The sequence below is a fragment of the Ipomoea nil genome, unplaced genomic scaffold, assembly GCF_001879475.1.
Source record: "Ipomoea nil cultivar Tokyo-kokei standard unplaced genomic scaffold, Asagao_1.1 scaffold1407, whole genome shotgun sequence".
NCBI lineage: Eukaryota > Viridiplantae > Streptophyta > Magnoliopsida > Solanales > Convolvulaceae > Ipomoea > Ipomoea nil.
Window position 1 is genome coordinate 5026732 of NW_017617835.1, and position 70767 is coordinate 5097498.

A 70767-nucleotide genomic window follows, 5' to 3' on the forward strand; every position below is an offset into this window, starting at 1 on the left:
TGGTCCATTCTAAAACTTGACAATTGTGTGTTTTTTTTTAATAAATAAATTGCTCAATGACCATGTGATCTAATGACATGGAGTGGTTATCTCAAACTACTGCACTATCTAATAGTGTGTACTTACTAAATTAAATTTTACTATTGTGCAATAGTCTGCAAACTATTGCACTATCCGATAGTGTGTAACAGTGTATTGAATAGACTCTGCTATTGTGCAATAGTCCGCAAACAACATGAAAGAGGTAAACCACATTAGAAATACGTACTATGTGTAACATGTTCAACTAAGAACTTGTTGAAAAGAATCAAACTTGTAACCTTTCAGAGCACAAATAATCATGCTTCACCTATTCACGACCCGACTTTTACGTGCATTTACTTATACTTTTGATGACACGAGTTAAAAAAATGAAGGGTAGAATGGCCCATGAGCAAGCACTAAATGATCCTAGGAAAGCAATGTATGTAATGAAATCCACTTGGCCAATTGCAGCTTGTTGCCAAACATGTGGAGAATCATATATGCTATGTTATCTGTCTCAAATCAACTAGCCTAGCTATTCATCATCCTAAGATAGTGCTTAATGTTTAATGTTATCCTATCCACCATATCCACTTACAATTAGGATATATTCCATTAAGGAAACACAACACATAAGCACAATGTATATATGTTTATTTAGCATCAATGATACAATGGAATAATTTAAGACGAGAATACTACAAATTATGTGATGTAAAGCTTAAATATAGGGCCTAGACAAATCATATATTATATATGTTATATGATTCTCACATGGAAAAAAGCTTCCTACCAATTGTGGGAGCTACTTCCCAACCTCCATTATTTTAATTCCAACCTTATCTATTTTGGGACCATATTCTTCATTTCTTTTTATTAATTATTATTATTATTATTATTATTATTATTATTATTATTATTATTATTATTATTATTATTATTATTATTATTATTATTATTATTATTATTATTATTTCAATTTGGCACACAAAACTTCATTAATGAGACATCAGTTAAAATTCCAAAGTTGCCCCTATATTTGTAATGGTGACATTGCCCTCTTTGTTATTCTTTTATAAGTTTTTAAAGATCAAATAATTAATCGACGCCAAGTAGTTTGTAGCTCAATCGTACCTATGCGACTTTAATTTTCACAGGGGTTCAAACCCCAGTCGAAGCATTGACTCTTTGTGTTTCAATAAGTTAGGAAAGTATGTTTGGATAGATATTACATAGTAATAAAGTCAATAGTACTCAAAAAAATAATTATCAACATATTAATATTTTAATTGTTGTGTTGAGGTAGTATCTCCATGCTCAATTGGCTAAACTAATTGATCTAAATTGATAAGACGTATGGATTATATTAATGGACTGGCCCTGACTTGCTGGGTGATATGTTGGATTGAATCCAAGTTTTATAAGTAGTACGTATTATATTATTAAAGGGCACACTATAATTTCTGCCAATATGAGTAAGTAAACTACTTGTATGAAGGAGTACAATTTTTATATGCCCGCACAAATTATAGCTTGAATATATATAATTTGGGACAAAAGTATAACTTTTTTATTTAGATTTGGTCAAAATATACTCGAGGTAGAATGGTAGATACATGTATAAAATATGACATAATGTTAAAAAACTAAAAGCATGTTTTAAATCTTAAGAGTACAACTTTTTTAATCAGATTTGGTCAAAATATACTAGAGATATATAAATACATGTATAAAATATGACTCAACTTTTAAAATTAGAAGCATGTTTGTCCTCTTAGAAAATATATCTTTTCATTCATTTTTTAATTTTAAGTTCATTGAACTTGGCTGTCATGTTTGATGATCATTTATGAGAAGACCAAAAGGATGTAATTCATATTTATTTATTTATTTATTATATTTAGTTGTTTTTTAAATTATCTAATAAAAAAGGATGTACTTCTTGTTAACATTTTTTTCTTAATAAGTATGATGGTTGTTTTGAATATATGATCCGACATTTGGCATATGATGTCTTGCTATAATATTCAATAAAAAAAAAAGTAAAATGAATTTGTGTACTCTATACATTAATTAAACCTTAAAGTTGATTAGTGCTTCCCCATTTATTGATCATAGTTTCTAACTTTCTAGTGTTTATATATATTTTTTAAATTATAATATAAGATTTTTTTCTGATGTTCCCACTGAACTTTGAACATGTAACCTCTCAGGTAAAAGCGCCACATAGATGCCAATTCAATGTGTCATTGAGTTACAAGCTAGCTACTTAATTTTTAATTACTATGGAGTTGGTTTAACGTACCACAAATTTTCTCGAGTAGGACGCACTAGGACCCACACATCGAGACTAATTATGTTCATGGCGAGAAAAACCTAAAAAAGTGACAAAACACTTTCTCATGAGTTTTAAGGTAGTTATGATTTAAAAGCTTGAACCCGAGACCTATGGTTAAGTTGGAAGAACCCCACATCATTTTATCCCCACCCCATGGGTAGAATAAATGCTATACTCTCCTCTTGAATTCACATTACAATTTTCACATCTTTTTGTTGTAATATTTATTTGGTTCCTTTTATATTTGATTAATATGTAGATTACTTTTTGACGTTGAATGAGGTCAGTTAATTTACGAATAAAAATAATTTTATGTCAGGAGAATTTGTAGGTAAAATCATGAGGGAAACTAATATATTCTTTATGATATACTATTTTAATTAGTTTATATTTATGATATAATTATAAACTAACCAATAGCCCAACCAAATTGGTTGAAGTTGCCCTCATAGTTTTTTTTTTTTTTTTTTTTTAAATTCATAATAAAATTGTCTAATACAAAATAACCTTTGGAGGTCCCTAGAACGAATATAGATTTGACTGAATTAGTCTTATAATATACAAAATCTATACTATATATAAAAATAAAATCATGAAATTTTAACTTCCTGCCCAATTCTTAAAAAATCTATATTCCCAATAAAATATATTAACTTCTACTTTCCCATTCGTACAATAATTCTGGGTAAAAATTCTATTCTAAAATTATAAAATAGTGTAATACAATTCACTTTGCACATCTAATCTATACTATATATAAAAACAAAATCCTGAAATTTTAACTTCCCGCCCAATTCCTAAAAAATCTCTCCTCCCAATAAAATATATTGATCTTTCCCATTCGTACAATAATTCTGGGTAAAAATTCTATTATGAAATTATAAAATAGTGTAATACAATTCACTTTGCACATATAATCTATACTATATATAAAAACAAAATCCTGAAATTTTAACTTCCCCCCTAATTCCTAAAAAATCTATCTTCCCAATAAAATATATTAACTTCTACTTTCCCATTCGTACAATAATTCTGGGTAAAAATTTTATTCTAAAATTATAAAATAGTGTAATACAATTCCCTTTGCACATCTAATTTATACTATATATAAAAACAAAATCCTGAAATTTTAACTTCCCGCCCAATTCCTAAAAAATCTCTCCTCCCAATAAAATATATTGATCTTTCCCATTCGTACAATAATTCTGGGTAAAAATTCTATTCTGAAATTATAAAATAGTGTAATACAATTCACTTTGCACATATAATCTATACTACATATAAAAACAAAATCTTGAAATTTTAACTTCCCGCCCAATTCCTAAAAAATCTATCTTCCCAATAAAATATATTAACTTCTACTTTCCCATTCGTACAATAATTCTGGGTAAAAATTCTATTCTAAAATTATAAAATAGTGTAATACAATTCCCTTTGTACATCTAATCTATACTATATATAAAAACAAAATCCTGAAATTTTAACTTCCCGCCCAATTCCTAAAAAATCTCTCCTCCCAATAAAATATATTAATCTTTCCCATTCGTACAATAATTATGGGTAAAAATTCTATTATGAAATTATAAAATAGTGTAATACAATTCACTTTGCACATATAATCTATACTATATATAAAAACAAAATCATGAAATTTTAACTTCCCGCCCAATTCCTAAAAAATCTATCTTCCCAATAAAATATATTAACGTCTACTTTCCCATTCGTACAATAATTCTGGGTAAAAAATCTATTCTAAAATTATAAAATAGTGTAATACAATTCCCTTTGCACATCTAATCTATACTATATATAAAAACAAAATCATGAAATTTTAATTTCCCGTCCAATTCCTAAAAAATCTCTCCTCCCAATAAAATATATTAATCTTTCCCATTCGTACAATAATTCTGGGTAAAAATTCTATTCTGAAATTATAAAATAGTGTAATACAACTCACTTTGCACATATAATCTATACTATATATAAAAACAAAATCCTGAAATTTTAACTTTTCGCCCAATTCCTAGAAAATCTCTCTTCCCAATAAAATATATTGATCTTTCCCATTCGTACAATAATTCTGGGTAAAAGATGTGAAGTGTCAAAAGTTCGGCAAGGCATAACTTTTGACTCGGTTGTCCATTTTGGACAAATGTTTTTTTGAAATTGCGTATTTTTTCGAGATCTATCCACCGCAAATTGCCGTAGGCGGTTTGGCCCACCAATTTCTAAAGAAAATTCTTTATTAAATAGTTTTTAATAATAAACTATGTGAACCTTATGTTTTATTAATGAATTTTTAAATTTTTTAATTAAAAAATTGTCTCGTGCATTTTTTAATAATTAGTCAAATTATGGTAAATTAGGGAAATCCTAGGAAGAACCCCAAACCCTAAGGGCCCTACAGAGCATGAACCACAGAGGCTAGACCGGTGCTCACTGCGCACAAGAAACCCCATCACTTTGAGAGGTTGCTCCCACACTACCGCTGATGAGACTCGATCCCTGGTCATTCTTCCAAAGTTTCACCTCTATGACCAGTTGAGCTACCCATGCGGGCTTAATTATTATTACCTTATTATTGTGACTCACGGATTACAATACAAGAATATTTAATTATGGTTATATTATTATTGTGTGCCTCACGGCCATTATATACTAACAAAACTTGAAAGAAAACTAATAATAATAATAATAATAATAATAATATAAGTGGTAAAAATAATATCTAAAAGTAATTAAGTGTTAATAATAATAGTAAGAATATTAACGTAAGAATTATAATATAGAATAAATCGTAATAATTAATAACTATAGTCTAGGATTAAATTTGGAATTATCAGAAAAAATAAGCGACCTCTGGTGAAATTAACTCTTAAATAATTATATATCGATTTAAATATTCTTAATATATTACAACAATTCCATTCCGTACATACGGGTGAAAATACTAGTAAAAGGTTAATAAATAAATGAAGAGCTTTTTGTTAAGTTAAAATTTGAACACCACCAAGTAAATTCAAAGGGGAAATATCATTTTTTTATTTATAAAATTTCTAAACTCTATAATAGTACATTAATTTTTGTTCCCATCCATTATCCCAAGCTTACTTCCAAAACTCCCCCAACTCCATGGGGATGCCCATCCATTCTCCATACCTTCCCACTCGTGTGCTCCATTAACACCACCTCTCAACCCCCCCCCCCCTCTCACCCACCCACCCCCATATCTCACTCCCTCTTTCTCTCCATACATACACACCAATAGTATAGTATTACAAGCTTTCTCCTTTAGCTGTTTTGGTTTTTAACATTATGGACACTTCCACTCTTTTCCTCTCTTTCATCTTCTTTCTTCTCACCTTTCTCCTCCTCCGCTCCGCCGCCGCCGCCGCCCACTTCAGCCGCCGGAAGCGCCACCTGCCGCCGGGGAACCTCGGGCTGCCGTTGATCGGGGAGACGCTGCAGCTCATCTCCGCCTACAAGACGGCGAACCCGGAGCCGTTCATCGACGACCGGGTTTCCAAATACGGGACCGTTTTCACCACCCACATCTTCGGCGAACCGACCGTGTTCTCGGCCGACCCGGAGACGAACCGGTTCATTCTGCAGAACGAAGGCCGGCTGTTCGAGTCGAGCTACCCCGGTTCGATATCCAACCTGTTGGGAAGGTACTCTTTGTTGCTTATGAGAGGGAGTTTGCATAAAAGGATGCATTCTTTGACTATGAGCTTTGCTAACTCCTCCATCATCAAAGACCATTTGTTGCTCGATATAGACCGGTTGGTTCGCCTCAATATGGAGTCTTGGACCGGCCGGGTCCTTCTCATGGAGGAGGCCAAGAAGGTAATATAATCCTCTCACATCAATTTTTAGACTGGATCTGGTATCCATAGTACCCAATACAATCAGATATAAAAATTTTGTGTTGCACTTGATATTATTAGATGGTTAAAATTTGTCTGTTATTATTAGGGATCGAACATGCAATTAAGTTATAAGTTAATGTTACTTGATTATAAGATCTTAGGTGACGTTAATTTTTATGTTTGACTTGATATTATTATTTATTACAGTAGATGGTTAAAATGTGATAATTCACGGTAAAGTCTGTCGGTTATTATTAAAGATCAAACTTATACTTAAGTTATAAGTTAATGTCATTCGATAAGATATTGGGTGAGATCGAGTTGTTTGAATGTTGGTATATATGTATATGCATGTTATATATGTATGTAGATATGGAAGTTGGGTTTGTAACTTTAATCCATGTTGCATATTTAGTGTATTTGATTTAAGTATATATTAAAGTATAAGAGCGGCCACAACATGTGCATGTCTATGATGTTATCATTATGTTTCACCACCTTTAGCGTCTCGTGGTTTTGTTTTGTTGAAAAGTTAGAAGGTTCTAAAAGTAATGCATGGTTTTTCCTTATATATATATATATATATATATATATATATATATATATTTTTTCCATTTTCATTTTTTCACTTTACTTTAAATTTTTTTACAAATTTTTCTAGAAGAGTCTGTCCTATAACTATTGAAATATTAAATCTGATTCTTTCTAGTGCGGTTTACTTATCTGAAGGATTTTTGAACGTATGCAGATAACATTTCAATTAACAGTGAAGCAGTTAATGAGTTTTGATCCATGCGAGTGGACTGAGAATCTGATGAAAGAATACATGCTTGTTATTGAAGGCTTCTTCACTATCCCTTTGCCTTTCTTCTCTTCCACTTATCGCAAAGCAATCCAAGTAATTAATTAATTAATTAATTTTTGAACAGAAAATATTTAAATATGTATATTTTTTGAATAATTAATTTGTTTGTTATATTGTGTACTAGGCTCGGAGAAAGGTGGCGGAGGCGCTGAATGTGGTGGTGACGGAGAGGAGGAAGGCGATGAGGGCGGGCGGAGCAGGGCGGAAGAAGGATATGTTGGAAGCGTTGTTGGATGGGGAGGGCGGCGGCGGAGGGTTTTCCGACGAGGAGATAGTGGATTTCATGCTGGCGTTGCTGGTGGCCGGCTACGAAACAACCTCCACCATCATGACGCTCGCCGTCAAATTCCTCAACGAGACACCGCATGCCTTGACTCAGCTCAAGGTACAATTTTTAATTTTTAAATTTTTTTTTTTTGGGTGAGTAGTGAGTACAATAATGAATTTTGTTAGTGGACCCTAGTACCGACCACCATATGGCATGTTCCTCGTCTAGTTTCTTCCATAAAGGAATCATCTTGTTATCTATTTTTCTCAGCCAAGCAAAATCCTTATTCCTTACAATTTAATTATCTTTGTGCCAACATCACTGGAAAAAGGAAATACACAGTCATTACTCAATGGTATATACTGGGTAAATTCTGCCTAGTTATTCTAAGTGATAGGTAAAGGATCGCGATGAGGTAACCATTCTAGGTTGTTTATAAGGTATAGTTAATCAGTTCAAATCAAGAAATTAAAACAATTTCATCCTTGCTGAAAGTAGAACTTGTAACTTTATGATATTTAAGGATTATCTTATAATTATGTGTATCCTGTCAAGATCTATCCATACTAAGGATTAGGGTTGACAGATGACATTAGTGGACTAGGACATGCATGTGGGTATGGCCGACAAGTTGAAACCTACCGTTAGTTTTGCAGTACAGAAAACGATGTGATCTGTAAGGTCCACAGTCGCTGCTTGTGCATGGACATTGCACGTGCAGATCAATTTCCCCCTTTTATCAAGAAAATTTTCAACAAATCCATGTAAAAATTAAGTTACTTTTAACCGAGATAGCTCAGTTAGTTCTGATTGAAGTATCGTAATTTGCATTCTCCAATGATAGTAACTCTTAGATAAGGGCTCTGGAAACTTAGTTAAACTGAGATATTTAATGTATAAAAAAAGATTAGGTTACTATGATGTTTTTGATAAAAATAAGGAAAAGAGAACAAGGGTTATGGGTACGTGAGTGATGTTCAAATGGTCAAAAGTTGTGAAAAGCAGAGTGAAGTGCAGAAGGAAGGGGGAAAAAGTCAAATTTGTGGGAGAAGCATTTACCTGCCAAACAGACCAGTGGGTTTAAAGACAATTTAGGGGCTTCCAACAACTGGACAGAATCATGATTCCTTTGGTCTAAAGTTGCAACAAAATCTGCACGCCTAAAAACACTTTTTTTTTTCCCCTTTTTCTTTAGTCTCGTCCCGTGAGATACAAATACTAATACATGAAAAAAAAAAAAAAAAAAAAAAAAAACAACTTTGGATTCTCTTCGTTGTGTTCAACCGTTATAGAAAGCCTTCCAGCCTTGAATTAGTTAGATATGATTCTTTGCATATGCAAATTCCTAGTTCTGGGTTATGATCTGTTTCAACTGAAAGTCTGATCTGATAGTTGGACTGTATATCTATTATTTGTTATATATTATGCTTAATACACTGCATTCGTGTTTGGCAGGAAGAGCACGACGAGATCAGGTCAAGGAAAGGTGGGAGTCGGGCACTAGAATGGGATGATTACAAGTCCATGCCTTTCACTCAATGTGTAAGTTGCACAAACAATATAATGTCATGAAAACTGATGCATATATTTCTTACCCGGCTAGAATGGCATGTCCTTTTTCAGGTTGTAAACGAGACGCTTCGTGTTGCAAACATAATCAGTGGAGTGTTTAGGAGAGCCATAACCGACGTTAACATCAAAGGTATGTAGGATTCTAGGAAAGACATGTTTCCTAGTAGTTATGTCTGAAACTTTAAGTACCATAATCACTTAATAACTTGTGTGTACTTAATCTTGGCAGGTTATACAATTCCTAAAGGGTGGAAAGTTTTTGCTTCATTCAGAGGAGTGCATCTTGATCATGATCACTTCAAGGATGCCCGCTCTTTTGATCCGTGGAGGTGGCAGGTACATTTTCGCCTTTAGGTTTCCCCGACACCCCCACCCCCCTCCCGATACAACAAGGCTGACCCCTTAAAAATAAAAATTTAAACTGACAGTGAGACTACACGTTTATATTTCATATATATTATATACTCAACAAAGACGACATTGCATTGACAGAGTAATAATACGGAATTAACAACTTCAACGAATGTCTTTACCCCGTTTGGTGGAGGCCCGAGGCGTTGCCCAGGCTACGAGCTTGCTAGAGTGGAGCTCTCCGTCTTTCTACACCACTTAGTCACACGTTTCAGGTGGTCGATTCGTGCAAATATTAGCTTTTCCCTTTCCTAAATCTGCAGACATAATATATATTCATTCCCTGCAGCTAATTAATTAACTGTTTTCTTTCCTGCAAATTTTCTTGAACTCAGTTGGAAGCCAGCTGAGGAAGACAAGTTGGTTTTCTTCCCAACCACACGAATGCAGAAGCGGTATCCAATCATCGTTCAAACTCGAAGCTATGGCGAACTGTAAAAAGAGTGAGTGTTAGTAGATGCAGAGAGGCCAGGAGTGTTGGATGAAGTAGGAAGATGATCAAAATCTGTGAAGGTAGGAAGCAAGCAGGGTAGCCAACAAATTGTAATAAATTTGTTGTATATATATACATATATAGCCATAAAATTATTGTTTGTAGCATACACCCATCTCCCATGAGAAGTCAAACTTGCAATCTTGTGTTTACAGAGCAACTGTCCGTTGTTATTACCTGATTGAAAGTACTGCATTTAGACTACTCGGAGGCAAATCAGCCTAGGTTGTCCATGATTACCGATTCAAACCAAGAAGACCAATAGACAACTTCCAGTGCATTTAGGGTGAAATTCTCCTTGTGATCTTAACCGACAAAGGATTAGCCACTAGAGGCAAATCAGTCTAGGTTGTCCATGGTTACCGATCGATTCAAACCAAAAAGACCAATAGACAACTTATATAAAAAGTTGAACTTGAAACATTCTGATTACCAAACTAACTGTCTGACCAACTTAATTGAAGTTACACCCATAATCAGATATACCGTCATGATTATACCCAGTCTACTTGAAAAGTATATGTTTTTTTTTTTTTTTTTTTTAAATATTTTCTTTGACTCTTAAAGTGTTAGGTGTCCTCTCCTAGGACCTAACCATTGATGATTTCACATATTTTATTTGGCAAATATCTAACTTTACTTAAAATAAGAAAAGGGGTTTGGATGGATTGAAAAGGTGTTGTTATTTATCCATTGAGATCAGCCAGGGATTTGTCTTGGGCAGGCAAATTAAAGTTTGGTAGCTGAGTTGTAACATTGATTGGATTGGTCCATAAACTATCCAATTTGTAAGTATGATCTGTAAGGCCTGGAATGGGAATGCCCCATTGGAGAGTTGTACACCACCATTGATGATCTGAGCATAAAGGTTGTTGATTGCAACTTGGCACACTTTTGGTAATGGTGGCCTAGCTTAGATGGCTTGATTCCTATTCTTCCTTGAGGCCAGCCTAGCTTGCAGTAATATATGGAAAGTGGTGGTTGGTGCATTGTTTCATCACCTTGGACTACATGTTGTTTATACACCTTTTGGTTTATTTGTAATACTTAGGTCAGTTGTTCGGGAGAGAAGCAAATGTCTAATATGGTCAGGAGCTGAGGAGACTGGCTTTCATATCAACACACACGTTATTACTACGTTAGCCTTTCAGAAATTACATTTTACGGAACACACCCAATCTTTTCCACCAAACTTGATCTCTAATTCCCTCAAACAAGTGAAGTTAGGAATAGCTCATATTCAACGCAACCCAAGAATCACTCTTCACTTAACCTACTTAAAATTGCATTATATTCCTCAGAACTTAAGTTTATGATAAATTGCTCATAGTTCAGCAGTGAAGTTATGTGTCATCCCATAATATAACGAAAACTAATCATTCATTTATCTTATGAATTATGAGCACCGCCCAAATTCATAAGAAAATACTTTTGAAGGCAGTATATATATATATATATATATATATATATATATATATATATATATATATACACACACACCCTATGAGGCTATCTAGGAGTTCACTAATTTCAAATGGCAATTTGAGAGAAAAGAAAAATCTCAAATATAAAATTATTTAGTTAAAATTTTCATCATTTTGCTTAGCAATTAAGTGTTCCACCATTCTTAGATTTATGGATCTATTTTTTCAATTCATTTATTTCAATCTTGGATAGTGATATGATGAAACATAGAGCATCTTGGGTTGGAATACTCAACTAGGATGGATGTCATACTCAACTCAAAAACTCAACTTTCACGATTTCATCAGACTATATCTTAATTAAATCTCATGAATCTATTTCAGGTTTATGAGGAGATAAATTGTGTCAATCTAGCTTCAAGATTTAACACCAAACTGTACACTCCTGCATAAGAAGTCAAACCTAAACTCCCAATGTTCCTGACAGGAAACAAATCCGATCTTATTACTGGAATCAAGTCTTAAATAAGACTTCTCAAGTTCTCAACTCAATAAATATTTTTGTCAAGTTGACTCAAAAAAACAGATTAATCCAAATGTTGCGCCATTAAAAATTACTATCATTTTAAATCCAAACAATTAATAAGTAAGCTGTTAATATAACAATCTGTCAGCCAGACTGCAATACCAAATTCTATATCTTTATAAAAACAAACTGTATATCATTTTGTATTAATTTAATAAAATAATCTGTACATGTTGGCATTGCTGCACAATAGTGTGTTGAATCTTCCTATACATCTGTCCAGATATATACTTTATGCTGCACAAGCTTGCAAGCATCACTTTCCACACACGATTTTGATAACCTCTAGTGGACATATATATATATATATATATATATATATATATATATATATATATATATACGATTTTCTCCTACTTCTATATAACATTTGTATATATTTACTTTACAACGTATTTCTTGGACCAAGCAGGCTGCAGATCACCTTTGGATAAACCTACAAAAACAAACAATTTCTAGTTAATTACAGTTTCCAGACAAACAAAACCACAGTAATCTAGTCATGTGACACCTTCCTATTTGTAAAACAAGATTCCGTTTTTTCTATCTCCTATGTAATTTGTGAACTATTATACAGAAGCGGGAAGTACATACTATAGATTAGTGATTATATTATGGGTCACCTTAATTAAAAGAAAATATTTTATTTATCCTTACCTAAAACCTGTGGGGAAAAACTGGATTTGGTCCAAGAAAACTGTTTATCCTTGCTTCTTCTTGTTACTTCACTCTTTCTTGGAGTAACACTTTTGGGTATCTTGAAAATCCATTCTTGCACGCAGAAACCTGCATTCACGTGATTCTCAAGTTGATCAGATATATGCTAAAAATGAAACTTTTATGAGTGTACAATGTTACGATGTAATTTAAAAATAGACTCAATCCAACGCTACAATTTAAAGAATGAAAACAAGATTTGTTAGGTTAAAACTTGAAACTTGGCCTCGAAAAGATCAGTGGAGTGAGTGAAATAGAAGGTCAGTAAGTCACTTATTTAATCTTATCAACATTCTTTAAGTCGTACCCGTTACACAAATTCTTACTAATACCTAACCACTAGATCGAACTCATCAAACATACTTTTTCTAGTGGGATTTATCTAATTCACATCTTCAAATAGTAACTATGAGTTTCATCATCACCCAAAAAAAAAAGAAATTTTGGATCAAATATGATTGCTAATGGAATATGTTCCAAGCGCGTTAGTTATGTGTCACGTTTGATTCCTAGTCCCGGAAGACATTATTGTCTATTTTTACTTTTTTTAAGGATATGAAAAGTCAAGTTTCCATTGAATGTTCTTGCCGGCTTATCCTTCAAAAAAGAAAATCAAAGATGCTCAGCTATGAGATGTCCCTATTCTCTGCACCTACGATGATGTGTTAAAGACAATAAAATCACTAGTAGTTTAAAACTTAAGTGGAGGAAAAAAAAAATAAGAGAGAGTGTGTTTTATTGTTTAAGGTATTTATTGAAATAATGGGTCCCATAAAAAAAATAAAGAAACTTCCTGGTGCGCTTGCCTCGTTGAGGTAAGCGCATCAGGAGCGCCCAGCTCACGCCACGCCCCAGTTGGGCGCGTTAAAGCGCGTGCTAGACTTTTAGCAAACGTTAGTATGATTTGTCCCGTCGAGAATATTTGAAATATTTTTTTTCTATTTTCTTCATAACATTATTGGAAAAGGGACGCCTAAGAAACACATAGTTGAAAATATTGTAAACCATATATTATAATGTATAATATAATATATTTATGGGAATATCTTTTGGGGAAAGGAATTCTGCACAATGGATTTTGGCAATTTTGCAAGTGGACAAAAATTATTACTATAAAATCAAACAAGTGGGTTCGAGTCATATCTAACAAATCGCCGTTTTTGACGATTAAATTTTTAATCAATTATAAAAACTCACATTCAAATATATAATTTATAATATTTTAAATAAAAAAACAATATTAAATAACACAAATTCCATATTACCTGTTATTAAGGTGTCCTTAAAATAAATTAAAATTTAATCATTTTAAATCAAAATCTAGCATATAAGTGGATGGTATACAAAGCAAATAAGTAGGTATTGACTTCCAAATTTTACTCTCTAATTTGACGGACATTAATAAGTTACTTTTTTCATGGGTTTCAATACAAATGTCTACATCAAGATTTTGTGTGTGGGAATAAAAAATTGGAGTACACAGTATTTTCCGTGTAAGTATGTACCGTGCTAATCGATATTAATATCAATAGTACCTATCTAGTTCAGAACAACGGTCTCAACCTGAGCTAATAAACCTTGGGCAAACCCTATTAGTTTCAAATTAATTCAAAATGAATTTAATTCGGAACGACTTTAGACAGTTGACTTCCTAACTATAATTAATTTGAATGTTTATATAAATATAAGATTAAATTATTTTGACCAAAAAAAAAAAAAAAGGAAATAAATAACTTACAGCTTCAATGTCGATCTTGTAAACAAGAAGCTTTCTCCTTTCTCTGCAACTGATTCTATAGGCCACCACTATGTGGGCAATCGCCATGGCAAACGAGCATAAAAACAGTGCCATCTCCATAGCCCGACTGTAACCTCCGCCGCCATTAATGCCGCCCCATCTCGAGCTGTTTCCGAAAACGTACGACGCCTTCAACGACAAGAACACAAACGACGAAACCGAACACACCGTCGCGACTCCCAGGTACGGTCCCCTCGACAACCTCGGACCGTCGCACAAGCTATAAACACCTGTCATCGTCAAATCGCAATAACCATATAAGTCGCCGCCGTACGTTATAATTTAATGTTCTACCATGTTTGAAGAAGAAGAAACAGTGATGTCACTACTGGAAATTATGAAATTTTCGACCACTGAAAGTGATCTTAAATTAAGTTGAAAGTCTTATTCCGATCACTTTTGATATCTGGAAAAACCTTGATTGCTATTTCCGACCACTTTTTGTTTTCGACTTGATTTAAGATGACTTTCAAGTGGTCGGAAATTCAATAATTTCCAGTAGTGTGTATATATATATACTTACACAAAATGATGGCGGATCGGATGATGGAGAGGAGGGGGATGTCGATGAGGGAGGACCGGAAGTCGTAGTTTCTCAGATGGGAGGAGAGGGATTGGAGGGAGACGGCGGCCGGAGATAGCGACGCCGATAACAGGGCCGACGGCAAGAGAGTATCGGCGATGACGAGGACAATCGGCGCGGATAACAGGACAAGTGAAATCAGCATGGAGATCAAGAAGAAGACAGTTTTGATCCATCTTAGAATTCTTCTATCTTCTTTGGAGAATCCCATGTTTCTCTTTATGTTGTGTTTCTTGATTTTCTGATGATCTGAGTGGAAGGAAAAGCCCTGCCGGGGGTGTAGATTACAGGGGATTGGAGAAGAAGTGAGTTTTTATTGAAATGAAATGAAATGAAGTTCACACGAAGAAGAGTTTTGGTCAAATATAGGAAGCTCCCTTAGCTTCTAGCTAGCTTCTTTATAGTGCTTTAATTTGTTTCTTTATTTTTATGATTTTGTCCTCATTACATGTGGACTAACCGCATTACCTAATTAACTTCTTAATAGCATCAAAGTTATTAGTTCTAGAATAACTTATATGTGGGTAATGGTTTAGTCACTCTTTCATGAGAAAATTTACAACAGCTATCTAAGTATGCATTATGCATTATGAGTGAAGTACTAGAGTTCGTTTTGTGGCCATATTCGATAAAGGATTCCAAAAAAGATTAATTAGTCTAGGTTAGTAATAATTAACCGACTCAAATCAAGAATGTCAATAGACAATTATCACGAGGTTATCAAATCAACTGTCTTATAAATTTGGTTTGGGTTGCCTCTAATGCTAGAGTTACTCTTGTTATGTGAGATTATTAGAATTGATTGATTGTCAAATAGAAAATGTTTTAAGATTATTAGTCAATTACAATGTATCATGTCAAACGAAAGTTTTGCTGTATACTAGTACTCTAAGTAGAGGAAGTGAACCCCGTGTCGAGGATTTCCTACATCCAGAACTTGTTAGTTAATTATGAACTAATTCAGCGTTATTTCGATTCATAATCCACCCGTGGTCACTTTTAACTCTAATTATAATATTATTTAAAATTGTGAACCTTATGGTTTATTTATTATTATAAATTTCAATGTATTGATACAATTGTATATTTAACCTATATTTTACATTATATAAACAACTTTTATATATTACTCGTAAAAATTTTCAAACTATACGTATTCTGTACTTATATCAGCACATATTCTTTATTATTTACAACTTATTCAAATCATCATAAATTATTAAATTTAAACATTGACTTTTTATACATCGATGTTTATCTACTATATTACTACTTTGACAAACTTAATTATCGTATTAAATATCTTTCTTTAATTTCTTGGGTGAAGTGTCAACAACAACAAATGAGTGAATTATAATCTTCACATGCGATAACCTAATGGTATGCCATAGGATGGCTAAAAAAAATGTGACATTCATGGAACCTAAGACCCATGGGAAGCCGCCAAGGCATGAGATCAGACAAATGTTGACCGTTGAATTAATGAATTAAAGACATTTCTACGTTTGACCAAAATTATGTTCAAAGTTCAAACAGAAACCTACCTCTCCTGGATGGCATGCTGAAATATCAATCAGTGAAGAAACCAAGTATTGGAACAAATTATATTCGTCACGTTTCAATGTTTTTATATAGTATAATGTTTACAGTAGTACAGTACCATATTGTATAATTTTTACTATTTTTTTTTTGAGTGACAAGAAACCTCAAATTTCGTAGCATAATGAGCATGTACCAACAACTTGGATCGAGCCCGACCATTTGAGCTGATACCAAATATTAGATTACCTATATCGAACTTGTAATTTTTAGATATAATAATCACACTCCACTCGTTAGACCGACTTTTCGTAAACAATATTTTATAGTTTTTTTTTTTTTTTTTTAATTTTAAAAATATATTGGCAGCGGCAGGCCAGATCGGAAAGTGGTGATTGACCGTTTGAAATGAGGCGGGTATTCTGGAGCCGGCCGACCCGCTTGATTCCATGTGAGACCACATGCGAAAATATTTGTACTTTAGAATCTTTTGCTACTGTTCTAAGTTTGTGCTCGCAATTAATTATGGATAATTATATTAGAAGTGTTTGGTATTTAAAAAAAAAAAAATTAAACTCAATCTTGTGTAATAGCTGGATAATTATATTAGAAGTGTTTGGTTTATTACAATTTAATTTCTTCTTTTTTCTTTTTGTCTCTTTTAGATGACAAAAAATGTAATAGCTTATAGTCCTTAATAAAGGTAAATTACATTAAGTAGATCATATGCGACGAATTTAGCTGAGAGAACGTTGACAAGAATCAAACTCGTGACTTTCTGATACGAAAATCATACTCTATTCACTTGATCACTCTTTTCGAGACTTCTATCTTCTATTGATGATAAGGATGAGAGTTATGGTATTTAAAACAGCTTATAAAAACTACTGTCTAAGCTATCAATTTGAAAAGGTTAGTTAAACATGTCGTAATTAAGACATAACGTTTGATGAGTGGGGCAAAGTTTTCGTAGGATAACATTGGTTAAAACATCGGATTAAGTTTAATTAACAGAAGATTATAGTTAATTACTGTCAACTGTCAAGGCTGAGGTGTTTTTGTATCAAATCGGATTGGATTTAGATCATTGCTTCTGTCATCAACATATTATAATCCGAAAATGCAAATAGCTTAGTATAGCATTTGATGTCAGCTTCCACTTACATCTTTATGAAGAAAATGGTCTGACTAATTACCTAATCTTTATTTCTTTAACCTTTTAATATCTTATCTTATTATATATACCTTCATTTTATAAATATTTAGTTTCTTATTTAACTCGAGCATGACTTATACCGTGGTCCTTACAGGTTCCAACGGTGGGGTGTGAAGCAAGTGGAGGTACAATCAAACCCTCACTTTATAGTGTTTTTCTAGGCATGTTTGATCTCATCATGTATTGAAATTTTTTACAAGATAACTAATTATCTCTAGAACGACGAGAAATCTATAAAAGGCGACAAGAACCAGTTCACGTGTCTCCAATTCAATTCTGAATCATAGTACAAGAATTCATTTGTAATTTTAACATCTCATTATTTGAATTATATGTTCCTACCACCCCTATACGGCTATACACTCTATTTATCCAATTTTGTGATAGGTTTGTGTCAAAAAATTGTCCCTTACAATCAGTAATACAATTAACTAACCGTGAAAATTTTAAAATAAACATATATCTATGTCATTAGATAACGAGGTGGTTAACATATATTTGTCACTTTTTAACAATTAAGGATACTTAGTTACTTTCAATAAAAAAAAAAGGATACTTAGTTACTTACATACAAACTTTCATATGTCAGTTTACACACATCCTTTTGTTTAAGATAATAATTGATCATAAATATCCCAGGCTGATGTCTCTATACAACCTTATCTCAACTTTTGATGTCGTGTCCGGATTTGATTATGACGTAATACGACATTTTTTTTTGTCAACTTTTTAAGTAAAAAAAATGAGGATTTCTGGATGACAAGAAAAATTTGAAAGTGTGTATAAAGTAAAATTTTATTATTATGTAATAGCATGTAAATCACTTTAAAAAAAAAACATATGCAATACGTTCAATTGAAAGACTTTGAAGTATGAGAGTCATATTTTATTACTCAGATAATCATTTTTGAGATAAAAGAAACTAAAATATAATGTTATATCCAATTTAAAATTTAAAATTTAAAATAATAATAATAATAATATCCCCTATTTTGGTGATATATGATTATGATCCTTTTCTTGGTAGTAAAGGGATTGGTGATGAACCCGCGGAATACACACGGAGAAGTTTCGGACGCCTGGGCCCCACAGTTCGTTGTCTTTCGGTAACTTCGTTGCTTCTAGAATTTTGGAAGATAGATAATTGTGGTGCCGTGTTGGGCGCTGGCCACTGTGCCTCCGCCACGCACGGCGGGGAGTTTTCGCGCGTTGAGTTGCCGGCCGTCCACTTGGCGGGTTTGTCAACTGTCAAATTCTAAGGGGAAAGAGATTTTAATTTAATTGATAGTCGGTCGTTTAAAATTCTTCCATTTGGGCTTTCCAACGTAGAAGAAAATGAAACGAGGTGCCGCATGATTGCATGTGTCGTGGTCCGGCATAATATCTGTCCCAAATATGTAGAATGTTCGAGTCTTAATTGTAGAAGAATCATGGACTTATCTTTCTTGTTCAATTTTATTCTCTAATGTGACGGATTCTGATAAGTTACTTTTTTTTTTTTTATCTGTCTCGATATAAGTGTTTAAATCAAGATTTTGTGTGTGAGTAAAACATAATTAGCATACCAGAATCTTCTGGGGTAGTATTTTTCGGGGATCAAGACAACTAAACAAGCGACCAACTTCTATTTGATATGATTTGCCAGTAATCCAAAGGAGATTAATTTCTTAGAGGAAGCAACTGACTGGCACTCTGGCAGTACTAATGACAAATTAAAGCTGTGTTAGATATTGGGCTAATAATGTTGTGAAGTGAAAACGAACATAATATTGGGCTCAATATCTGTGCTTCTGTCGGACCAACATCTTACTATGCTTCACTGAGGACTGACCATAAATAAATTTACAATCGTTATGCTGTGCATCCGTATGCACCATCACCTTGTATGGTGCATACGGATGTCAAAACGACGTCGTTTTATTAAAAAACGCGTGTCTCCCATTTAAAAAAAATTCAGGTTCGATTCTCAGCAACAATATTATATTGTTCATTCATTCTGGAAATTTAGTTCATAGATTATGGAATTATAGTTCATTGATTATGGAATTATAGTTCATTGATTATGGAATTATAGTTCATCGATTATGGAATTGTAGTTCATCGATTCTGAAATTTTAGTTTATAGATTATGGAATTTTAGTTCATTCATTCTGGAATTTTTGGTTCATAGATTAGATTATGGAATTATAGTTCATCGATTATGAAATTATAGTTCATCGATTATGGAATTATAGTTCATCAATTATGGAATTTTAGTTCATATGTTGTTGCTGGGAATCGAACCTGATTTTTTTTTTTTTAAGGGGAGACACGCGTTTTATTAAAACGACGTCATTTTTGCATCCGTATGCACCATGCACTATAATCTATATTACATGGTGCATACGGATGCACAGCATAATTTGCCATAAATTTATACCAAGGAGGCAAATGGATCCTAGTGCCTATAATCTATATTACAATTGGATCGCCCAATCCGTATTTACTAAATCAGATATCTATCAAAACTAAAGTTTCTTCCTATATTTTCATTTAGTTAATTTCGAACCAAATTAACTGAAAATAAATAATATATAATATATATTTATATAAAGCATAAACATTTTGGTAAATCTTCTTATCAAAATTGATTTTTGAACCGAATTAATCATTACCTTAAATTTTTAAGTTATTAAAATCGATCATAAAACTGAAATAATTTTTTATCAAATCGATTTAAAATTCAATTTAATCAATTAACTAAATTTTCAGCTTCAAAAAAAAAAAAAAATTAACTAAATTTTCATCGAATCACAAATATTAGTAACCATACACCGAGACTAATAATTTTCGTGCCGAGTAAGACCTGAAATAGGTCCGTGTAAGCCCACAATTGTTACCCAAAAATACGCTCGGCGTTAAACTCGTATTGTGATCATACCATAAGAATATAAACTAATTTAGGCTATCCATATAATAATCACCTCCCACCGGAAAAAAAAAAGTCAAAATTAGAACCTTGTAATTAAGCCAACAATCAAACTAACTTAATTGTTATAGCATAGACCAGAGCAATGTTGCAAAAAACGCTAGGCGCCCCCTAGGCGCCGATTTTTTTTTTTTTTTAATTAAAAAAAAATTTTAAAATTAAAAATTTTCAAAATTTAGTACTAAAATATAAGGTTTTCATAGTTATTTCTTAGAAACTATTTACAAAAGTGGTTGTAAAATTGTTCAAAAGATTGTTGAAACCATCTAAATACATAAAAAAACTAAAATTAAGAGCTAAAGAAGCATTTTTTTGAGAAATTAGTGGACCAAACCGCCTTCGGCTGTTTGCGGTGTATAGATCTCGAAAAAATACGCAATTTGAAAAAAAATTGTCCAAATCAAACAACCGAGTCAAAAGTTATGCCTTCCGAAAGTTTTTCGACATTTCAAAAAAAAAAAAAAAAAAACGCCAAACCGCCGAACCGGCCGGTTAGGCGGTCTAGGCGGCCGGCCTCGGAGGAGGCCGCCGAGGCCATTCCTCGCGGCGGCCTCCTACCGCCTAGCGCCTAGGCGCGATTTTTGCAACCTTAGGCCAGAGTTCATATTGCATTGTGAATCCTGGTCCAAAAATTATGTATCTGCAATTAACTCATTTTGTACCTATTGTTAACAATTTATATACTTGTAAGCAAACTGAAAACAAATAACATGGTAATTACAAAATAACATAACTACACATACACATAAATTATTAACTGCAAACATATGTTGGTCATGTTATGTGTTTGTAATTAACATATTTTATACCCGCATTTAATAGTTTATGTTTCTATAGTTATCATGTTATGTGTCTTTAATTTGTTTACAAGTAAAAGAAACAATTAATTGCAAGTACAAAATTTAAAAGTTATTTTTAGACTAAAATCTAAATGCAAGGTAGATCCCGGATCATGATATAATTTGACAAACTAGTTCAGTTAGATTGCCCTAGCTCATGGGTAAATCTTGTTCAATATTGAACATGATTTCTTATTTCTTTGGGTACAAAACTACAAATATTGAACTTGATGATAATGGTGGACAAGATTAGATATTTTACTGCCGAGTACACTTATACCAAACATTAGTTGCCTCGGGAGTTGTGAACTTTGCACTTTTTCCCGTTTTAAAATGCCGTCCAATAGCGTTCCACCATAAGATATTTTTGACTTTAGAGTTTAGATCATCCCACACTCTACTTTTCAGGTGCGTGTTAACCTCCTTTTCATTATTTTTTATTCTTTCGTTCCTTTTTACTATTTTTAGACACAATTGTGGACCTACGGTGTTAGAACATAGAAAGCACGCTCCAGTGAGTCGCGTAGCGGGGCTATCACCCTCCACAATCTGTCATCTCTTCTGAGCTGCACACAAATAATATCTGTCTGCCTCCATAGTCCATATATTTCAATCTCTGAATTAGAGAGAGCACACTCGCGACGATTGCTGTGCAGATGGTGGAGGGTTCGTTGATGGCGCACTGTTGATCGAGTTCTTTTTGAACGGCAACCACCGGACCGCTCTTCCGCCGCCGCCGCTGCAGCAGCCGGAGGAGGAGCAGAATCTAAAGGACTGACATGGAGGACAACGTTTCCACCGTCAACAACCGTTCCCCGCGTCAGGCCTTGACCACAACTGACTCCGTTACCACTACAAACACCGCCAACAAGCGCCGCCACCGCGGAGCATTCTCGGTTGCGGCGAGGGAGGAGGCGTTCGCTGGAGGAGAAACAAACGGCGGCGGAGAGGATCAGAGCGAAGATTGCTTCGAAGGAGGCGACTCGGAAGTCTGGAACGCGTTCACGAGCAACTTCCAGTCGGTGCAGTCGGTGCTGGATCGGAACAGAGTGCTGATTCGGCAGGTTAACTCCAACCATCAATCTAGAGTCCACGAGAATCTGGTCGAAAACGTGAACCTAATTCAGGAGATCAACGGCAACATCTCCAAAGTCGTTGCACTCTACTCTGATCTCTCCACCAATTTTTCCAGCGCGTTTAATCAGCGCAAAGCCACCACTCAAGACCAGAGCAACGCCGAGAAAGCCGACAGCTAAATCATAGTAAATCTTTCTCGGCCCCCTTCTTCTTCCTTTATCAGTATTCAGTAATGTTTCTTTCATTAGTGTGTGGCTTAGAGGTATTGAAATCAGGATCTTTGGCCAACCTTTCTACTTACTGTTATAGTGTTATGGATCTTTTTCCTTTAGTAGCTAAAAGTAAAACTATGTCATGCGTTCAGTAAAAGTTTCTTTCTAATGTATTACTAAAAATAAAATAAAAATGTGCACAACATAGTTTAGCTCATTTCAGGCTTTCTGCCAAACATCTACAGTTAAAGTTGTATACAAACTATTCATAAATCATAATCCATAAACCACAATCATACTAATAAATAAGAAAGCTTCTGCAGTTCTCATTTGCTCCAATGAGAATGGCAAGTGCGAATAACTCTCATTTAATGTGCATATGAATGTGGATTAAAGAAAAGAGTAGATGTGTATATAATTTGGTATAAGGGCTTTGAACTGTACCTGATCAAAAGTAGAGTGACATAAATGAGAAGTCAGGCCACAAACTCACAATGGTAGTTCACCACTATTGGCAATAATAACTTTGCCTTTGGGTGTTCCGCTTGGCCTCCCTTCTCCCTCAATCTTGTAGACGACGTCCATCCCTGAGAGGACTTTGCCAAACACGACATGACGCCCATCCAACCTATGGTTTAGCAACAATGGCTTTAGACTATGGTTGCAGTATCATTTCATAAACTGTTTCACCATTAAGGCCATCTGATTAACGTTGTTTATCAACAATTCCATTAGAGTAGACTACAAGCAATAAAAGTTATACTGCTAGTTGCCTAGTTTCGTGGTAATATGCATGGAATTATTTGTTAGGAAAGCTCAACTATTTTACCAGCTAGTTATCACTGTAGTGATAAAGAACTGTGATCCATTGGTATCTGGCCCAGCATTCGCCATTGATAGAAATCCTAGTACAAAAAGAAGAGATTAAACATTAAGTACTATGTCTACAAGGTAGTCTTTTGTTTCCAACATTGTCTTTATTATGTATTGAGCAAGTTAAACATTTCATGCACTAAGGCAGATCAAACATTACCAGGAGCAGTGTGCTTTAGTTTGAAGTTCTCATCTGCAAACTTGGTACCATATATTGATTCTCCACCTCGCCCATCACCAAGAGTGAAGTCACCTCCCTGGATCATGAAGCTAGGGATGATCCTATGAAAAGCACTCCCCTTGTAGTGGAGAAGTTTCCCACTCTTTCCCGTTCCTTTTTCTCCTGCAAGAACAGAGAATTTTATTTGTAAGATCATGAATCTGGAAAGTCCACCCACTACAGATGGTTAGTTGGGATCTTGGGCAGTATAAAAGAATGTAACAATTAGTTAGACACAGTACTAGACGAAGTAGGAAAGATACAGCAATTGGTACAGCTTTTGTTTCATAAAATGTAATGGTAAAATACATATAGGATTGGCTCTGACTATATGGATAATTCCACATACAAATTTATTCCTAGATATGCCTGAAACCCATATCTGCCATAAATACAGATTTTTTATTTTCATTTATGAATAAACCACTGTATATTAAAAGAACATCTGGCCCTGTGACTACAGCACAATTTTGTGGTGATATGGAAAAGCAAGAAAAAGTTACTTGGTTGCCACTTACCTGTGCAAAGAGCTCGAAAGTTTTCTGCAAAATGAACACATAAACGTCAATTCAGTCCCAACCATTAGTTACATTATATGTAAGAGTTTTGAAGTCGAAGAAGATAGAATATATGTCTTAAAAGAGCATGCTACAATACCTGCTGTTTTTGGAACAATTTTCCCAAAGAGACCCATGACAATACGACCTGAAATGGGCTTGCCATTAGTATATGACATATTTCTACTCATGCAGCAATAAAAATTACAGGTTTAAACAAATTCACACCTGCATGCCTTGTCATCATAAGTAGTAATTCATGTAAATTATACACAAAAATTATGCAAGCAATTCTTTCATTGCCTATATAAACTGGATTGCCTCACAGAGATTTGTGTTGAATTATATTATAATGTCAAACCATATCTGATGATTATCCAACTTTAGAATAGTACATGATACTTTATAACAGGAGTTGAAATTAATTGGAAATATTTGCTGTGAGCCTGTGACCATTCTCACAGCCTCACAGGAGCCACCACTGTGGATTTCTCAGTTCTCACTCTACCATATTCTTTTTTCCTTTCACTTATACAATATTCCCAAAGAAGATTAGGCTAAGAAAGCAAGATTTTACTGGAGCAGAATGTACTAAGATGTGATAAAATTCCAAACAAGCTATACACACAAATGCTTAACAAGATTTCATTAGAAACCAGTACTGCTTAATAATCCAACAGAAACACACTAACAATATCTTATTTGAAGCAGATGGCAGAAAAATGAAATGCAAAAGAAAGAACAAAAAGAAAACCTCATACCAGCAGGTTTTCCATTAATTTCAATGTCGAAATACACTTTGTGCGTAACACCCTCTAGATCTTCAGTAGTTATCGCCTATACCAGTTCACAGATCAAAATTCGCAAAAACGAGGCAGCATAACACAGTTACCTAACTCTGACATACACAAAATTCAAGTTTAATTTTAATTTTTTTTTTCATAATTTGAAAATATCAACCTCATTATTAATTTTTTTCTCGCCAGATGAAACTGCAGCATCATTCAATCGGTTCTGCAACGAAAATGTATCAATCAAGCAATCGCCATAAAATTGAGATCTTCAGACTAAGAGCTGTGGAACATATATATTGTAATGAATTAATGCAAGCGAGAACGGGAAATTGAAGATGAAGTGTTACCAGAATGAGAGCTAGGGTTACGAACATGATCAGAACCCAGAGGAGTACGACTGGAAGCAGATTTTTCCGATTGTTGGCCATTTCGCTATCTCCCTCCCGCGCGCGCGCGTGGTCTCGTTCTATATATATCTCTCCTGTTAGTCCTGTATGAGTTGAGATCTGTATATATATGGTGTTGCCAGGCCTGCCAGAGTGCCAGCTTCGGAGATCTAGCTTAGCCTATTTCTTTGTAGCTTTTTTTTTTTTTTTTTTTTTTTTTCATAATATTAAAAAGCATATGATAATTTCTATTGAATACGTTTTTTTTTTTTCTTAGTAATGGAAAAGTATAAAGCATAAATCAAATGCCCCGTATTCCTTATGTACTTTGTTTGGCACTTGGCAGACTCATAATCTTCTAGTATGGGAAGACAAAGAAACAATAGCTTCAAATATGTGGCGCTTAGCAGACATAAATATAAAAGATTGGGGTAAACCCCTATTGGATTCAATAGTAAGACCACCACAAACATCACTCCAACTGCTATTCAAGAAGGCTTCGTAGGTAGACGCTGCCTTCCTCTACGCTACAAAGACAACAAGCTTCAGGGTGATTCTCCTTGATGAGGATGAGTATTTCAACTTTTAAGGCAGCCACCAACGACCCTATTACATATGTTCATGACCCGGGATCGAGTCTCACCAGCGGCAGTACGTGTGGGAGCAACCTCTCAAAGTGAGGGGGGTTTCTTGTGCGCAGTGAGCACCGGTCTAACCTCTGTGATTAATGTTCAGTTGAGTCACCATGATTTACAACCTCCCACCGCTCTGTCGGGCCGGGGTGTGGGGGCCCTTAGGGTTGGGGTTCAGCCTTTTGGAATAATGACTCTCATTAAGCGGAGGCTATCACGTGTAGAGAGGCACTATCCTGACTCAAAAACCTCAATCTCGATAGATGTTGTTTGGAATCTGATTGTCACAATGTCATAATAGTCATAACTAAACCAAAAAAGGATCTCTACTTTGATCATATTTTGATCAATGTCATCCTTTACTTAGCTTTTTTCAAAAAAGATTATGTCGTATTTTTTCTCGTCCAACGAACTAATTAGCTCATACTTTAGTTAGGGACTCTAACTCAGTCTGTATGTATTATTGGTGTGACTAGTCTCCCGATAATTTTTGAATTAATTTGATAAGCTTTCCTTTCTTCATTTAAAAAAAACAAAAAGTAAAATTGCGCTTATAACATTGATAACAAGTATGAAGCTTATACCTTTAGAAACTCTAAAATAACATAAAAGTAAGATAAAATGAGGGCAATCAATTAGATTATGTACGGGTATGCCTCAATTTTGAAAAAAACTATATGATGTACTATTATAGATAGAACCCAAGTCCATCGCATAGAAAAAGATAATTTTAGAAATGACAATGCAAAGATAACTTTATTAATGACTCAAATAATTAAATTATTATTTTATTGACATAGAAATATCAATCTATATAGAGGCAAATCACCTCTCGATCACGTTTAGCTATACTTTTTTTAAAGTAAGGATCAAATTCTGTTAACGCGATTTATGTCAAAACTGAATTAGTTTATAGTAGTAAAATATTGAATGTCGTATGAAAAAAAAAGGGTTAAAAAACTCATGGTTAAACTACTATATATAACAAGTTAATTATATGATATTATAAAAACATAAATCAAATGTCAAGTACTTTGTAGTTTGATGACATCATTGTTACCATTTAAATTGATATATGTTCGAATCTCATCGCAACATCAAGGATGTAGATTTTGTAGTTACCACAAAAAAAAAAAAAACATAAATCAAATTTGACCAAAAAGCCAAATAATAAAGATGAAATCAGCAGCTTTCGGATAACATAACACATGGCTTAAATTGGCATTATAGTCAATAAAATTGGGGAGGTAGATGACGATTTGGATGAATCAATTGATTTTTAACTCTTAAGATAATTTAGATTTAAAAAGTCAAAGAACTCTTTCAAAAAAAAAAAAAGAAGAGTCAAAGAACTCTTTTTCTATCCTAACAACTTTTTAAAATACCATAATAAACTTTTTTAATACAAAAAAAAAAAAAAAAAAAAAAAAAAAAAAAAACACGAAATAAAACTATGCCAAATCATGGAGGACAAACTTGGGGTCATAACGTCCGGATGTGATTAAAACTCATTATTTTTTAACTATTATGAAAAAATAAAATTACAACCATACAATTAATACAAATATTGAGTGACTCACTCTAATAGTCTAACCATACCTGCAACGAGCAACAACTGAATATCCTCTTATCGGATATCAAAAATTGAGTAGCACTCAGTAAAAACGACATCAAATATGCACATATATTAATTTCTATGTGAATATACTCAATAGTACATAGTTAATTATGCTAAAGTAGGGCTCCAAATCTCCAATAGCCTCCCTCAAGTAAACATACATGTGTTGAATTTAGCTCACTAGTTTAACAAGCAGTATTTGAGAGAAAAGCTTAATGTTCAAAACTTGACAGCGGCAGTGTGTGGGTGAGAATTATGTCTATAAAGTGGCTGATCACCGACATTTTATCCCGTTTATTGAACTACAAAGTTAATTACCGTAATTTACATTCTCCCACATACTTTGTCCGGAAGTAGGGTACCCTTAAGTTGGAGATTCAACTTTTTGGGAGAAGAAGTAAAGATGCAGTGTGGGGTAGGGGTGAGAATTATGTCTAAAAGTGGCTGATCAGTGGCATTTTGCCCTGTTTATTAAGCTACAAAGTGACCGTAATTTACATTCTCTCAGATACTTTGTCCGGAAGTAGTGTACCCTTAGATTGGAGATTTAACTTTTTGGGAGAAAAAGTAAAGATGCAGGTCTAGAATACCTCGAATTATTTGTCGAACTCTTTTTTTTAATCATAATGAATTGGTTTATTACTACTCCGTATAATTTATTTCATACTTGATTAAAATATTAAAAAATGAAATATTGTTCCCTCCCTGCTTCAACTAACTAACGAACATTCTTTTCTCAGCAATTTAAAGCTTCAGATCATTACGCTACCTTCGAAAATTTCCGAACCCGAATCCGCTACTCGGATCCTCCGGCGCTGCCTCCAACAATGTCGAAACAGACGTACAGCGTCTGTTTCTGTTTCCGTCGGCGGTTCCGCCTAGCTGACGCCGAGGCTCCGGCTGAGATTAGGAGCATATTCGATCAATACTCAGAAAATGGGTTGATGACCGTCGAAAACCTTCAACGCTTCATGATCGAGGTTCAGAAGGAGGAGAACACAACCGTGGAGGACGCTCAGGCCATCCTGGATAGCCTCCATAACCTCCAGCTTTTGCATCACAAGGATCTTCATATCCATGCCTTCTTCAAGTATATCTTTGGCGATGCCAATTCACCTATCAATCCTAAGCTCGGGGTAACTTTCTCTTTTCTTCTTAAAATTGAGTTTAATTGATTCCAGTTTCCAAAGTTTGATTCATAGCTAGCATAATTTGGAGGGAAAATTAAGCATGAGTTTTTATCATCTCACTTATAATAATAATTATTATAGGGTTAGTTGTTAGCTGATTGAGTTAATTAGAGGGTATAACTAGTTGATAACATTAGCTGATTGTAAAAAGTGTTTGGTAAATTAGTTGTTAGCTTATAGCTGTTTGGAATAATTTCTTTTCTCAAAATGCTAATTGAAAAAGTTGTTTTGAGCAACTTTTTGAATTTTAGCATTTTGGAGTTACAAAAAGCTAATTAACCAAACACTTATATTGATCTTTTAATTAAGTCAAACAACTAATAGTGGTCAAATAAGCCAAAATTGGCTTAAGCCAACTATTTTACCAAATAGGGCCAATAGCTATTTCATGTTATTATTTGCTAATAGGTAAGTGATTGTGTTTTCCAGATTCACCATGATATGAACTCTCCATTATCTCACTACTACATATACACGGGTCATAATTCTTATTTAACTGGGAATCAACTAAGTAGTGACTGCAGTGATGCCCCTATCATAGAAGCCCTGAAGAGCGGTGTACGAGTAATCGAGTTGGATATATGGCCAAATTCGGAAAAAGATGATGTGGTTGTTCTCCATGGAAGGTATGGTATTGATAAGTGAATGTTTTCCTTTCTGAGTGAACTTCTGTATAAGTACAAATGACACAACTGGAAGACTTCTTTGATGGAACTTTGGACTTTCTGTTTGATGAAGCTTTTCTGTGTACAATTAGTCAATAAGAGAATGGATATATTTTCTTTCCTACAAAAGATGATGTGCTTTTGGCTTTTGCAATATAAATTTGATAAGCTAATCCTGTCTTTTATGCATGTGCGATCTTGTGTCTTTAACTGCTAAAAGAGGTTTATTTTCTTATGCAGAACACTGACCACTCCTGTGGCACTTAGCAAATGTTTGAAGTCTATTGAAGAGCATGCCTTTTCTGCATCTGAGTATCCTGTGATAGTAACACTTGAAGACCATCTTACTCCAGACCTTCAGGCTAAAGTGGCAGAGGTGTGTAGATGCATTTTTCTAAAACTAAAAGTCAGGGTCATGGTTGGCCTATTAATTGCCGTCATGAATGAATTCTAGATGATCACACAAACATTTGGAGACATGCTGTTTACTCCTGGCTCAGAATGTTTGAAGGAATTTCCCTCACCAGAGTCGCTGAAAAAACGGGTTATTATATCAACTAAACCACCTAAAGAATACCTAAAGACCAAGGAAGTTGAGAAAGAGGGTGAGACCAATAAAGAAAGTGATTCAGCAGAGAGTGATGCTTGGGGTAAAGAAGTTTCAGAACTGACTGCAGGAAATAATGATGATAAGGTTCATAAAGTTTAGTCTCTCTTAATTATTGTGCATGTGCATACAAAAGCCAAAATCATCTTAGTTGCTGTTGTTGCTAGCTAACTAACTTCTTTCCACCAGGATGATAGCGATGAAGAAGAAGAAGAAGATGATGATGATGATGATGATGACCCAAAGTTAGAACAGAATGAAGCACCAGAATACAGGAATTTGATTGCCATTCATGCTGGAAAGGGGAAGGGTGGACTGTCTGACTGGCTGAGAGTTGAACCTGATAAAGTGAGACGGCTTAGCTTGAGTGAGAAAGAGCTTCAAAAGGCTGTTTTGACTCATGGAAAAGAAATTATCCGGTATGATTCTCAATGTTCCCTGAAATTGCATACAAATGTTGGGCATCCTTGCATTATCAGTGTTGTGCGATTGGTATATTGAATTTGAAAGATGCAGCCAGAAAACTCTCATCTAGTTATGCCAGATATATAACATGTTCTTTAATTGCTACTTAGTATTGCCATTTCTGTTTAGAGAACATACATTTAATTGAAGTGTGATAACTTTAAAGATGCCAAAGACGGTTCAAAAATGAAGCTGGTGGAACTTTAAAAAAAAAAGTAAATATTAATTATGTTATAACTTTAGATTGTACACTTCCTCTCATCTTGTTCAAGATTCCTGGGTTGATGTAACAGAGCTAACTGCTAAGCAATCCCTAACTGAACTTGGAAGAGTGATTAATTAGTTTTCTGTTTTTCATGTTCCTTTGTTGCAGATTCACTCAGCAAAATTTATTGAGGATTTACCCGAAGGGCATACGCTTTGACTCATCCAATTACAATCCCTTAATTGGTTGGACACATGGAGCTCAATTGGTGGCGTTTAATATGCAGGTTAGCCGGTTAGGCTTCTTTCTTTTTGCAAATTTAGGTGTATATGATGTAAGTTGAGCAAGAACACTAATATATGAGCTTGAATTGACAATATAATTGTGCCTGGTTGGACAAAGCTGACTTTCTTGAGCCCAGTGTAACTTTTGGGCTCACCCTGTAATGTCTTTGAGCAAAACAAGCCAGGCTGATCTGGATCAATGACATTAAATTCCTAGTTATCATCGCTGGTACTTTTACATCTGCAATTGCAGCCAGGTGATTCAGGGTTGAATAAAGTAGTTCATCATCCAAGTACTTTTACTTGAATGATTTGTTGATTGGGCACTCAAGCTAAGACCCTAGCTCATGAGTGGAGGTTTTACCGCAACTTAAGTGGGACGGCTTCACTCCAAACTCTTCTCAGTTCCCTACCCTTTCCCATCAAGCATCAGCCTATCAACAAGAACACCAAATTATACGGTACTCAAGTCAAGGCCCTAACTCCACTATAAAAGTTAGCTCATTAGTAAAGGTTTGACCCCAACTTAAGTATCACTTCACAATTTCTTGTGGAGCTGATGTTGGATAGTATCATTTGCATTAGTTAACTCTATATATTTCTGTTCATTACTTGATCTTTTCTTGTATTTTCTGTTCAACAATTGATTGCGAATTTGTTGAATTGAGAAGTACTTACTAACTGTTCTTGCTTCAGGGTTACGGAAGATCACTTTGGTTGATGCAAGGCATGTTCAGAGCCAATAGTGGTTGTGGATATGTTAAGAAACCTGACATATTGTTGGGATCCGGTCCCACACACGAAGTTTTTGATCCTAGTGCTACACTACTAGTTAAAACTACATTGAAGGTGACTAGAGAAACCCAGGGCCATTAATTGTCTTTTGAATAGTATCATGAGAATGCTTTTACTTAGCTTATATATGTCCCTGAAAATAATCTGATTTTTATGAATCAGGTTACTGTATATATGGGCGAAGGATGGTATCATGACTTCCGTCCTAATCATTTTGATCCTTATTCACCCCCAGATTTCTATGCAAAGGTACTTTCATATTTAGCTCACTAATTCCATCTATTCTCTAGTGTGTTGCTAGTGTTCATAAGTAAAGCTAGAGATTAATTGAATGAAATAAGAAATAGATCGAATAACTCGAGGTATACGGGTTAAAACTTGTAAGTAAAGTTAGAGAGTAACTAAATGAAGTAAGAAATAGTCTGAATCACTCGAGGAGTCGAGGTGATTCAGGAGCTTAAATAAGGCACGAATAATAACTCAAACACGTAATATACATATCCCTAATACCGCTAATCTCCATGCAGGTAGGTATTGCTGGAGTTCCAACAGATAATGTAATGGAAAAGACAAAGACAATAGAGGACAACTGGATCCCTACTTGGGATGAGCAGTTTGAGTTCCCACTAACCGTTCCCGAATTGGCTCTTCTTCGCATAGAAGTTCACGAATATGATGTGTCCGGGAAAGATGACTTTGCCGGCCAAACGTGCATACCAATCCCTGAGTTGAGACAAGGAATCCGAGCAGTTCCTCTGTATGATGAGAAGGGTGAAGCGCATGAATCTGTAAAGCTTCTCTTGAAATTTGAGTTTGTTTGATCCCTTATAGTGAGCCCTTAAGTTTTGTTCCCAGTCTCTGTAGAATAAGATTCCTTTTTTGCTTTTTAGTTTTCAAAGCTTCATGTATATGCCTTAGGCCCTTAGCTTTGGTGTAGGTTCAATATTAACTATTAAGTATACCCGTGGTTTGTCACTTCTCCCCTAGTCTTTATAGGGGAAGCAGTGATTGGTCTTCTTAGTTTTTATCCCTCCTCCACCTATCTTTAGAGCAAGAGTGGTGATTGGTGAAGGGTCTTGTACACTATTCAACTCAAAAGTTATCCAACTTTTCCATTAGGTCAGCAGTGTACAAAAATCACAATAATTTATGTTTTTTTTAGTAGTATTGACTCTGGTTACAATGGGAGAGCAACTTGGTGCCAACTCTGGTTCAAACCCACGACCTCTCATATGGGAGAGCAACTTGGTGCCACTAGACCCCAAGGTTAGAAAAAATACTTCTGCCATTTACATCACAAGAATATGATGATATAAATTAGTGAAAAATTTACAAGTGGAAAGAAAGAAAGAAATTCTCAATGGTTTGAGTGATTGTTTTTTTTTCACTCAGAAATAATGGAGATTTCATCGCTGGAGAGGTAGCCATGGCTGTCATCACAAAGACCCAAAGCTCTCTCCAAATTAGCAACAATGTCCGCCATGGTGGGCCTATCTTTCCCTTCCAAATTCACACAAAGCATCGCCGTGTACGCAACCAGCTCTACCGCCTCCGCTTCCGCCATCCTCTCCGGCCGCCCAACTCTCCCGTCCAAAATCTTCTCCAATTCTCCCGCCATGATCGCCGGCACGGCGTACTCCACAACGCTCATCGGCGCAACGCCGTCATTGCCATTCTTAAAAATGGCTCTTTTTCCAGTCAAGAGTTCTAGCAGGACCACCCCGAGCCCATACACATCGCTCTTGGCCGTCAAGATGTTTAGTCCGTAGTACTCCGGATCAATATACCCTACCGTCCCGGCCGCCTTCACCGGGCGGCTGTAATCACAACTCCCTTCGGCCGGCCCCATCAACGACAACCCGAAATCGGCCACTCTACCGGTCCAATCCCCGTCAATCAATATATTGGAGGACTTGATATCCCGGTGGATTATCGGCGGAACTGCATAACTATGGAGATACTCTATCCCCCTGGCGGCATCCAAGGCTATCTTGATCCTCATCTTCCACGAATTCAAAACGCTGCAACTCTTCTCCACGTTGCTTTTATCATGCAAATGATCATACAAAGCTCCATTCTTCATGAACTCGTAAACCAGAAGCCTCTCATCGTCTTCCTCGCAGAACCCAACCAGCTTGACCAAATGCTTATGGTGCAACCTGGACATGAACACCAGTTCCGATTCAAACGCGCTTTCTTTCTCCTGGAAACGCTTGGGTTTATTATTATTCCCCGTTTCGCCTCTCTTGATTGCCACGTCACGGCCGTCGGGGAGTTTCCCTTTGTACACGACTCCGAAGCTCCCCGCGCCGATCTTGTTCTCCAGGGAGAAGCAGTTGGTGGCGGCAACCAGGTCGGAGAACATGAATTCCGCCGCCGTTTCCGTGCGTTTAGATGATGAAGTCCCGCTCTTCTGCCGCCCCATAAACCGTGAGCCCTGGCGTTTGAGCGTGGAGGATCTTGAAACTGGATTGCTGCTGGATTTTTGTGTGCCGCCATTAATGGTGGGTTGAACAGAATTGTGGATTTTTTGTTTCCGGAGACAGACACAGAGGCAATAGAGCAATGTGCAAAGCCCAGAAAATCCCCCAATTGATCCTGCAATTGTATAGGCCAATAAACCCCTTCTAAGCCCTTTCGAGTCTTTCGCCGCCGCCGCCGCCGCCGGAGGCGGCGGCGGCGGTATTGTGATTGAACGATCACATGGCCGGCAAATATTGCCGTTGCCGGAACAGAGAGATTGAGACTGGGGATAAACTCCACATTCACTGCAATTACTGTGAATACATGGGCCGGGGAGAATCTGAGGCAAAAGCAGTTTATCATCGTCTTCTCCGGCCCAGCCAGGGCCCCAACAAATCACGGAGAAATCGCTGGTTTTCAGTCCACAGGCGAAATCCAGTCCTGAAACTATGGATTCGAATGAGATTCCTTCCAGTTTTTTACTCCAAAAAGCTCCATTTCCGCCCCAGCAAATCACTGTGTGATTCAATCTTCTAATTCCGCAGCTGTGATTTTGTCCCGAGGATAATCCACTGTAACCATAAGCCGAATTCAACGGAACTTCCAATTCGCCGTTTAGATTCTTTCCTCGGCAGACTACAAACCCTGTAGTGTTCAATCCGCAGGCGAAGCTTCCGCCGGCGTTTATACTCACCATTGATTCATTCTTGAACTCTGATTCTATGGCGGAAGCTTTATCGTTATCTTCCCCCCAGCATACAACTCTGTTTGAGCTTTTCACTACTCCGCAAGAAAACCCTAACCCGGATGAGATTGACACAATCTCGGATGACCCGTATGATTTTTTACCCCGCCAGCAAATCACGTTATGGTCGGACTGGTTATTAACGCCGCAAATTTGGGTGTCGCCGATTGAAATGGCGGAGATTGGGGTGGAGGAATTCCAGTAGAGTCTCTTGGGGGTGAAACTGGGGTCCCAGCAGACGACCGAGAACCCGCCGGAGCGGACGCCGCAGAGGACGTCAAGTCCGCCGGCGATTGAATCGAAGGAGACGTTCGGGTATACGGCCAGCGGCGTTTTCCGGCGCTTTTCCCAGCACTGTATTTCCTGGAATGGTGTTCCGGCTGATATCCCGCAGACTGTGACGGTGGAGCCGTACATGACGGCCAGCGTGGCGGAGGAGCCGCCCAGGGCATGCACGGCGGATGGCGGATATATCAGGGCGGTTGTCAAGACGGCGACGGCGACGACGGAAGCAAAATGCGTCGTCATCTATATCTATACATAATTACATATACAAAGCATAAACCTCAATTGTATCGAGAGAGGAAGACCAAGGGCGGCTGTGTTATACAATTCTTAGACTATACATAATTACTTAGAAGTTTCTCTTTAAACGTCCAAGAATTGTTGAATTGTAGTGTGGGCCAAGGCCTTAAACATTGTTAAACTAGGATGTTGGAATTATTACACGTCATATTGGCCCGACTAACAAAATTTGGCAAATTATTCTGTGGACCTGGTCCACCTTGGACTAGGGTAAAAAAATACACAATTTATATACTGAATGTTCACAATTTACATATTGAATGTTTATAATTTTATATACTAAATATTTACAATTTACATATTAAATGTTCACAGTTTTATATATTAAATATTTACAATTCAAATTGTGAACATTTAATATGTAAATTGTGTATTTTGACCCGTGCGGTCATGCATCATTAGATGACATAAATGCATCATAAAGTGTCTGAAAACATACCATTACGTGTGGTGCATTTTTAGTGTGTCGTGCATTTGTGCATTTCATTCTGATGCATTTTCGAACACTGTGTGGTGCATTTATGCATACCTAACGGTGCAATTTTGCACGGGAAGTCATGTCCTCATTTGAACCAAAATCTACCCACTCTGTTATTATTAGTTCATTAGTTGTTATATATCACGTGTATGAGTATGTATAAATACTATTTTCATGTACTAAAAAGGGTTTGCAATGCATTAAAACACAATATCCTCTAGCTTCAAAATCACATCAAATGATTCAATCTTCATCCAAATATTCCGTAACTTTATTTACCAGCCATTAAGTTTTGTTATTACTATTTAATCATTTATGTTAAAATTATTTCAACACTGAGTGTAGAATATATTCAAATGTACTTGTTTAGCTCCAAGCTTCCAAGTGGGTCGCTGGGCATACTTTTGTTGAAATTCATGTAGCGTAATTTAGCATAGGAAATGTGTGAAGTGAGGGGCTGAGAGTATACATACTTACATAGGCATAGGCACATGTTTGTTTGTTAGTACAGTTGAGTTGAGGTAGCAAATGTTGACTAAAGAAAAGCCCACCGTTAACTTGCAATTATTTTTATCCATTATCTAATGGTGTGATTTACACCATTTGCTCTTTCATTTCATTTTCTAAGGTTATTGGGAGTTTTGGTCTACAAGTCTACTGACAGTGACATTCATAGTATCGTTTATCATTATATGTGTATGATTTTTTTCTAACGTTTGATTATTTCAATAAAATTTTATTGATTTTTTTTTTTATATATGATTTGGTCGTTTGTAAGTTTTGTGACAAAATTTAGATGTAATTATCTCTAACTCATTGTCATCCTTACTAGTTGAAGCGCTTATTCCGTTATCTTTTCCGTTACCGCATTTTAGTCTGTACAAATATGATTAACCTTTGCTTTTCAATCTTAGAGTTATAGTAACTCTTTCTTACATTTCTTAATCAAGTTTGGTATTGGACCCTTATTTTGGTTCTCTTCCTTTTAAGTATATGGAATTCGATGATTGTGCACCAAGACAATGGTGACAATGTTTGTTGTGCCTTTCACACTCGTTGGTTTGGCTCATAGGTATCATCCTGTCCCAAGTACACCACATAAAGACAGAATCTATGGATTCATTTTGTTGATTTATAAGACAGGACCTAAATTCAATACTATGAATTGATTCCTTATTAGCATGTGATTTTATTAAAAGGGAGAAAATTCTATACCTCCTTTTTTTTTCCTTAAAAAAAATCTAGTCGCAAACTTTTTCGAAAAGATTATCATTAATTATGAGAGAGATTTTCAAATGATTCATCAACCCAACGGTGTGGGTTGTTAGGCTCTGATTGAGGAAACTCAAGGGGTCATCAAAAGACGCCGAGTGTTGAGGGGCAGTTACTTCGTTGACCATGAGTTTTTCGGGGTCTCCCACTCCATCCTGATTAAAAAAATAAAATAAAATGATACTTCTCTTTTTTAGCCTTGGGTAGGAGTTAAACCTTCCAGTCGTAACTGCTAACAAAGTAAAGCTATCAACTTATTTTAGGATCAACCAGTTGAATTGTGCCTGATAGCGCATGTGATTTTACTTATTATCTTGTCCTACACATAGTATTCTGTTATATTTGGTCTTGCAAATAGTTGCCAACACTTTTCAAGCTCTGAAACTATAAATTAGCTGTGATGTTGGGTGTAAGAGCCACAACTTTGTCAAACAGGCCAGCATGGAAGAAGAAGATCTTAAGTAGGCAAAGCATGAAAAACATGGATATGCCCTTTCTTTTGTATACATCATCCAGCTTTAGGACACATGGCTTTGTTTCAGAACAACCTCAACTTCTCCGAACATCATCATCCTGTCTGTCTTCTACTCTCTTTCACTAATCTATTCTGTAAGAAAGAACACTTATTGGCAAGCCATGTTACACTTACAACAGTTCTGGATCTTCTTCCGGGCAGCACGACAGGGATCCACAACTCCGGGAGCCTCTACAGCAGTTGAACATACAAACGAAGTGGCACGAGAGGCCTTTCTGTTCAGGCTTAAAGGCTGATCCTTTGCGCAGATAGCAACAACGCTCGGTACTATACAAAAATCTGCTTTTCGGATGGAGGGTAATCTCATTCTCATCCCTCGTTCATTGCTCTAGAAGCAGGGATTCCGTGCTTCTGAAACCATTCAGGCATGTGGAACGTTTCATAAAGCACTGGACGTACATCTTTCTGTTGAGAAAGATGCTCGAGAAGAGGAAGGATAACTTCCAGAAGCTGATATGCATTTGAACATTAAAAGAAAGGTAAACAAAATTGCAGGTCTAAGATTTCCATGGAGCAAATAGCAGAAAGGGACTAATTTCTATGTGTTCTTGTAAGTCATACCTGCTCATCGTGAGGCTGTCCTGCAGAAAAAGGAACGCAAGGAATTCCATTCAATGGTTGCAGTAAAAAACTGAAAGGGTTGTTATCAACCATAACAATTCGGCTTAAATCTTTTGAAATGCAAGATAGATCCTTCACATGCTCCCGATATTCACTGTGATAGAGTTCAGACATGTTAGAAGAAACACATGTTTTAAGCTAGAAACGAAGCTTTTGACTGTCTAAAAGGAACAATTACATTCTGAATTTTACAGCAATTGAATATAACCTTCATCCGTTTATTCTACTAAACTTTTCATTGCTTATTCCTATAATCTTAGTTCAGGAAAAATGGCACTTTTGGTCCCATACTCCCATCAGTTTATGCACTACCAGAATGCCAGAAAACGTGCAGGAAATCTATCAAACATATTAGAAAGTATGCTATCCTCGAAGTTCTTGATCTCAAACATATTGTTAAACAGGAAAAGATACTAAACCAAAACAAGAAAGGATGCTATATTTGAAGTTCTTGATCTCAAGCATATTGTTAAACAGGAAAAGACATTAAACCAAAACATCCAGAGAATACAGAACAACCAGGAGCATCTTCATGTAGCAATACTTACGTGCTGGTCGTTGAAGGCCTGTAAAGCCGATGAATAAATAGGTGATCAACATCCAATTTATCAACAACTGGCCTTGCATATCCTGCAGGAAGACGATGAACACAACCGAACATAAATGAAGATAAAGGAATTACTTTGAAGAAAAGGCGACAATATCAAGTGTAAAGTCATAGGCAAACCTTCAAGTCCAGCAGTAAATAACACAAGGTCAGCAAATTTGCTGAGTTCTTTCAGAAATGTGCGTAATCCAGGGCGTTCAAACACTGTGACGTAGTTGATCTTAGGATTGTCATGGCATTCCTTAAAACTCCCAAAACAAACTGAGGGTTTTACTTCATAAATTATTGTTTAAGCATTGTAGCAATTACAGAGATGGGTTTACCTTGTCTGAGGAAATGCATTCAAGTTCAAACCACTTCAACCCAGCTTCTATGGCCTGAGTATGTATTATAGAAGGCAAAGTTGATGTCTCATATGCACAAACCAAAGTTTCATCCAAATCAAGTACCACCTGCATCAAAATCTCACAAGTTAAGAAGAAATCTATAGTGGATAATAACCAGTTCATATAATAATGAAAAGTAGAGCACACGGGGACAACTTCAGCCAAGTTAGTCAGATTGATCGGCTAATCACAAAGTTACAAGTTCAACTATCAGCGAGAGCAGACTATTAGCTCTGATTACAAGTTTGACTTTAGTGGGAGTGACTTATTGACCTTTTTTGTTTCTATGGACAACTTAAACTGTTTTACATTGTGATCAACTCTCGGAAGAGCGGCCTATTGGTTGAGGTTACAAGTTTGATCTAGTGGGAGTAGTCTACTAACTTTCTAGCCGATCAATTACGGGCAACCTAAACTAGTTTAATTTGTGATTATTTGTTAATTAGGATTACAAAGTAAACGCCTCGAGTAGTTACTCAAAAAATTAGAAATTAGCAGCATATGGAAGGGAAGAACATCTAGTCTAGGTTTACTTATGAAGAAGGTGGCCTTACCGTAAGCCTCGGTAAATGATGCTCATCGGGACAACCAGCGGCGATTTGGAGTGACGGAAGGGCTGAAGAGGGCGGCGAATCGTCGTTATCCTCAAGTTCGACAACCGGGAGAGGCCGGAACTGCGGAGGAGGAGAGGAGAGGAAGGAGGTGTTCCGGAAGCCGACGTACGAGAGGACCTGAGCCGCCGACGGTGAGCCTCGAACGTTCTGAACGAAGATCTGGTAGAACGCGGCCGCCCAGTTCAGCAGCGTCCGCCACAGTTGTAGAGTCTTCGGAGCGTAGACTTTGGCTGCTTTAGCCAGCTCTACCATAACTCCACCGGAACCTCTCCGAACTCCGCCTGGAGCGCGTACGACGGCACGTGTACAACGGCGAGTAAAATTATACGGAGTATATATTTACAAAAAAAATAATAATAATAAAATCCAAAAAATGACCGTAATTCCTATGAATTTCTACTTTTTCATCTACCGATTTATGATTACGAATTTAAATCTCTCGAAATATATTGTAATGAAAATGGAGTCTCGACGGAGCTGTGGTCAAGGTGGTGCTTCGACGGAGAGTAATCCTAGCTTGAGAAGAAGAGTGTCTGCCACGCGACGTTGGGGAGAGTCGGGTTGACAGTTGATTACTGTGTTACTATTTTTGGAAACTTTTCACAATTTTATTTGGACTTTTTACCTTTGCATTTTGATGGAAAATAAATTATTCTTAAATAATTATATGGGCTTTGATTTATTTAAAATAAATCAAAATTTATTGCGATTGAGAGTGATTCAGAGAGGGCTTTACTTGGCTGAATAGTGGTGCTTTTGTATCGAGGTGCCGTGACAAAAAGGTGGAATCGATGGACTAATAGAAATTAAATTTAAATATATGAAAAATTAAGGCTGTATTTATTAACGGAAACTGTTTTGTGTTTTCTATTTTCAGTTTTCATTCTCAGAAAAACTAACTTTTTAAATAAATCATGAAATTCAATCAATATTACACAAATTTAGACTTCCCTACAACCAAATTCTTTGGATTAGAGGAAGGTATAAACAAAAGGGAATTTGTGGCAACCAAAATTCTTTAGTTATGCTTTTCTTGAATTTTGCAAATAAATAAAAGAATAATGCTATCCCCCATCCCCACCCCCCAAATATTCATCTCCCTCGTGGTAATTTTATTCATTAATTACCGTGAATTGGTTAATTCCACCTAATGTTAAAAATTGAATATATTTATTAATTATAAAATGAATCAATCAAATAATACCATGTAATAAATATAAATCAAAAGAGGAGTGTAGTATTGCTCTAAATAATATTAATGTAGTTTTTCATATATGTAATAAAATTGAAAATCAACATAGTTATTTCCCATATAATAAGCATTATTCACAATGGCCATATTGGTTTATCATACCACCTTCAGTATTTGGGCACAATCCATATGGTCATGGGCCGTTGTTACGGACTTACGGCCCAACAATTAGTTGGCCCGGAATGTTTGTTATTGTGGGGAAATTCATTTTCGGCAAATTATGTTGTTAATCACTAATAAACATTAATTTTTAGTATATTAAAATTCAATTTAAGTAGTATACTAAAAATAAACATATAGTACATCAAAAATGAATCGTAATATATTAAGCATGAATCTTTAGTATATTAAAAAAGAATTTTGTATGTTAGTGATTAACAATATAAGGATTGAATTACCGAGTTATCAAGGTTGCAGTAGGCGCTAGGCGCTAGTCGGGCGGCCGGGCAGCGCCTAGCGCCTAGGCGGTCTAGGCGGCGCCTAGGCGGATTCTAGGCGGGGCTAGGCGGGCACCAAAAAAATTAAAAAAAATAGTGACAGACTTGTAGTTCGACAATTATAATGAGGTTGTTTTCAACGTTCACTCAAATAACACATCTAAATAAATGAAATAATGATAATTTATAAGTCATAATGTCATAATAATATTAAAATCAATAATTAATGAAAGACGACATCGGTCAAAATCAGTCAAAATCAGACAAAATCGGTCAAAATTGGTCAAAAACGATCAAAATCGGACGAAATCGGTCGACTCGGCCGAGTTGGCCGAGTTGACCGACTCGGCCGAGTTGGCCGAGTTGACCGACTCGGCCGAGTTTGACCGCCTAGGCCGCCTAGCGGCCGCCCAGGCCGCCTAGGCGGCCGACCGAGTTTTGGCCGCCTATAGGCCAAAACTCCAAGGTAAGTGGCCGCCTAGCGCCTAGGCGGGCGCCTAGGCGGCTAGGCGGCCGAGTTTTACATCACTGCGAGTTATACATAATCTGGTGAATTTCTTGTGGATACTAAACATTAATCTTCTCATATGAAATTGTTAAATTACCGTGACTTATTTCACTACCATCTTGTAAATTTGGAGTATGAGGAGGTATTTGGTTGGATGGAAAATGTTTTCCCCATTCTCTTTGACCACCCCTTGGTATTTTGTTTTCCATGAAAAATATTTTTCATGGAAAACAAGGAGTACAATTATGTCATCACTAATTTTTTTTAATTACCATTATTATCATTGCGCACTGTTATTATTGTGCAGGAGTATAATTGTCTTTATACTCATTATTCCTTATAATTTCAAATCCAACCAAACAATAAAATTTATATTTTCAATAATTTTTTTTCATCAACCAAACAATGAAATTCATTTTCTTAAAATTTATTTTCTATAGAATTTCAATTCTATTTTCCTTCAAATATTTTTCAGCGAATCAAACGGGTTGTAAAAATTGATGGATGAAGAATTTTACATTTTGTGTACAATGAATAATACCAAATGGAAAGAGGTAGGACCAAGTGTGAGGCATGACTAGATGAGATGAAGTAGACTTAAAGAAAACCTAGTAGGCACCAACTACTAGCTAGCTAGCTGGCTGGCTAATCTAGCCACCCACAAAACAACCTAAACAATGTCCTATTTATAGTAAACTCCAAACCCAAGCGACCCACCACGTTGAATCCAATCCCAAAATCTCCCAATCCATAACATTATATACACTTGCTATCACTTCAAACAATCAAACCCCGGCCCTCTCTCTCTCCCTTTTAGCTTTTCACGTCTCCATACACTAAAGCCGCCACTGTTATCATCATTTCACTGTTCTTTAATTTTATTAATTATTATATATTATTGCAGCTTTACATGGAAAAGATAACCTTTTTCCAACGTTGTAGGATCATTGTATTGTATGTTCCTTTCAATAATTCTTTAGGGGTTTTGGTTGGGACTGGGTGTTGAGGCCCCATTTGCCTTTACCACTCCCACGTGTACTTATCTCAATAGATGCGTGTGTTTGTGTGTGTGGTGGTGGGGGGGGGGGGGGGGGTAATTCAATGCATTAACCTATGGGATATTTGACTTTAGTTATTGGTGAAATTATTGCATATTTTGGTGGGGGGGAGAGGACTACTGTGAGATTGAGGTAAGACATTGGAGAGAATAATGAAAGGTAGTGGGGAAAGATTCTTGGACAAGTTGTGTGGAGGGTGGTCAATGGAGGACACCATAGCAGAGGCCAATAACTTTTACTATGATTGAAATATTCTTTTTTGGTAACCCCAACATAATTGGTCTAATCGTTCACTTGGTAAGTATAATAGTGTAAGTTTAATTCTTTATTGGAGCTGTCTATTGACCTTTCCGATTTGAATAATTAGGTATAAGCAATTTAGGCTAGTTACCTTCTTATATTCCCGTGCTAACGTAACTAGCTAGGGTTATAAGAGTTTTCGCATGGGCTGCATGATGGGGCGCTTAACCTTTGCGAATTTACAACAGAGGGCCCAAAGGCGGTGACATGGCTGCCTTGAACAGGCGAGTTCATCCGAGCGCACATTTGAATAGTGATTACGCATTTTTTCATTAATAAAAAGAAATACTCTTTTTCTGGTCGAGTCATGTGCACCCTTACAAGAGTTGGTCTTCTTGCCAGTTGCATTAGCAACTCGCTTATCGACTATCCTAAGCTACTAGGTTGTTGTGTTAATCGATTACTGATTTTAATAATGGCCGGGTATGTCATAAGACATGATTTTGGTCGAGTTGTGTACACACATATCAAAGTCAATCTTCTAAATAATTGCATTAGTAACTCATTTACCAATTATTGTAAATTACTAGGTTGTTGTGTTAATTGATTATTTATTTTAAGGGGTGACTCGTTTTTTCTTCCACTTTCACCCCTAATAAATAAGACGTGATCACATGAGTATATATTCTTCTTCTAAAGGTTAAACATCAACTCTAAGGGCCAGGAGTATATATTCTTGAGGTTACATCTTATATATATTTTTCTAGTTAACTTGTAATATATATAAATAGCCGCCGTATATGTTAATATGTTATTATGATATGATGATGATATTTTGGGACAACAAAATCTATTGCTTTGCAATTTGATTGAGTCTAACAGTGTTTTAAGTGATATAAATAGATAAAGGTGTTTGCATATCAACTAGAAGCTGACGTTGCATAATTTTGTTTTATTTATTTTAATCTTGTGCTTGGAAAATCCTAAATTGTGTGATATTGATGAGAAAAATAGTTTTGGAATAATCTTACTATTGATTAATTTATAATGAATTAAAGTACATGATAAAAAAGATGTACTTATAAGTATACAAAGAGCCTTACTCAGGATAGGAATGAAAATGGTAATATATTCTTAATAATATAGGGCGAGTGAGAATGAATTATAGTATGTGTGCATAGAATACAGAGTACGTCCTAATACTATACGCCCCCTCAAATTTAAGGTTAAATTATTTAGCCTTGTTGTGGTTAGTGATTTTGTGAAGATGCCTGCCAGTTGGTCTTTTTGTACGTAGAGATGTAGTTTTCTTGTAGTTCATTTGATACTAATTTGTCACGAACAAATTAAAAGAATCCTGATGGACCAAATTTTCGGTCGCAGGTATGGCTACAACGGAACACACATCCGGAGTGCAGCTATAACAGAAGACTTATTCGGAGTGCAGCTACAACAGAACATTCATCCGGAGCGCAGCTACAACAGAACACTGACCAGGAATGCAACTACAACGAAACACTCATCAGGAGTGCAGCTATAACGAATCACTCATTCGGAGCCTTGATAAATGAAGTCAGAAATGTGCCTTCCACGTATAGCGTATCCACTGAGATTTTGACCACGGAGAAAGAGAACAAGTTGAGTCTTCTATAACAAATAGTTTGATGAAGTATGTTTAATGGAGATAAAGTGATGAGTTATTTGTAGGGTATTTAACGGGGTTCTTGTTGGATAGACAATATCGAAGATGATGCGAGAAGAGTGGCACCGGCCGACAGCGGGTTTTTTTTGGTAGTGTTTGTAGCCATGGATCGTTTGGTCTACTGATAGAACAATAATAGTTCTGGGAATAATCTTATTATTGATTAATTCATAATAATTTAAAGTACATGATGAAGGAATGTATTTATTATAAAGATCCATACAAAGAGTCCTAGTCAGGGAGAAAGATAATGAATTATATATAGTACATGTGTAGATCGAATACAGAATCCTGATAATATAAAGATATCCTTGCAATATCGTCGTACCTCTCTTGGTTAAGTTCGTTGCACAAGATATTTCTAGTGCAATTTATTTTACATGTGTAGTTTGCGGGCTATTATATACTATATGAGTAAGGTTTATTCCATGCATACTCTCAAATAGTGACTGCAATTGCGTTAGGGTAAAGTATTCTCGAGTCAGTCCCTTCTAGACTAATGCTTCGACACACAAAAATGGGGATCATGCATGCATAATATAAGTTTAAAAACTTCTTCATTTAAATTTAAATAATAGTTCAATTCATAATTCGTCAGTATATAATATCTTATTATATATATTAGAGATCATAACTCATAAATAATTATGGGGAAGCATCAAACACAACCATAAAACATCATAATTGAGCATCAAAGAAACCTAAAATTTAGAAAGCAGGAAGATGAAATGGCAAACAAGGTTGGATAGAATCCACTACAGACTAAAGAGATGCATATACATATATCTATCACAATCGTTAATTAAGTTACTTACATTTTTATTTTCTGCATTAATAAATATCAGAGTTTGGCTGTCGTGGGAATTCGTCGGTCCAGAAATGGTCCGATCCGACCCTTTGCTTTCACTATATATTTCCTTTTCTGCTTTAATGTAATTTCTTTTTCTCCTATTGGCCTACTTCTTAAGGAATAAAATGTACATCATTGTCACTTAGAGCATCCATATCACTTTTGCATTTTACACAAATTGTTAGGTGACATGTAGGATTGATAAAAATAGAAGAGGAAAAGAAAAGCAATAATAATAATAATAAACTGACAATTTAAAAAAAAAAAAACAAAAAAAAAAAAAACACAAGTGTCAAATAGACCCATCTACTACTGCGAAGTGCTCAATTCCCACTACGAACTAAATTAAGTGTCAAATAGGTCTATCTACCAGTTAAATTTGTTCAATTGACATTTTTTACAGGTTGCCTATCTAATTATTAAAAAAAAATATAATAAATAGAATAAAAAATTAAAAAATTATAATAAAAAAAAAGAGCTTTCCGGCGAGGAAAGCCTGTGGCTGATATTCTTTTTTTTTTTTATTCTATTTATTTATTTATTTATTTATAATAATTAAATAGGTAACCTGCTAACAACCTGTAAAAAATGTCAATTGAACAAATTTAGCTGATAGATGGGCCTATTTGACACTTAATTTAGTTCGTAGTGAAAATTGAGCACTTCGCAGTAGTAGATGGATCTATTTGACACTTGTGCCAAAAAAAAAAAATTAACGTTGTGGTCAGAGTGGCCGCTAGCTGGCGGCCACTTTGACGCGCCCGCTGTGGGCGCAATGTGCGCCTAACGCGCAATTATCAGGCGTGTTTATTTATTTATTTTTTTAATTCTCCTGCAAAAAAAAAAAAAAAAAAAAAAAAAAAAAACTTGTTTTGCAAGAGGTTAAAAACCTTGTATCCCATCAATAAAAATCATGTTGCTAAATTGAGAAAAAAATGCTGGTGTAGTTGCTCTTACATTTTCCATTACTTTCGGGCCAACATGGATTATTTTATAGTGTTCAAAAATATTAGTGCTTTAATTTATGGAAAAAGCATCTAATTGGCCGCTATTCAAATGTGCATTTTATGTGAAATCTGTCTTGTGATCATAGTCGACAAAGGGACTACAATGAGGTAATCTAGACTAGGTTGTCCATAACTGACCGGTTCAAGCTGAGAAAATCAACATGCAGCTCCTGCAGGAAATTGAACTTGGAACCTTGTAATTAACAAGCTAATTAATTACCCGATTAACTCAATTGAGGTTGGCCCCTAGTGTTGATAATATTAAATATAACAATGTGTAGTGTACTTGGATGTATCATATTGATGTCAGTCTACTTTTAGTTTTTTTTTTTTTTCAAAACATCATCATTTGGTCCTAGTATTATTGTGGCATAGCAATTTTTTGTCCACCGACAACAAATTAAAATTGTTTAAATGATGTTAAATAGTTTTGATCTATTCGATCAGTTCTAAATAAAGTGACATATATAAATGAGTAAATACTCAAAATGGCCCCTCAATTATAGCTAAATTCACAAATTGGTCCCCAACTTTCAATTTTAACCAATTAAGTCCTTAACTTTGTAATTTTAACACGATTTGATCCTCCGTCTATTTGACCGTTTGTTGACCGTGATTTCTGAGGATATATATGTAATTTCACCGCCGTCCGCCCTCATTTGCTGCCGTGACACAGTCTATCGCCCATGTAACACCCCACTTTTCTTAACTTTTCGCTCTGGTACGAACTCAACTCATTGAATCCAAAGAGGGGATGAAGAAAGGCGACAAGATTTGGCAAATTACTTTCAGCAGTGGATTCAAATGTAACAGTCCGGTCTGGAAATGCAACCAAAACCTTAAAAACCCGACGATGGACCATGAAATTACATATATATTCTCAAAAATCACAGTCAACAGACGGTCAAATAGACGAAGGACCAAATCGTGTTAAAATTGCAAAGTTTTTAAGGACTTAATTGGTTAAAATTAAAAGTCGATGACCGATTTGTAAATTTAGCTATAGTCGATGGACCATTTTAGGTATTTACTCTATATAAATCTAGGATCAAAATTTGAATTAACGCTATAATATATACTACTTACAAGCTCTAACAAAAAATAGCTAGTATATTTCTATAGTATTCACAATATTAAGTGTAACCATATATAGCATACCCGGTTGTATCATATACTATTTGCACGCTGATATTATCAAATACTTGTTCCAACAACAATATATAGCTAGTATACATAACTTATTTTATTAGTTTTAGACCAACACATGAATTCTAGTGACGATATACACTAGTGCAAGTATTATGTATAAACATATATAGTATATTTGAATCCACTGCAGCGGCAGTGTGGGAGCAACCTCTCAAAGTGAGGGAGGCTTCTTGTGCGCAGTGAGCACCGGTCTAGCCTCTGTGGTTCATGTTCAGTTGAGTCACCATGATTTACATCCTCCCAAATGCTCTGTCGGGCCGGGGTGTGGGGGGCCCTTAGGGTTGGAGTTCAGCCTTTTGGAAGAATATATAGTATATTTGGTTGTATCATATATATATAATCACTGTTTGGGTGTGACTGTAAACTCTTATACACCGTTGAGATGTGAGATTAGACGGTCGAGATATGAGGAGTGGTGCAATGGTGTATCTGATGCAATTGTGTAATCGTGTAATGATACAGTGATGTATATTTACCAAGTCAAAATCATTATAAACCACAAGATTGAACAAGATCTATGATGTACAATGCTAATGGTACATATACAGGTCCACATGTTTATATATATATATATATATATATATATATATATATATATATATATATATATATATATATATACACACACACACTATTTTTGTGCCGCTATTAACAATACTCATTTCAACAAAAAATAGTATATATCATTTTTTTTATTAGTTTCAGACAAATGCAACATGGATTCTTCTATAGTGCCAATTATATTAAGGGTCCGTTTGGAAAGCAGGAAAATGACTTCTGGAAAATGAGTCATTTCCAAAAGTTATTTTTCTTTCCGGTGTTTGGCTGCAAAATGGAAAACTGTCTTTTGGTGTTTGGCTCATTTTCTGAAAATGATGTAAAATTGTATAATTAAACATTTTAAATAATTAATTATTTTGTTTAAAATATATAACATTTACAATAATATTATAAATAATAATATTTATTAATAAAATCAAATAATATTATTTAATATAAAAAAAAAACAAAAAAAAAAAAAACAACAACAACAACAAAACAAAAAAAAACGACGAAAACCAGAGAGTACAACTCTCTGGTTTCCGTCGTTCTCTCTGGCTTCCGGCCTGAAAGGCGGAAACCATAGAGCTCTCTGTTTTCCGCGGCCGGAAGCCAGAGAGAAGCTCTCTGGTTTCCGGCGGAAATCAGAGAAGAGCTCGCTGGTTTCCGGCCGGAAACCAGAGAACTTTTCTCTGGTTTCCGGCCAGAAACCAGTGAAGGTATGGTGTTGTTGAATGTTGTTGACTTTCATTTTCCTTGCCTAGCCAAACACTAGAAACCCAGAAAATGATTTCCAGAAATCATTTTCTGGGTTTCCAAACACACCCTAAGTATAACTATGTATATTATACATAATTGTATAAGATATTATTTACATGCATGGTATTAATAGTACTCATTCCAACATACAATTGCTAATATACATCATTGTTTTATTACTTCCAGACCAACATGAATCCTTTTATAGCGTTGATCGTCATTAATACTGATAGTATATTAAGAATAATCATGTATACATGTGTACTTATTGTACCGGGTATATATTATTTACACAGTAATATTTTTTTTTTTGGGCGTAAATATTAAAAATATTGTTGGGAATATAATAATTGTCCTCTTGGATCTACCAATTTAATTCCAACATTTTAATTCACGCAAACCCGGACTGGCTACTATTGTGCCACGATACACAAATAGATACACCCAATGACCTATTCAGGAATTTCTTTTTTTTTTTAATCACTTTTATAAAGGTATTTATTCATCTCCCCTTTTTATTGCTTTTTAATTTTACTTTTCATCAATAAGTATTTGGCCAGGTCACAAACCATAAGTACAGTATTATTTTCCCACTATTTAAGATATTAATACTACATTTGTACTTGTATCATTGTTTGATTTAATTTCGTCGTGTTTAATTAATTTGAAGTGGAGTCGACTATTTAATGGGAAGAATTTTTTATTTTTTTTTCAAAACAATAAGTATAATGATGTGATTATAAATTTATAAAAATATATGATTAAATACCTCTTTTTATGGGTGTGTGCGCACTTTGTTTTTTCTTTTGGATATCATTTGGTAACGAGTGAGTTAGGTTGGGTAATTTTATTTGACTTTTAACATGGATTTGATAATATCAAATTGAAGTATATGCTCTATCTCAACTAAAAGCCTAAGGTGATATTTGAATTGCACATTTATATATATATATATATATATATATATATATATATATATATATGCTAAAACAGACCGTCAAGATGGCCAACTAGAAGGCACTTTGAAATTTGGATTTAAAAAAAAAAAAAAAAAAATTACCCTCTTCCTAATCAGATCAAAAAGTTAAATTTTGAATTCTACCACTAATGTTGCTCTTACATGAATGTGCCTTGAAGAATTCAACAACTTATATAATATCGATTTTATAAGTCTCTGGTGATGGATAATAAAATTTTAAATTTTTTAAAATTTAATTAAGACACGTGAATAAAATATGTGATATACCCAAATAATGTCCATTTTCCTTGAATGAATATAAGTACTTTCACATCAAACTAAAATTTTCCATGGTCTATAAGGAAAAAAAAAAAAAAAAAACTTTTTATACAAGTTGATGCCAAGATGAGGCATGCATGATACCAATCAAACATATTATGAATAAGATGTTGTTTTTGCAACTTGTGATGATGATTAGACTTTAATTTGGTGCAACAAGTGTTAGAGAATCAATATATATATATATATATATATATATATATATATATATATATATATATATATATATATATATATATATATATATATATATATATAATGTGTAGTTCTTGTGAGAATACCGGCCTCTCATTTAAAAGTGTGGACACATCCACACCATTCATCGAGAGAAATAAAATGCTAGAATCTTACTATTACTAATTCATGACAAAATAGTAATTTATTAAATTTATAATTAATTCAATAGAAATTATTTTTAAAAAATATATTAATCCAACAAACAAGGATCACAAGATTGTAAAAACCATAAATGGATAGTGTTGATATGTTCACACTTTTTAAGGTAACAAGGGTATTATCATTTCAATCCTGCTATATATATTGTGAACCAACAAAAGGGGAAAACAATAGATCGAAACCTCATCTCCTCAACTATAATAATGCAGTAGTGAGAAAGCATAGAAAGGTGTTTCCTAGCTAGTTGCATTGTGAATGAAAGATAAGGTTTCATTTGATTAAATTGTATTGGGGATAGTAAATTTAGGAGTAAGGAATCATGACACTTATGATGACATAATTTATCCTTTTGAACTTAATTTAATACAAAAGTTAAAAGGTAACATATATTTTTTTGTGAATAAACTATTGTCTATCATACTGTTAGAAAATTACATATTTATGACCAAAATCACCAAATGTTATGACTACCTAAAAAAGGGTAAAAATTTTCAACAATAGTTGAAGTTCGCTAACCTAACTATCTAAATTTGTTGCAGACATTTGTTGGTGGTCAATGTTATTACACCGATCATTTTCAACTAGTGACTAATAATAACAATATATAAATAATATTTTGAATTCTCAAAGTGATTGGAAGCTATGTTGGTTAAAAACTTAATTATCAACCCCAAATCTGATATTTTCGGCTACTTTTCAAGGATTCAAAATTTTAGATTTTTTAACAGTGTCAAAAAAAGAAAGTGTTTGAATTCCGAGTATAAAAATGTCACCAGATGACGCTTTATAATTGAATAACATATCACATTTGACAATCAATTTTTCATTTTTTAATTGATGAGGTATTATCGTATTTCTTAATTGTCACTATCTAATGGTGTGCACTGAATAAATCTCGCTCTTTTGTTCTATGAAAATCCAGTGTGCAGTGGCGGGCTTGATAAAAAATATATTGACAAAAATTAAATTTGTGACATTTTAATACGAAAATTATGTTTCACTCACTCGTTCATATCTTTCCGGCCGCACTATGAGGTTTCTTTTGGTGGGAGCATTATCATTCGAGTACTAGAATTATACTAATGCCAAGCATATTTGTACTCGACAAATTAGACATTGCCAAACATCATCAAATTATTGCCGTGCACGCACAAAATTTAAAAAAAATTAAAGCATCTTGGGAAGCCTACTTTAAGTGCGAATTATCTCGTAAGTTTTGACTACTCCGAGGTGATCATGATCTGACATCCCTCGTCTAATCATGCCTTAATCGAGATTAATTACCTGCACTGCCGCTTAAGCCAACATGATTATTATTAAAGCATATTACTAAGTAAACGAGGGGGGAAAACAAATTCACTAAAAAGTTCTCTCTCTCTCTCTCTCTCTATATATATATATATATATATATATATATGTGTGTGTGTGTGTGTGTGTGTGTGTGTGTGTGTAAAACTTCAATTTGAAGATACTGAGGAAACAGCACAATTTACATCATGATTCATGAGTTCCACTTTACCTAGTATTCCAATTCCTAGTATGTATACGTTCGCATTTAATTTAGTGATGATATTTCATATTGATATAAAATTTTTATATATGATGATAAAGGGTAAAAAAATTAGAAAAAAATGCGATGACATTTTCATAATAAAACTATGGTGCATCTAATATAATTTGATGGTACATTCGTAAATAATTGACAATGCATTGATCTGAGGATCTATAATAGTTATCTTTAAGTGTGTGCACTAACTAGTAGTTATCAATGAATGAACAATCAAACATTTTTTACTAGCCAGTGCACAAATTGATGTAAGGATTGTCATTGCATCGTAATAATTATAAAAATGTCATTGTTTTTTTTTTTTTTTTTTGTTTGTTTGTTTGTTTTCCGTTGTTCAATCCAAATTGATGTAAGGATTGTACACAAATGAATAAGGTTGAGGATTTTAGTAAAAAAAAAAATTTTTACATGATTAATTTTGGCTCTGTTTGGCAAACCTAGCTGAAAAGCTATAAGCTAGGAGCTGAAAGCTGAAAACGAGCTAAAAGCTGAAAAGCTATAAGCTCGGAGCTGAACACTGAAAAGCTGTTAAGCTAGCTGTTATGATTGAAAGTGTTTGGTAAAAATAGCTTTTTGATAAGCTGATAAATATAAAAAGACTAAAAAGGACATCTTCATAAAATTTAAATTGGGTTTGTTTACATATTAAAATTTAACATTTTGTCTTTTAAAAAAATTAACATTTTGAAATAAAACTATTAGCATAATCATAATCTAGCATCTCATAATGAAGTAGCAATATTGTTGCAAATCTCATAATAATAATAATAATGATAATGATAATGATAATAATGATAATAATAATAATAATAATAATAATAATAATAATAATAATAATAATAATAATAATAATAATAATAATAATAAGAAAAAATTGTAATTTATGTCCCTCACAAATATGTCAATTATCAATGTTACCCCTGAATTATTAGTGGTGTAAATGTTGCCCCTCAATTTTCAAAACGTGACATATATTGCCCCTCCCCTGAATTATTAGTGATGTAAATGTGGTTACCCGTCGTCTTTCTTGTTCGAAGACCACGTTTTTTTCCTCAATTTTTCTTTCTTCGATTGTTCTCCTTCCGTCGACAACAAATTTTCTCCTTCTTCATATTAGGTGAGGGGCAATATATGTCATGTTTTGAAAATTGAGGGGCAACATTTACACTAGTGATAATTCAAAGATGACATTGATAATTGACATATTTGTGAGGGGCATAAATTACAATTTTCCCTAATAATAATAATAATAATAATAATAATAATAATAATAATAATAATAATAATAATAATAATAATAATAATAATAATAATAATTGCGGTGAAAGTTGCGGATAAAGGAGAAGAGAAAAAAGTTTTAATTGGGAAGGGTAAATTATGTCATTTCTTTAAAATAATAAGGATAAAGATGGAAAAAAAGTTAGGAAGCTATGAGCTTATTTTGAAACGCTACCTAAAGTAGCGTTTCAAAATAAGCTCTTATTTTAAGCTACGAGCTTATTTTGGGAACATTACCAAACAGAGCTTATAGCTTATTAGGAGCTTAAAATAAGCTATAAGCTCCTAAATAAGTTCTGCCAAACAGAGCCTTTATAATTATTGTAAATTTTTAAGTTTGTAGTATTTATAAAACTAATATTGCCCATTTTGTAGCAATCCTTAATCAGATCTACTCAAATAGATTTTTTTTTTTTTTAGGGTAAATGCAGTATATTAATTAAGAACTCGAGAAAAAATGTTGAATACAAGTAGGGATAGTAAGATGTCTAACTAAAGGACCATAAGAATCTGCCGCTAGAATGTGGGCTAACACATTCCCTGATCTATGAATATAACGGAAGGACACTGCTTCAAAGTGCTCAGCCAACCTACAGCAACCATCAATAACACAACAGAAATCAAGAGATGGAAAATTGAGGAGTTGACTAACATTGAGACAATCCATCTCTATTGTAACCCGTTGCCAACCTCCTTCCTTGAGCCAAGACAAAGCCTCTCTAACCACCAACGCTTTTGAACTCAAATAGATTAATCAAATTAATCATCACTTTTTACTTGGAAGCATGTTCTTACCCGAACGTTTTTGTATATTTTTATTTGAAACATATAAAATTATATTTAATACTATTGAGAACATGAAAAATTCCTTAAATTAGGTCATAAATGTTACTATTATTAACTATACACATATATTATGTAATTTTATTCTGAATAGAGTATCCATAAAGGCAAATGAAGTCAAATCCCATCACTCTTTATAAGAAAAGCTTATTCACTAATAGTGCAAAGCAATTTTCAACTTCAAAGTGAAAGCTTTTTTTAATATGTTCTATTAATTTCAATTTTAAATTAATTTATTTATTTTTTATAGTGGGGATCCATCAAACAAGCCATCTTATAGTCTTTGGTCCCCCAATATCCCAACTCTAGGGTTTTGAAAATTGATAAATTGTTCTTTTTCCTAACAACAATTTTGTGATCTAACTTTCCATAAAGTGGTATGGAACTCCCATCACAAGATTGCTAATCTTTCAAGCCACTATATAGGACTTTAGTACCTGTGCACCCATTTTGCAGACATTTTAGATGCCATTCATTATTTTACAATTTTACAAACTATATTGTTTTTTTTTTAAGGAAGTAACAATTAATAATTAATGTCAAAGAAATAACATTAAGAAGAAATGAGGGAGGGGCTGTAAGGCAATATCTCAGGCGTGATACAAAAAGAGCCTCTCTCGCAAGCGTGTGAGTAATTTCATTCCCAGACATTTAAACCAAAAAAAAAACATTAATATTGATAAAAGTCGCACTTAATTCTTTAATATCTTGTATAAGAGTACCAAAGTAAGAGGGAACAAGTTTTACATGCAATGCATGAGTGATCACCTGAGCATCTGTTTCAACTTCAATTTTGTCGGATTCCACCGACCAAGACGTACTCCTTCATCCAAACAAGTGTTTCATGTATACTCATAGTTTTCGTCTATCTGATCTTTTTAGATGTAAACAAAGAGTCTTGAGCAGTACATACTCTCGGTCACACAAACAAAAGCAATAATTCATGGCTGAGGCCGAGGGCGCTGATCCGATCCCACCTTGACCTAAATTCTTTTTAGTGGTGTTACGAGGCTCGATTTCGCGTAATACCAAACAAAATAATTAATTTGTGTCTGAGGCTATAGCTAGGATGACAATACCTTTTTATAACCAATTTGGGACATTGTATTTGAATATGTTTGAGACTATTGTTAGACACTTATTTATTTATGATATGAACATATTTTGACTTAGCTTTAAAGTTGACCTATTAGCTTAATTAATTAGTTGGTTAGAGAAAGAGTTGTTTTACACCATAAGACATTCCAATTCAAAAGAAACAATTATAATAAATAAATTAATAAATTATTCAGCTTGAAAAGCTATGGTTAAAATAAAAAAGAAAAAGCAAAAGAAAACAAGTTAGTCTGCGCAGACCATTACAGAGTACTCACATCATCACTAACTACCCTAATTTTCACCAACTAATTTAATGTCTTATGCTTAGATTAAAGGACTAAAATTTAAAGTACAAAGTCAAGAATAAGAATAAGCTAAGATAGGGTGCAAGCGAGTCAAATTTTTTGTGAATTACTCGCGTTTGATTTGATTAATTAATGTTCAAATATGATTTGGTTATCGTTGAGTCGAGTTAGTATAATAGAGTGATTATCGAGTCGAGTCATTTCTGGATGAATTATTTAAAAGTTAAGCACAAAAAGTCAGATTAAATTAAAAAAATTATTATAATCGAAGATTAAATTGGGTATTAAATCCATATATGTTTTGGCAAGTTGTAGATCTGCAGGGACATGATAAAACCTGGAAGTTTTGTCCGAGGGTAGAGCAAAACCACTCCGAAACCCATCAGAGAGCACGAAAAGGCTATTGTTTGATAGGGGAAATAATTCATCAGAGGTTTTGTTGCAGAAAAAAAGGAGAGATGAGAGAGAATCTAGAATCCCAAATTAAAGAGATCTTGCAGCACTCCCAGATTCTCTTCTTTCTCTTTTTTTTTTTTTTTTTTTTTTTTTTTTTTTTGTGAGTGAGGTGGACCACATGTGTGCCTCTTTGCCACTTGAGAGGGCAGGGCCAGATTGTGCGATGGCGACTTGGGTCGATCGGATCATTTCGCATCATAAAAAAGAAGAAGAAAATCTAATAATGCTGGGCAGAGAGCCGATCGAGTTTAGCATCATGTCATCAAAATTTAACAATGATAAATATTTGATTTGACAATTAGTATTATTAGACCTAACTGTGCAGTTGAGGTTAGTCATGGGGAGCGAATTAAAAGTTGCGCCTTACTGAATCCTTGATTCTGACAAATAATTCTGAAAGAAGCGATCAAGTGAGCAGAACAGAACAAAATTTTCTAATTGAATATCACAACTTTAATTCTTACCAATACTTTCTTGATTGAGCCAGTCGGAGGTTTACCTGTTGTGTAGGAATTTATAATTTATTATAGAGTTGAAGTTTATCTAATGCAGTTTCAATTTTCTAGTCACCCAAAAAAACAAAGAAAATCTAACAAATCCTTTTGATGCAACTTATTTAAGCCCTGTTTGGTAAAAAATTGGCGTATAGGCCAATTTTGGCTTATTTGACCATTATTAACTGTTTGATTTAGTTAAAATATCAATAGAAATATGTGGTTAATTAGCTTTTTGCAACTCCAAAAGGCTAAAATTCAAAAAGCTACTCCAAGCAACTTTTTCAATTAGCTTTTTGAGAAAAGAAATTATACCAAACAACTATCAGCTAACAGCTAATTTACCAAACACTTTTCTACAATCATCTAATGTTATCAACTATTTATACCCTTTAATTAACACAATCAGCTATCAGCTAACAGCCATTTTACCAAACAGGGCTTAGCTGTTAAACTTCCAAATAGCTTAGCCGCCATGGATATCATATGCCACGGTAACATATATATTGAGTGTATGTATATATGTGTAAATATTCCGACAACATATTACGGCCGGAGTGGTCTGTTGAATTGGTTTCCGTGGGACTGAAAATGGGTTGCGTGAATGGAACCACCTACGACTACGACCTATCGATCGCATGCACCTTTTGTTGGATAATAGATATAGGTTGTGTCCTGGTAATATTTTAAATTTGACCTTTGAGACATTTGCCTAATAGATAAAATGAACTCTTAAAAGAGGCTCACATAATCAAATTTTGGTGCTGTGGTATTGACTCTTTGAGCTGCATTAGTTAGAGAAAGTATAGAACAAATACTATCTTATAATAAAGTCAATAATATTAAAAAAAATGAATATAAAATAGACCCTTCAGACATCCGTCTAACAAATAAATATGTTATTATTGACCATTTATGTCGCCTTTTCCAATAACTTGACGAACTGATTGAAGATTTAAAGTGATATAATGATTCTTGTATTTAGTTGATGTGGGCTGGATTAGCACGACTCACATTCTAATGTGGGCTGGCTCTTGTACACGCCCTAATAACTTAAAATATCTGATCAAGTTCTATCATATCTATAGATAAAGTGATAAATCACATATCTATATATGCATGACTGATGTTAAAGATGAAGGGGTCTTGAGTTGATTTAATGGTGGGATTTTTTTATAAAATGCACAAAATGAGACTAAGTCAATAGAATATGATTCTAGGTAGTAGGTACATCTGATCTTTTGTTATATATACCCAATCACCTGTATCTTTCTGTTGGTATACATTAAAAGAGTTGGATGTTTATTTTGATTCTTAAAAGTTATAACAAACAACTAACTTTTAAATTATACAATATTAATATTCAACTTTGATAAAACGAATGATGTAATTGTGTTGATTAATTAATTATATTAATAAAAATGCAAAGCTTGATGACAACATAGAAAGGTTGGCAATTAGTTGAGTGATTCGTGATTTATCTCTTTTAAAAGGTACAAGTGTCAAATAAGTTTATTTACTACTTCAAAGTGTTCAATTTCCCCTCTCCCATCAATTAAAACATAATTTAATTCGACACACTTACCTTTAAAAATTTGTTGATTAGCTTTTTTTACAAGTTACCTCCGGTGGAGTCTGACTTGGCCCGGTCACTGATTATGCGACAATGATGACATAGCAATTAAATAACAAAATTAACCCCATCCTATATATCTTCAAGCAATATACCCTCCTAATTAAGGCAACCAAGAATCTAGACAAAACTTACCAGAACGAATCATAAACGAACCCCTCCCAGAACCGTCCACACTTCAGCTTCCCCATACTAAAAAAAAAAATAATTATTTGGTATAAACATTTAAAAAAAAAAAAAAAAGGATTTCAACGCAAAACATTAGTGAACAACATACACATACATGAGAGAATTAGTCAAGACTATACTTTATACATGTACTAGGTATTTATTTATTTCTTAAAAAGAGGAAAAATAATTTTTTTTTAAGGTCAACCTTTATAATACAAAGGAGCTTGACTGTGGAACAGGATCCGAAAGATCTTTTCCCAATGCTGGGAAAGAAATTGGGGGGGAATGGAATCAAAAGCAGGTTGAAAAGTGAAGAAAGAGGGTGAAAGAAAACAAAGGGAAACACATCAAATCAAACACCTTTTGGAGTAGTAGTCTCCCTGCAGCAGTGTAGATGTCGACCCATTGATTCTATGGCTCATGGGTCCACTACTCCCATCAGATGACCTGCTTGCTACCTTTAATTGCCCTTTGCATTCACATTTCACTCTCTCCATCATCATCATCATCATCATCATGAATGCTATGTGAGTGGCTATGGGGTCCGAGGCTGCTATTCCCCTCTTCACCCATCGCCCTCAACCAGCTTTACACATTAATTCAATTCAAGGAGAAAGCTAGGGAACAAAAATCTTGGGATTATTGAGATGTTATGATATTTAAAAGATGGGAGTTTGGTACTTAAATTGGGTTAGATTGACATTCACTCTTGAACTAGCTTTGACGGCAGAGGAAGGTCTTGGTTTGAGCACATATTATAGGTAGGGAAGTGTTACGTGGGAGAGGGTTGCCTGGCACTTATTAAGGTTTAAAGAGAGCAAAAAAAAACATAGGATTTGTCACTCATACTCAAAAAAGAGTCAAAAAGATAGAAAATTTCGGTGTGTGAGCCGTCTAAAAGAACTAGCTTTGTTTAAATGAGTTGAAAAGAATTTGGCGTTAGAGCTCGATAATGTAAATTATTATTCAAACGGATGTATGAACGCAAATTAAAGAGGTAATATTATTAATCATGATTTCTTTAGTACATATAACATGTCGAAAGTCTTAGGTCATGAGACCCTTGGGTTCCTAAAAGCCAAGATCTCCCTCCAATGAGAACCAAATACTTGGTAATGGTAATGGTAATGGTAATGGTAATGAGTTTTGGTGAAAGTATTTTGTATGTTTGGCAGTAGGGTGGAATTGAAATGATTACCAATATTGATGTTTGGTTGTGTATGACACTATAATGAGAATAAATGTTTTAAAAATACAAAAAAAAAAATCAAGACAATTGTTCATAATATAATGAAATCCAAAGCATCAATATGAACAAAAAAAAATAATCTAAAAGTACCAATAAGATGAAAAGATACATCTTTTTAATTATGGAATGAGATTTTTAATTGAAAGAGTAATTAAATTTTATAGTTGTGTTTTAAAAAGTTGTCAACCAAACACTAACTATAATTTTGATTCACAATTAAAATTTTTCTATGTGATACGCGCGCACAATGGCATGTAGCATGTGCTTTAAGGACTGTTGTAAATGAGACTATGAAAGATATATGACCAAATGAAATAATAATGGATCAAACTATTTAGAAAACTGTTACAAAAAAGCAGGTTCATGACTGACAAATTTCTCTTTAGGCGTTGAGGATGGAAGAAACAATACATACTGCTTTTGAGAATTATTGTCTGAAAAGAACACTTGGTCTGGATAGATTATAGATAAATATATGGGTAATGTTAATGTGAGAATCACTATCGAAAAGAAAATTAATTGAGAACTTATTCTGACTGTTGATTTTTTTTTGAAAGGTAACGATGAAATATTATTAAAGCAAATGTCCAATACATGAAGGAATAGAACCAAGCCAACTAAGAGGACCAGGTTGAAAACATCAACGATTTTAATATTAGAAGAAAATAAAGAAAAAAAAAAACATTGCCATTTTGATAAATATCTTAAATTTTAACCTGCACAACGCACGGCTTCAATGTGTGCAAAGTACAAATTATAGAGGTGTATGTTTTGTGAGAAAGTATTTTCACATTGGATATCGTTCACAAATTAATCATAAGGAGTGGATCAAAGAGATGTCAAATAACAAGTTAGTTAATCATGAAACATATCAAACATTTTAAAGCTAGCTCTAACAATTTGGTTGGTAATCATCATTCAAACAATCAATTCACAAACAATTAAATAAGGAAAACTAGCAAAGAGTAATTGATTTATCAAGCAAACGAAAGGAGTGGGATCACTGTTGCAAAAATCAGTCTAGGCGTCTCTAGACCGTGGTGATTTTCTCTCTAGGCGCCCGCCTAGCGCCTAACTCGGCCGACTTGACCGCCTAGACAGCCGCCTAGCGTCTAACTCGATCGAGTTAACCCAATCAGCTCGACTTTGCTAATTTTTTTCATTATATATATAGACACACACACACACACACACACACACACACACACACACACACATATATATATATATATATATATATATATATATATATATATATATATATATAATATGACGTATATACACCCGTAGACTAGTTTGACACTTCGAATCTTTAGATGATTGAAGTATTTGAGTATTTCATACTTGAATATTTTTAATTTTTAATATTGTTTTGATGTTATGATTTATGAATTATCATTATTTCATTTATTTGGATGTGTTATTTGATTTAATGTTGAAAACATCCTTATTAAAATTGTCAAACTGTAAGTTTGCCACTGTTTTTTTGCTCCCGCCTAGATTCCACCTAGGCGCCACTTAGGGCGCCTAAGCGCTAGGCGCTGCCCGAGAGCCCGACTAGCGTCTACTGCAACCATGAGTGGGATATGGACTCCGCGTACTCTTGCATCAATACTAAGGTGTTTGGTTGGGTGTAATTGAAATTCTTTTACAATGTTATTTAACAACCGTCAAAACTACATTGTTTGGTTGAGGGAATGACAATTCAGTGAAAGGTGGAAAGGAAAAAAAAAAGTGAAAATAACAAATGACCCTTGGTTATTGATATTATTATTATTATTATTATTACATGTACAAGGACATTTTAGTCTTTATACCACTTCTTCTTTTCTTATCCCTAATAATTCTATTCCTCCCTACCAAATAATTCTATTCCTACTTTATTACACCTTATTATTCTTTTCTCATTAAATTACAATTATTTTCCCGGCTAATCCTCCCCACCCAACCAAATGCCCTGTAATGGAAATCTAAGAATTAGAGATCGATCATGTAATAGATTAGCAAGCTAAGGTTGAAGGGAAATCTAATTTCACACTAAGTCCCATTCTCATGGCAACTAAGTATTAATTGGCATCCTCTCTCTCCCTTTCTAAAGGCAAATTCAAGAACGTGAGTAGTGTGACTATAGTAATGTCTTATTCTTATAGCAACAACACACCTCCTAGGTTCTCAAGTATAATATATACGATTGTAGATAACACAAGAAACCAAATAAAGTCCTATCATTCAAGAACCCTACCTAATTTAATACAATACAATTCCCGCTTATGCAATTAGAATCATATTAGCATCAATAACAAGAGCAAGCTCTATCCAAATCCCAAGTAAAAACCTAGCCACACATGACTCAATTCAAAGAAATTACATAGAAAGTAAAACACGTGCACGATTGAAACTAAAAGTTGAAATTACAATTGAATTAAAATGAGAAATGAAAAAACTTAGATTTGATCTAATGCAAATTGATGATACAACTTCAAAGTTGGAATTAATCATTGCTTTGATCCTATTCTCAACTTGAATCAATCCTAAATCTAAAATAATTTTTCATGGAACTGTAGAGAGTTTTGATCCTATTCTCAACTGTACTGTCCCTATTTATTTATATTTAGGATTAGTGCCAAACTAGGATATTTGTGACTCAAAAAGTGTATAACCATTAATGATATATAAAAGTGCATTGTACTTTCACATATCACTTGGTGCAATTTGTAGTATTGTTTGGTGTACTTTGTAGTTTGTTTGATGCATTTTAAAGTTTGTTATATTTATCAAAATGCGACTGCATTTTTTTTCTTTATTTTGGAGCCATTGATCATTCATAGATCGACAATTAGGATAAGTTTTTAGTTTTCTTCTGGACGTTAGTATTTATTTGTTTGGTGTATTTTAATATGACTAAAGTTAACCCAATATTTTGGAGCAGTTACTATGTGAACTGTTAATGTAATTGTAAAGTTAGAAAATCAACTCTAGTAGATGTTCTTGTAGGTATACGCCTTTTAAATAGTTATAAATCAAGCATTTCTTGAATAAGAGTCAAATTTTATGAACATTTCTCGAATAAAATTCAAATGACTGTTACAGTGGTAGAATAGAGATATTGAAAATCAAATGAAAAAAATAGTATAGAAGTTAATATGAAGAGTAAAAAAGATTTAAGAAAAAAAAGTTATCATTTCCTAATTTGTTAAGTTTTTACTTATAAAATCAAAATAATATTTTAATTTCAAGTTACCACGTCATGATGTCTTTACAATCTAGTAATTGTATTGGGATTGGGTCTTACTAGCGGTAGCGTGAGAGCAACCTCTCAAAATGAGGATGACTTCTTGTGCACAATAAGCAATGCCTAATCTTTGTGTTCAGCTAAATTACAATGATTTATATTTTTCCAAATACTCTGTCGGATAAGATCCAATTTTTTGGGAAGAATATGGTGATAGTATTGATTTGGTAAATGCTTGCATCCGAGTCGAAGAGCACTTGAGAAAGTCAAAATGGCGTTTGCTATTCAACGCTTTAATCAGTAATAACTATGAGAGGAAGTGGCGTTGACCCATTTTGTTTTGAGTATTACAACTTTTACCTTCAAAGGTAAAACATTGATTTATATGCTTTCAATCTAATCCATTGTTCTTCCAATATATATGTGTGTGTGTGTATATGGACACACTTTTTTTAAAAAAAAAAAAATTACTTTCTTATTCTTCTTTTTCTTTCTAAGTTGTTAAAGAAATTAAATATAACAATTTATATATATATATATATATATATATATATATATATATATATATATATATATATATATATATATATATATATATATATTTCTTATGCACGTATAATTTTTTTTTTCTAATTTTACATTTTTTTTAATATCTCTTAATTATCATTTACTACTTCTTTTCTCATCAGCATTTATTTATTCGTGCAATATAATATACAATATTTGAGTAGTTGCAATAATAAAAGTGGAATTATTGTTAATCTTAATTAATATGTAGAGATTCTACATGTAATACACTAATACTATATTAATTGAAAAGATTTCACATGTACTATTATGCTATAATTGAGAATATTTTTTAATGTACAAACTATAGAGTATGAAATAAGCAAGGAACTTAGAATTTGTACTCAAATGTTAAACCTAAACATAAAAAGGTTAAGTTTGGAATCGATTCATTTACGACTGTGCATATCTTAAAGGAGATTATAGACGGTTAGAAAACATTACCATTTTAGAAAATATTTATCTTGCCATATACTCTAAACTCACCCGAACATAAAACAAAAGTAAAAAATTGTGTGTGTGTGTGTGTTTTTTTGTTGTTGAGTTATTTGATATATGGTCGTTAATGGGGGTAGAAGTATATATCAAACGAACAGACTAGCCTGAAACTCGATCCAAGCCCAATCTACTTGGGTCAGTTTCTAGCTAAAATTTAAGCAAACATGAGTCAACCCAACCGAAACAACAATTATTATTGTGTGGACCATACTATCAAATAATATACATTCAGTACACAAATAATATACTTTTTAATATATTAAAAATGTATATTGTATTTAAAGAAAATATATTATTTGAGTACTGAAAATATATTATTTTGTATAATATACATTCAATACAAGAATAATATATTTTTAGTATATTAAAAATATACTTTTTATTATGGTCCACCACATAATTTGCCCCAAAACAATAGGTAAACTAATGAGTAATGACAGATCATATTTGACCTATTTAAACCGGTCCATTTAACCCTCTAACGAGAATTAATAAAAGAATAAAGAACAGTTGGATAGTATAAACAGAAACAGTTACAGTGAGCTAACTGTTTTCTCTTTTGGGTTTGGGGGAGAGTGGGGTGGCCCCCAAAAATGGAGCATTTTCACAAGCAAGCAGAAAATGACCTGAGAGTCCCGGGCTGGGCCCCACCTCCAAAGTAAGTGGACTCAGCATCTTTCATTCTTTCCCTCCTTCCAGCCCCCACAACACAACACAAAAAAATTCGTACAAAACATGAAAACATCTTTCATCCCTCCCACAAAATCTCTTCTTTTTTCTTGATTATTTCTAACATTAATTAGCGCAGTAAATCCCAGGATTAACGCAATCCTTAATTAACTGTCGTGTGGAAACAAACATCAGTCAGCACTAGCTTAGCAGTGTCACCACCAACGACAAACAGCAACCTACGATCCCAATAAATAATTCACAATCCCATTTCTTGATAGCTACATACCCACTTAATAATAATATTAATAATTCTTTCGAGTTTCTTCTGCTCCTCATACTACACTGCTGTCATTTCTAATCATTCTTGAATCTTGAAACCGTAGATTAGTGATACTGGAGTGGTTTCATTGTTTTTTTGTTTCTGTTGTTGTGTGTATTGGAATTTGATGTTAAAGGGTGAATCTTTATATTATTAGGAACAATTTCTTGTTTTTCCGGCGGAGATGCCGACGCCGGTGGCGACAGCCCGGCAATGCTTGACGGCGGAGGCGGTGAGGGCGCTGGACGAGGCGGTGGCGGCGGCGCGGCGGCGTGGGCATGCTCAGACGACGTCGGTTCACATGGTGTCGTCGCTGCTCTCGCTGCCGTCGTCGTCGGCGCTGCGGGAGGCGTGTTGCCGGGCGCGCAACAATGCGTACTCTACGCGCCTACAGTTCAAGGCGTTGGAGCTCTGCCTCGGGGTGACGCTGGACCGGCTGCCGTCGTCGCCGAACCGGGCCGGAGAAGATGAACCGCCGGTTTCGAACTCGCTCATGGCGGCCATCAAGCGGTCGCAGGCGAACCAGAGACGGCAGCCGGAGAATTTCAGCTTTTATCAGCAACAGCAGCAGTCTTCTTGTTCTTCAGCTCCGGTGGTGAAGGTGGAGCTACAGAATATGATTCTCTCCATTCTTGATGACCCGGCGGTGAGCCGGGTCTTCGGGGAAGCCGGGTTCAGAAGCTGTGATATCAAGATCGCCATTTTAAGGCCGGTTCACCAGTTCTTTAGATATTCCAGGTATAAAGGACCACCCCCTCTGTTTCTCTGTAATTTATCTGGGGATTCTGAGCTGGGAAGAAAAGGTTTCACCTTCCCTTTCCTAGGGGTTTCAGATGGAGGAGGAGGAGATCAGAATTGCAGGAGAATCAGTGAGGTTTTCCTAAAGCCCAACCAGAAAAACCCCATGCTAGTTGGGGTTTGTGCTCATGAAGCTCTCAGGACTTTCCTGGAAACTCTCCAGACAAGAAGAGATGGATCAGGGCTAATACCCTCACACCTCTCTGGACTAACTGTAATCTGTATCGAACCCGAGCTTTCGGGTTATGTTAACGGGGATTACGACGAGGATAAGCTGAGACTGAAGCTTGAGGAAGTGACCAGAATGGTGGAGCAATGCATAGGCCCTGGTGTTGTGCTCAATTTTGGTGATCTCAAAGTGTTGGCTGGGGATGAACCTTCCGGTGAATCTTTGCAGCCCGTGATTCGCGGGTTGGCTCGGTTGATTGAGGTTTGTGCTGGGAAACTGTGGGTGATCGGAGCTGTGGCGCGATACGAGGTTTACTTGAAGGTCTTGAATAGATTCCCCTCCATTGAGAAAGATTGGGACTTGCAGCTCTTGACAATCACCTCTCCAGGACCTTTCCCAGGTGAATCATACCCCAAATCCAGGTATAAATTCACTGTCTTTCTTAGGATTGCTCGATTTACGTTTCTCGTGGCTGCTATGTTGTTATGGAAGTTATTTCTTTAGGATTTACTATAAAAACATCATGCTTAGCACTGTTAATAATGTTTGTGCCTTTGTCCATGAGTGTGTTTGGCAGAGCTTATAGCTTATTTTAAGCTACTAACAGCTAGCTTAACAGCTCTTCAGTTTTCAGCTCTTAACTTATAGCTTTTCAGCTTTCAGCTACCTTTTCAGCTAGGTTTGCCAAACATAGCTCATATCTTTTAGCATTTACCATAAAGCACCATGCTTTATATTGGATTGTGTGTCCTAGTAGCATCTTGGTGTTCATAAGACTAAAGAATTGTCTTCTTAGTTAGTTTCGTGCTCGATATCTATAGTTTGTGTAGTGTTCTTAAGTTTTAATGCCTGGAAGTCTCGAAAATGAGGTAATGTTTTGGTGGTTGATCTTATTACAGCTTGATGGAGTCTTTTGTTCCATTTGGAGGGCTGTTTGCTGATATGAAAAGCCCATTAAGCAGCTCGTACCCGAGCGTTTCGCGGTGTTGTCTCTGCAGCGAGAAGTGCAGGCAAGAAATTAATGCGGTTTCGAGTGGGGGGTTTGGTTCTTCGGTTGCAGACCACTACCAGCAGTCGAGTCTGCCTTCTTGGCTGCAAAGCAGCAACAAGATGGAGGTGATGAAGGTGTGTATAGTATGAGGTAAAATAGCGTTTTCTGGTCGGCGTTGGGGGTCGTGTTTTGGTGTAGATAACTGCTTTGTGTGTCTTCAGTGCAGGCCAAAGATGATGATTATAATGTGGTTTTGAATGCCAAAATCGCGGGATTGCAGAGGAAATGGGACTCGCTCTGTCAGCGCCTGCACTACGAGCCGTTCTCGAGAACGAGTAGTGGTGCTCAGCTCGATTCTCGAGTCCCGTCCATCGTGGGGTTTCGAGTCGTGGAAGACGGGAATAAGGACAGGGTCGTGCCTTCTAATGCCTCGAAAGAGAGCAGTCCACTCGGGGTACTCTCGGATGAGCTTCCTCTCAGTTTGTCCAGTTCGAGTACTTGCTCGAATTCTCCAACCTCAGTGACCTCGGTGACAATGGATTTAGGTTTGCATATTTGCTCGAATTCTCCATCCAACATCTCGAGAAATGCTCAATTCAATCCGAAAGACTTCAAGGTGCTATACGAGGCTCTAGCCGAGAGGGTTTGGTGGCAGGAAGAAGCTGTGAAAGTTATCAGCCAAAGAATAGCCCAGTGCAGGCACCCCCGGGCAACTCGAGGAGACGTATGGTTCCATTTCTCGGGACCGGATAGCGTGGGGAAGAAAAAACTCGTCGTTTCCCTTTCTGAAATACTACACGGGAGCACACATAGCTTGATCTGTGTCGATCTGAGCTTCGAGGAAGGCACCCGAGCCTGCATTAAGTCACTGTTTGATCTCCAGTTTGTGAACAAGTATGATGTGAAGTTGAGAGGCAAAAACGTTGTGGATTACATTGCAGAGAAGCTGGGTGAGAAGCCCGTGTCTGTTATCTTCCTCGAGAACGTTGAGAAAGCCGATCTCCTCGTGCAAAATAGCCTCTCCCGGGCTGTGAAAACCGGGAAATTCTCAGACTCACATGGAAGAGAAATTAGTACTAGTAATGCCATCTTTGTGACCACTTCAGGTTCCCCAGAAGGCTATTCTGAAGAACAAATTCTTGCAGTAAAAGGCTGGCCAATTCATATCCAGATTGGAGTTGATCTTGGAGATGATAATCCCAACAAGAGAAAAACCATCGACACAGTCGAAAACGAGGACCGTTTTGCCATCCCCGAGATAGCAAAACGCGCCCACCGGGCATCAAATCCATCCCTCGACTTGAATCTCCCAGCTGCTGACAATGACAGAACCGAGGAACCCGACACAGGGCCATGGTTGGAAGAGTTCCTCAGACAGGTCGACGAGACAGTCACATTCGAGCCATTTGGCCTCGGGTCACTTGCAGAGAAAACGGTGAAGGAGATCGAACACTGCTTCCACAAAATCATCGGGCCCGAGTGCTTGCTCGAGATCGAATCTAAAGTAATGGAACAGATTTTAGCAGCTGCCTGTTTAACCAATAACAAGAAGGTAGAAGATTGGATCCAGAGTGTTCTTGTCAGGGGATTTGTAGAAGCTCAAGAAAAGTATAGCCTAACTGCTCATTCTGTTGTCAAGCTAGTTACTAGCAGATTTGCAGAAGAGCATAAACCAGGAATAGTTCTTCCTGGGAAAATTAGAATGAACTGAATGAATTTAGTAAGGTCTTCTTCTTCTTCTTCTTCTTCATTGTTATTATTATTATTATGTAGTAGTGGATGTATAAATATATAATTTTAGCCTTCTCTGTAGTCTGTTTATCCCATGTGTTTATTGGGTAGTTTCAGGTTTTATGTCTTATAGCATAGAATGTATTTTGGGTCCAATGCACTTTCCTAGGTCTGTATTAATGTTAATCTTAGCTCATCATGGTTTGGTTACCCTAATTATTAAACTTAGCTAATCTTTTATGTGCTTTGATTATTTTATGTTCAGAATTTTTTGATTTAACGAGAAAGTTTACCGTCCAAAGTTGACTGACTTAAAACAACAAAATTAATACTAACCAATTTCACTAGAGTTGTCCTCTTATGTTTAGAATTCTTGATCAGTCATTAACAAGTTTGGTTCATAAGATAATGGAAGACATTTCACGTTGTGTCTCTATATTATAGAAAAATAATGAGTTAATACTTAATTTAGTCATCGAATATAGTGATATTTTCAATTTAGTCTTAAATAACTTTTTGTGCTTAATTGAATTTTGGATTTTGATGATTTTATCTAATTGAGTCCTTTGCCTCTGTTTAGCTATTATAATCAAGGACTATATCGAAAAAATTCACTATAGTCGATGACTAAATTAGGTAAAATCACTATAATCTATGACTTAATTGAGTATTAATAGATGAGAAATTATCAAATTATCCTAACATAGGACTCAATTAGGTGAAAGCATTGAAATCCCTGATCCAATTAAGTACAAAAAATTATTTAAGAATAAATCAAGAAAAACTGCTATAGTCGATGACTAAATTAAGTAATAACTCAAAAAATAACACTTTTGTCATTCAGTGTTCTCATATTTTGTCCATTCATTGTTAGCGAAATTGCTATTTTCTTTTACCAATGGTCTGGACTTTTTTAACTCAAGCCTAATAGACTTAATAACCAAAAAAATAATCACTTTAAACAATTGAGGGATATAAAGTGGAAACAGATAATAAAAAATGTCATATTCATAAATAATGAAATATGTGTGAATTTAGATTTTAT

General features: G+C 34.9%; 8 protein-coding genes across 8 annotated transcripts; 4 read left to right on the forward strand and 4 right to left on the reverse strand.

Moving 5' to 3' along the window:
- Positions 1-5483: 5483 nt before the first annotated feature.
- On the forward strand, positions 5484-10016 carry LOC109186937 (cytochrome P450 90A1-like). Its single transcript, XM_019337134.1, has 8 exons — positions 5484-6208; positions 6980-7129; positions 7221-7481; positions 8820-8906; positions 8988-9066; positions 9166-9272; positions 9429-9562; positions 9683-10016. Exons 1-8 carry the CDS (start codon positions 5678-5680, stop codon positions 9783-9785), a joined length of 1452 nt encoding a protein of 483 aa, XP_019192679.1. The 5' UTR covers positions 5484-5677; the 3' UTR covers positions 9786-10016.
- A 1933-nt stretch (positions 10017-11949) lies between these two features.
- On the reverse strand, positions 11950-15309 carry LOC109186110. Its single transcript, XM_019336019.1, has 4 exons — positions 14889-15309; positions 14306-14595; positions 12508-12636; positions 11950-12286 (listed from the first exon to the last, which is right to left on the reverse strand). Exons 1-3 carry the CDS (start codon positions 15157-15159, stop codon positions 12571-12573), a joined length of 627 nt encoding a protein of 208 aa, XP_019191564.1. The 5' UTR covers positions 15160-15309; the 3' UTR covers positions 11950-12286; positions 12508-12570.
- A 6719-nt stretch (positions 15310-22028) lies between these two features.
- LOC109186875 (protein EARLY FLOWERING 4-like) lies at positions 22029-22982 on the forward strand. The gene has a single exon (XM_019337055.1). The coding sequence runs from the start codon at positions 22290-22292 to the stop codon at positions 22764-22766; it is 477 nt and encodes a 158-aa protein (XP_019192600.1). The 5' UTR covers positions 22029-22289; the 3' UTR covers positions 22767-22982.
- LOC109186874 (peptidyl-prolyl cis-trans isomerase CYP19-4-like) lies at positions 22947-25833 on the reverse strand. The gene is made up of 8 exons (XM_019337054.1): positions 25591-25833; positions 25410-25463; positions 25211-25286; positions 24550-24597; positions 24411-24434; positions 23833-24015; positions 23629-23704; positions 22947-23427 (listed from the first exon to the last, which is right to left on the reverse strand). Exons 1-8 carry the CDS (start codon positions 25669-25671, stop codon positions 23289-23291), a joined length of 681 nt encoding a protein of 226 aa, XP_019192599.1. The 5' UTR covers positions 25672-25833; the 3' UTR covers positions 22947-23288.
- Positions 25834-28611: 2778 nt separating this feature from the next.
- LOC109186825 (phosphoinositide phospholipase C 2-like) lies at positions 28612-33067 on the forward strand. Its single transcript, XM_019336982.1, has 9 exons — positions 28612-29015; positions 29499-29695; positions 29975-30110; positions 30189-30428; positions 30531-30760; positions 31180-31297; positions 31992-32144; positions 32253-32339; positions 32618-33067. Exons 1-9 carry the CDS (start codon positions 28707-28709, stop codon positions 32909-32911), a joined length of 1764 nt encoding a protein of 587 aa, XP_019192527.1. The 5' UTR covers positions 28612-28706; the 3' UTR covers positions 32912-33067.
- Positions 33068-33329: 262 nt separating this feature from the next.
- LOC109186824 (putative serine/threonine-protein kinase-like protein CCR3) lies at positions 33330-35999 on the reverse strand. The gene has a single exon (XM_019336981.1). The coding sequence runs from the start codon at positions 35824-35826 to the stop codon at positions 33475-33477; it is 2352 nt and encodes a 783-aa protein (XP_019192526.1). The 5' UTR covers positions 35827-35999; the 3' UTR covers positions 33330-33474.
- Positions 36000-37974: 1975 nt separating this feature from the next.
- Positions 37975-41027, reverse strand: LOC109186826 (CTD nuclear envelope phosphatase 1 homolog). The gene is made up of 6 exons (XM_019336983.1): positions 40337-41027; positions 39720-39848; positions 39517-39637; positions 39338-39419; positions 38730-38883; positions 37975-38618 (listed from the first exon to the last, which is right to left on the reverse strand). Exons 1-6 carry the CDS (start codon positions 40646-40648, stop codon positions 38478-38480), a joined length of 939 nt encoding a protein of 312 aa, XP_019192528.1. The 5' UTR covers positions 40649-41027; the 3' UTR covers positions 37975-38477.
- A 24965-nt stretch (positions 41028-65992) lies between these two features.
- Positions 65993-69967, forward strand: LOC109186732 (protein SMAX1-LIKE 8-like). The gene is made up of 3 exons (XM_019336844.1): positions 65993-67422; positions 67900-68125; positions 68218-69967. Exons 1-3 carry the CDS (start codon positions 66218-66220, stop codon positions 69700-69702), a joined length of 2916 nt encoding a protein of 971 aa, XP_019192389.1. The 5' UTR covers positions 65993-66217; the 3' UTR covers positions 69703-69967.
- Positions 69968-70767: the final 800 nt, after the last annotated feature.

What these genes read in the sequence shown, in the direction of transcription:
- LOC109186937 (XM_019337134.1), top strand. Translation starts at nt 5,678, where the DNA reads ATGGACACTTCCACTCTTTTCCTCTCTTTCATCTTCTTTCTTCTCACC. An exon ending in TCATGGAGGAGGCCAAGAAG is followed by an intron (nt 6,209 to 6,979) that starts GTAATATAATCC and finishes GAACGTATGCAG; the next exon opens with ATAACATTTCAATTAACAGT. An exon ending in CACTTAGTCACACGTTTCAG is followed by an intron (nt 9,563 to 9,682) that starts GTGGTCGATTCG and finishes TCTTGAACTCAG; the next exon opens with TTGGAAGCCAGCTGAGGAAG.
- LOC109186110 (XM_019336019.1), bottom strand. Translation starts at nt 15,159, where the DNA reads ATGGGATTCTCCAAAGAAGATAGAAGAATTCTAAGATGGATCAAAACT. An exon ending in CCGATCCGCCATCATTTTGT is followed by an intron (nt 14,596 to 14,888) that starts GTAAGTATATAT and finishes TGACGATGACAG; the next exon opens with GTGTTTATAGCTTGTGCGAC. An exon ending in ACAAGATCGACATTGAAGCT is followed by an intron (nt 12,637 to 14,305) that starts GTAAGTTATTTA and finishes ACGTGAATGCAG; the next exon opens with GTTTCTGCGTGCAAGAATGG.
- LOC109186875 (XM_019337055.1), top strand. Translation starts at nt 22,290, where the DNA reads ATGGAGGACAACGTTTCCACCGTCAACAACCGTTCCCCGCGTCAGGCC.
- LOC109186874 (XM_019337054.1), bottom strand. Translation starts at nt 25,671, where the DNA reads ATGGCCAACAATCGGAAAAATCTGCTTCCAGTCGTACTCCTCTGGGTT. An exon ending in AGAAAAAAATTAATAATGAG is followed by an intron (nt 25,287 to 25,409) that starts GTTGATATTTTC and finishes GAACTGGTATAG; the next exon opens with GCGATAACTACTGAAGATCT. An exon ending in ACTAAAGCACACTGCTCCTG is followed by an intron (nt 23,705 to 23,832) that starts GTAATGTTTGAT and finishes TTTTTGTACTAG; the next exon opens with GATTTCTATCAATGGCGAAT.
- LOC109186825 (XM_019336982.1), top strand. Translation starts at nt 28,707, where the DNA reads ATGTCGAAACAGACGTACAGCGTCTGTTTCTGTTTCCGTCGGCGGTTC. An exon ending in TTCAGGCTAAAGTGGCAGAG is followed by an intron (nt 30,111 to 30,188) that starts GTGTGTAGATGC and finishes AATGAATTCTAG; the next exon opens with ATGATCACACAAACATTTGG. An exon ending in TGGTGGCGTTTAATATGCAG is followed by an intron (nt 31,298 to 31,991) that starts GTTAGCCGGTTA and finishes TTCTTGCTTCAG; the next exon opens with GGTTACGGAAGATCACTTTG.
- LOC109186824 (XM_019336981.1), bottom strand. Translation starts at nt 35,826, where the DNA reads ATGACGACGCATTTTGCTTCCGTCGTCGCCGTCGCCGTCTTGACAACC.
- LOC109186826 (XM_019336983.1), bottom strand. Translation starts at nt 40,648, where the DNA reads ATGGTAGAGCTGGCTAAAGCAGCCAAAGTCTACGCTCCGAAGACTCTA. An exon ending in ATTTACTGCTGGACTTGAAG is followed by an intron (nt 39,420 to 39,516) that starts GTTTGCCTATGA and finishes GTCTTCCTGCAG; the next exon opens with GATATGCAAGGCCAGTTGTT. An exon ending in AGGCCTTCAACGACCAGCAC is followed by an intron (nt 38,884 to 39,337) that starts GTAAGTATTGCT and finishes ACTCTATCACAG; the next exon opens with TGAATATCGGGAGCATGTGA.
- LOC109186732 (XM_019336844.1), top strand. Translation starts at nt 66,218, where the DNA reads ATGCCGACGCCGGTGGCGACAGCCCGGCAATGCTTGACGGCGGAGGCG. An exon ending in GAATCATACCCCAAATCCAG is followed by an intron (nt 67,423 to 67,899) that starts GTATAAATTCAC and finishes ATCTTATTACAG; the next exon opens with CTTGATGGAGTCTTTTGTTC. An exon ending in ACAAGATGGAGGTGATGAAG is followed by an intron (nt 68,126 to 68,217) that starts GTGTGTATAGTA and finishes TCTTCAGTGCAG; the next exon opens with GCCAAAGATGATGATTATAA.